The sequence below is a fragment of the Salmo trutta genome, chromosome 1 (genome assembly GCF_901001165.1).
Source record: "Salmo trutta chromosome 1, fSalTru1.1, whole genome shotgun sequence".
Taxonomy (NCBI): domain Eukaryota; kingdom Metazoa; phylum Chordata; class Actinopteri; order Salmoniformes; family Salmonidae; genus Salmo; species Salmo trutta.
In genome coordinates, this window is record NC_042957.1 from 16,651,901 (window position 1) to 16,714,400 (window position 62,500).

The window sequence follows — 62,500 nt, forward strand, 5'->3', positions numbered from 1 at the left end:
CTCCATCAATCCTCCTCCTCTTCCTCCTCCACCTCCATCCTCTCCTCCTCCTCCATCTCCTCCTCCTCCCCATCCTCTTCTCCTCCTCCTCCTCCTCTCCTCCTCCTCCTCCTCCTCCTTCTCCTCTTCCTCCTCCATCCTCTCCTCGTCCATCTTCTCCTCATTCTCTCGCTCTGTGTTCATATCTCGTTCCTGCCATTCACAGACACACTCTCTTAATGTCAGAGCCATTGGAGTCATGGTCAGAGAGATATTCCACCCACACACACACACACACACACACACACACACACACACACACACACACACACACACACACACACACACACACACACACACACACACACACACACACACACACACACACACTCTCTCTCTCTCTCTCTACGTCAGAGATGGATCATTGATTGGTCTCATTGTGACAGTGCATTCTGTTCTGATCAGTTGGGGGATTCATTATATGGGCCTACAGCTTCACCTTGTGGTTAGTTTGAGCCATTGCCTCTGAAACCCCTAAAACACCATAGAGGAAACATCTACCTTGAGGACCTATCTACAGTATGCTAACTGGACCCTGGTTAGGAGGACAACATTTGGGACAACAATGTATTGTGAATGTAAAAGTAACATGGTGGGACTCTATCCATGGGTTTCTACTGTCAGTAGCTTGAAGACCATTGAGACAAGGAGAAGATGATAGGTAAGACACTATGTGGGTCTATTGTACTGTACTCACCTTCCACTCACCTTCCATTCCTCCCTCCCTATTTTGTCATGTAGACATATAGATTTCATTAGGCAGCAATGTATATTCAACTAATCCATACTCATGTATAATTCATGTTTAGTTCAATTGGTTTTTATATATTCTCCTATATCGCCTAAAGTAACTGACCTTCGGAGACTGAAAGTCAGAGTCTGTGTGTGTGTGTGTGTGTGTGTGTGTGTGTGTGTGTGTGTGTGTGTGTGTGTGTGTGTGTGTGTGTGTGTGTGTGTGTGTGTGTGTGCGGGTGTGTGTGTGTGTGTGTATGAGACAGAGACAAAGTGGGAGAGAGAAAAAGAGAGTGAGAGGGAGAGAGAGACTGAATGAAACAAAGAGAGAGAGAGTTAAAGAATAACTGAAGTTAACTTTCTGACGGTAAGATGACACCGTAGAAGATCGCAGACATTTTACGTGCCCCCAGCCGATTGTGTTTTTTGTTCGTTTATTTGCATTGTTTGTAACTTATTTTTCTATTTATTTTGTACATAATTTTGCCGCTACCGTCTCTTATGACCGAAAATAAGATCCATTTTACCAAATTTCTATCAGCATGTTAAATGTGCAAACATAAGAAAAATAACTCTGGACCAGCTACAGTTGAAGTGGGAAGTTTACATACACCTTAGCAAAATACATTTAAACTCAGTTTTTCACAATTCCTGACATTTAATCCTTGTAAAAATTCACTGTTTTAGGTCAGTTAGGATCACCACCTTATTTTAAGAATTTGAAATGTCAGAATAATAGCAGAGGGAATGATTTATTTCAGCTTTTATTTATTTCAACATCACAGTATGCTTGGGGTCATTGTCCATTTGGAAGACCCATTTGCGACCAAGCTTTAACTTCCTGACTGATGTCTTGAGATGTTGCTTCAATATATCCACATCATTTTCCCTCCTCATGACGCCATCTATTTTGTGAAGTCCACCAGTCCCTCCTGCAGCAAAGGACCCCTACAACATCATGCTGCCACCCCCGTGCTTCACAGTGTTCTTCGACTTGCAAGCCTCCCCCTTTTTACTCCAAACATGACGATGGTCATTATGGCCAAACAGTTCTATTTTTGTTTCATCAGACCAGAGGACATTTCTCCAAAAATTACAATCTTTGTCCCCATGTGCAGTTGCAAACCGTAGTCTGGCTTTTTTATGGCGGTTTTGGAGCAGTGGCTTCTCCCTTGCTGAGCGGCCATTCAGGTTATGTCGATATAGGACTTGTTTTACTGTAGATATAGATACTTTTGTACATGTTTCCTCCAGCATCTTCACAAGGTCTTTTGCTGTTGTTCTGGGATTGATTTGCACTTTTCGCACCAAAGTACATTCATCTCTAGGAGACATACATCCACAGGTACTCCTCCAATTGACCCAAATGATGTCAACTAGCGTATCAGAAGCTTCTAAAGCCATGACATCATTTTCTGGAATTTTCCAAGCTGTTTAAAGGCACAGTCAAATTAGTGTATGTTATCTTCTGACTCACTGGAATTGTGATACAGTGAATTATAAGTGAAATAATCTGTCTGTAAACAATTGTTGGAAAAATGACTTGTGTCATGCACAAAGTAGATGTCCTTACCGACTTGCCAAAACTATAGTTTGTTAACAAGAAATTTGTGGAGTGGTTAAAAAACAAGTTTTAATGACTCCAACCTAAGTGTACGTAAACTTCCGACTTCAACTGTATACTCCACACACAGAGACGCATACAAAGCTCTCCCTCGCCCTCCATTTGGCAAATCTGACCATAATTCTATCCTCCTGATTCCTGCTTACAAGCAAAAATTAAAGCAGGAAGCAGCAGTGACTAGATCAATAAAAAAGTGGTCAGATGAAGCAGATGCTAAGCTACAGGACTGTTTTGCTAGCCCAGACTGGAATATGTTCTGGGATTCCTCCGATGGCATTGAGGAGTACACCACATCAGTCATTGTCTTCATCAATAAGTGCATCGATGACGTCGTCCCCACAGTGACCGTATGTACATACCACAACCAGAAGCCATGGATTACAGGCAGCATCCACACTGAGCTAAAGGCTAGAGCTGCCGCTTTCAAGGAGCGGGACTCTAACCCAGGAATCTTATAAAACATCCCGCTATGCCCTCCGACAAACCATCAAACAGGCAAAACGTCAATACAGTGCTACGATTCAATCGTTCTACACCGGCTTCAGACGCTTGTCGGATGTGGCAGGGCTTACAAACCATTACAGACTACAAGGGGAAGCACAGCCAAGAGCTGCCCAGTGACACGAGCCTACCAGACGAGCTAAACTACTTCTATGCTCGCTTTGAGGCAAATAACACTGAAACATGCATGAGAGCACCAGCTGTTCTGGATGACTGTGTGATCATGCTCTCCGCAGCCGATGTGAGTAAGACCTTTAAGCAGGCCAACATTCACAAGGCCGCAGGGCCAGACGGATTACCAGGATGTGTACTGCGAGCATGCGCTGACCAACTGGCAAGTGTCTTCACTGACATTTTCAACCTCTCTCCGTACGAGTCTGTAATACCAACATGTTTTAAGCAGACCACCATAGTCCCTGTGCCCAAGAACACTAAGGTAACCTGCCTAAATGACTACCGACTCGTAGCACTCACGTCTGTAGCCATGAAGTGCTTTGAAAGGCTTGTCATGGCTCACATCAACACCATCATCCCAGAAACCCTAGACCCACTCCAATTTGCATACCGCCCCAACAGATCCACAGATGATGCAATCTCCACGGCACTCCACACTGCCCTTTCCCACCTGGACAAAAGGAACACCTATGTGAGAATGCTATTCATTAACTACAGCTCAGCGTTCACCACCATAGTGCCCTCAAAGCTCATCAATAAGCTAAGGAACCTGGGACTAAACACCTCCCTCTGCAACTGGATCCTGGACTTCCTGACGGGCCGCTCCCAGGTGGTAAGGGTAGTTAACAACATATCCGCCACGCTGATCCTCAACACAGGGGCTTCTCAGGGTTACGTGCTCAGTCCCCTCCTGTACTCCCTGTTCACTCATGACTGCACGGCCAGGCATGACTCCAACTCCATCATTACATTTGCAGATGACACAACAGTGGTAGGCCTGATCACCGACAACACAGCCTATAGGGAGGAGGTCAGAGACCTGGCCGTGTGTTGCCAGGACAACAACCTCTCCCTCAACATGATCAAGACAAAGGAGATGATTGTGGACTACAGGAAAAAGAGGACCAAGCACACCCCCATTCTCATCGACTGGGCTGCAGTGGAACAGGCTGAGAGCTTCAAGTTCCTTGGTGTCCATATCACCAACAAACTAACATGCTCCAAGCACACCAAGACAGTTGTGAAGAGGGCACGACAAAACCTATTACCCCTCAGGAGACTGAAAAGATTTGGCATGGGTCCTCAGATCCTCAAAAGGTTCTACATCTGCACCATCGAGAGCATCCTGACTAGTTGGATCACTGCCTGGTATGGCAACTGCTCAGCCTCTGACCGCACTACCCATTCGCAAGGGTAGTGCGAATGGCCCAGTACATCACTGGAGCCAAGTTTCCGGCCATCCAGGACCTCTATACCAGGCGGTGTCAGAGGAAGGCCCAAAAAATTGTCAAAGACTCCAGCCACCCTAGTCATAGACTGTTCTCTCTGCTACTACACGGCAACCGGTACCGGAGCGCCAAGTCTAGGTCCAAGAGGCTTCTAAACAGCTTCTACCCCCAAGCCATAAGACTCCTGAACATCTAGGCAAATGGCTACCCAGACTATTTGCAGTGCCCCCCCCACCCCCTCTTTACACCACTGCTACTCTCTGTTGTCATCTATGCATAGTCACTTTAATAACTCTACCTACATGTACATTCTACCTCAAATAACCGGTGCCCCTGCACATTGACTCTGTATCGGTAACCCCATATACAGTTGAAGTCGGAAGTTTATATACACTTAGGTTGGAGTCATTAAAACTCATTTTTCAACCACATAAATTATTACTTGTTAACAAACTATAGTTTTTGCAAGTCGGTTAGGACATCTACTTTGTGCATGACACAAGTAATTTTTCCAACAATTGTTTACAGACAGATTATTTCACTTATAATTCACTGTATCACAATTCCACTGGGTCAGAAGATTACATACACTAATTTGACTGTGCCTTTAAACAGCTTGGAAAATTCCAGAAAATGATGTCATGGCTTTAGAAGCTTCTGATAGACTAATTGACATCATTTGAATCAATTGGAGGTGTACCTGTGGATGTATTTCAAGGCCTACCTTCAAACTCAGTGCCTCTTTGCTTGACATCATGGGAAAATCAAAAGAAATCAGCCAAGACCTCAGAAAAATAATTGTAGACCTCCACAAGCCTGGTTCATCCTTGGGAGCAATTTCCAAATGCCTGAAGGTACCTCTGTACATCTGTACAAACAATAGTACGCAAGTATAAACACCATGGGACCACACAGCCATCATACCGCTCAGGAAGGAGACACGTTCTGTCTCCTAGAGATTAACGTACTTTGGTGCGAAAAGTGCAAATCAATCCCAGAACAACAGCAAAGGACCTTGTGAAGATGCTGGAGGAAACAGGTACAAAAGTATCTATATCTACAGTAAAACGAGTCCTATATCGACATACCCTGAATGGCCGCTCAGCAAGGGAGAAGCCACTGCTCCAAAACCGCCATAAAAAAGATAGACTACGGTTTGCAACTGCACATGGGGACAAAGACTGTAGTTTTTGGAGAAATGTCCTCTGGTCTGATGAAACAAAAATAGAACTGTTTGGCCATAATGACCATCGTTATGTTTGGAGTAAAAAGGGGGAGCCTTGCAAGCTGAAGAACACCATCCCAACCGTGAAGCACGGGGTTGCAGCATCAGGTTGTGCGGGTGCTTTGCTGCAGGAGGGACTGGTGCACTTCACAAAATAGATGGCGTCATGAGGCAGGAAAATGATGTGGATATATTGAAGCAACATCTCAAGACATCAGTCAGGAAGTTAAAGCTTGGTCGCAAATGGGTCTTCCAAATGGACAATGACCCCAAGCATACTTCCAAAGTTGTGGCAAAATGTCTTAAGAACAACAAAGTCAAGGTACTGGAGTGGCCATCACAAAGCTCTGACTTCAATCCTATAGAAAATTTGTGGGCAGAACTGAAAAAGCCTGTGCGAGCAAGGAGGCCTGCAAACCTGACTCAGTTACACCAGCTCTGTCAGGAGGAATGGGCCAAAATTCACCCAACTTATTGTGGGAATCTTGTGGAAGGCTACCCGAAACATTTGACTCATGTTAAACAATTTAAAGGCAATGTTACCAAATACTAATTGAGTGTATGTAAACTTCTGACCCACTGGGAATTGATGAAAAAAATAAAAGCTGAAATAAATCATTCTCTTTACTATTATTCTCACATTTCACATTCTTAAAATAAAGTGGTGATCCTAACTGACCTAAGACAGGGATTTTTTACGAGGATTAAATGTCAGGAATTGTGAAAAACTGAGTTTAAATCAGTTTGGCTAAAGTGTATGTAAACTTCCGACTTCAACTGTATAGTCTCGCAATTGTTATTTCACTGCTGCTCTTTAATTACTTGTTACTTTTATCTCTTATTCTTATCTGTATTTTTTAAACTGCATTGTTGGTTAGGGGCTCCAAAGTAAGCATTTCACTGTAAGGTCTACACCTGTTGTATTCGGCGCATGTGACTAATAAAATTTGATTTGATTTGACTTGGACTCTCCGTGTGTAATTAATCCATGGTGAGCTGTTGACAGCAAGCACACGCACACACGCGCACACACACACGCCAGATAGCCAGCAGCTGTGTGGGCACATGCGTGGTCCATGCTTGTGTGTGTGTGTGTGTGTGTGTGTGTGTGTGTGTGTGTGTGTGTGTGTGTGTGTGTGTGTGTGTGTGTGTGTGTGTGTGTGTGTGTGTGTGTGTGAAATTAAACCAGAGTGAGCTCCTGTCTCTCAAAGCAGTTAGAAGAAGATAACACTGGGATGCTCCTAGAGAGCCTCGCCTCGTCTGGTCTCGTTCCGTCTGGTCTCGTTCCGCCTGGTCTTGTCTGGTCTCATCTGGTCTTGTTCAGTCTGGTCTCGTCTGGTCTCATCTGGTCTTGTTCTGTCTGGTCTCGTTCCGCCTGGTCTTGTCAGGTCTCATCTGGTCTTGTTCCGTCTGGTCTTGTCTGGTCTCGTTCTGTCTGGTCTCAACTGGTCTCATTCCACCTGGTCTCATCTGGTCTCATTCGGTCTGGTCTCGTTCCGTCTGTCTCATTCCGTCTGGTCTCATCTGGTCTCGTTCTGTCTGGTCTCGTTCCGCCTGGTCTTGTCAGGTCTCATCTGGTCTTGTTCCGTCTGGTCTTGTCTGGTCTCGTTCTGTCTGGTCTCAACTGGTCTCATTCCACCTGGTCTCATCTGGTCTCATTCCGTCTGGTCTCGTTCCACCTGGTCTCGTCTGGTCTCATCTGTTCATGTTCCATCTGGTCTCGTTCCGTCTGGTCTCATCTAGTCTCATCCTGTCTGGTCTTGCTCCGTCTGGTCTCGTCTGGTTTCATCTGGTCTCATTCCATCTGATCTCGTTCCGTCTGGTCTCAACTGGTCTCGTTCGTCTGGTCTCGTCTGGTCTCTTCTGGTCTTGTTCCGCCTGGTCTCATCTGGTCTTGTTCCGTCAGGTCTTCTTCCGCCTGGTCTCATCTGGTCTCGTTCCGTCTGGTCTCTTTCCGTCTAGTCTCGTTCTGTCTGCTCTCATCTGGTCTCATTTCGTCTGGTCTTGTTCCGTCTGGTCTCGTCTGGTCTCATCTGGTCTCGTTCCATCTGGTCTCGTTCCATCTGGTCTCATCTGGTCTCATCTGCTCTCATTCTGTCTAGTCTCGTTGTGGAGGCCATTGATCAGGAAATGTTTATGACAGTGATTAACTCACTGGGAAACTCCTGGAGATCCTCTTTGAGACCAGGAGAGATTGGGGTTTTAGTTACGACATCACTATTAAGTCATTGTAAGTCTTCTATCCATGGCTTTTCAGAGACAAACATCAGCTAACAATGCACAGTTACAAGAAGGTCTGCATTATGCACTCATGGGCTTTGGCCATACAGATGTAGGATCTTAATTTAAACCAGTTTGCTACGGCAAGGAAACATTCCTGCAGCAACAGGAAATGTGAATTATTGTGTGGATTATAATTAATGGCCATTTTTGTAGGGTACATTTTGATACATTTTTCATTACTAACTTTAGAAGCCTTTTTAAACCTCAAATACACTACAAGTTTGCATTTCTTGCTGTGCAGGAAAATTCTCAGCAACAAAATAGTGATCAAATTAAGATCCCACATCTATGTGTTTGTACTTGATGTGATCTGTAATGCAGTTTGAACACCCACTAGCCTCAATGTGGTGAACACATAATGTAGGCCTAGTTTGAATCCTGGGGCTGGTAATAGAGCGCTCCCCCAGAGAGATCAGGGGGAACTGGGTCAGAGTGGTCTCAGCTGCTGGGTGTATGGAGACCCGGCCCGGATCACATCACATCAGAGGAACACAGTAAACACACACATAGGGCACCGCTAGGCCTGGGCTCTTCTCTTGGCTGCCCTAGTCTCCCGGGGGAAGATGACAAATCCTACATCTAACAAGCAGAAAATAACTCAAAACAGGCAGCCATTTTGATAAAAAAATAGTAGATGGTTGCTTGTTGTGTCGCTATGATAGTCAGAAGAGTTGGATAACGTTCAGGGTAATATCTCTGCTCTAGGGCCAGGGAAAACTCCTGTCCTTGGTCATCTCCTAATTCACAGTAGCATACTGCTGACCTTGGGTTGGGGTCCCATAAGCCATTTAAAAAAAAATGAATTATGAGAAATTTGCTTTAAAACTGGAATATTTTCTCACAACCTCATGGCAAAATGTATAGAGTAGTAGGAAATTAGCTTAGGGATTCTTGAAAGTCAAGACAATCCTTGTCCTGCAGGGAAAGTTTTTTTATAGTTGAAAAATATGGATTTTGTTGTATTATTTAAGCTTAAAATGTACATTTAGGGGAATTTTATAAGGGGAAAAGATTTGTTTAGAGAATTTTCCAAATACTTTAAATAATATTACTGTCGGCGCTATGCCTAGAAATTCCCTTGTCCGGATCAAAGGATCTCAATTTCAAACTCTCCAAAAAAAGCGTTTAAAATTCAAAAAACAGGCAATTTCTTGCAATAGCCGTTTTGTGACTTTAAAGAATATTTCTCTGAAACGTAGATTCTTAAAGATGTATCCGGAGATTTGGTTTACTCTCAGATTTGTCTAAAATCCTAAATTAATTAGAAATTAACAGGGTCAGCTATACCATAATGACTCTTTATTCATTTCCTCATTACATGTAGTGCAACAAGACCACTCATGGTCTGGAAAGCTCTACTTTTGATAGATTTAAACAAACAATATTGGTATCACCATGGTCACAATCACAATCGGTCCACTCCATCTGCCTGGTAGATTAAAATAGAATATGAATTTTGGTTAAAATATGTTACATTTAAATTAGGTTTTAGAGTCAAAAAGCAAATCGCTACTCTGTATACAACTTAAGGGAAGAAGAAAAATTATATTTTTGTCAACTCCGCAAAGCATCAACTCCGTCAGATTTTTGTCTGACGTCAATTCCATCAGACTGCTGAAAGATCTGATAGAATAGTTATGTTTTTATTGGGGATTTTCAAGTGAATCATTTTCCATATTTAAAAAATGTTTTGTATTGAACTTTGTCTGTTTTGAGTATCTGTTGTCAACTCCGTCACTGATGGCTATCCCCCTTAAGATATATTTTTTGGGCAATAATCTGAAAAAATATTGTAATCACTGTTCTGTAACATACTGTATGCTTAAACAATTGAAGTATTTTCTGTGTTAGACCTAAGGGATAATGTTTGCTTTATAAATGTTGTTTTATGTTCTAAATCTAGAAAAACATGCCAAAATGCTAACAGAATTGGCCCTGGAGCATTTAATAGTGCTTTAAAACAAAACAAAAATACGTTTGGAGATTTCTATTACATATTTGAATAATCTAATCAAACAATCAAGGACTTCAAACACATATTGGAAATTGTGAAAATTCAAGGCTCCCTAGAAAGGCTGGAACCTAGGAAGAAACCTAGAGAGGAACCAGACTATGTGGGGTGGCCAGTCCTCTTCTGGCTGTGCCGGGTGGAGATTATAACAGAACATGACCAAGATGTTCAAATGTTCAGACTACACTCAATCATAGGACGGACTGAAGAGATGAGTCTCTGTCTCTCACATGGGTAGGCAGACCATTCCATAAAAATGGAGCTCTATAGGAGAAAGCCCCGCCTCCAGCTGTTTGCTTAGAAATTCTAGGGACTGTAAGGAGGCCTGCATCTTGTGACCGTAGCATACGTGTAGGTATGTATGGCAGGACCAAATTGGAAAGATGGGTAGTAGCAAGCCCATGTAATGCTTTGTAGGTTAGCAGTAAAACCTTGAAGTCAGCCCTAGCCTTAACAGGAAGCCAGTGTAGAGAGGCTAGCACTGGAGTGATATGATACATTTTTTTGGTTCTAGTCAAGATTCTAGCAGCCGTGTTTAGCACTAACTGAAGTTCATTTAGTGCTTTATCCGGGTAGCTGGAAAGTAGAGCAATGCAGTTGTCTAACCTAGAAGTGAAAAAACCATGGATACATTTTTCTGCATAATGTTTGGACAGAAAGTTTCAGATTTTTCCAATGTTATGTAGATGGTTAAAGCTGTCCTTGAAACAGTCTTAATATGTTGGTCAAAAGAGAGCTCAGGGTCCAGAGTAACGCAGAGGTCCTTCACAGTTTTATTTGAGACGACTGCACAACCATCAAGATTAATTGTCAGATTCAACAGACGATTGCTTTGTTCCTTGGGACCTAGAACTAGCATCTCTGTTTTGTCTGAGTTTAAAAGTAGAACATTTGCCGCAATCCACTTCCTTATGTCTGAAGCACAGGCTTCCAGGGAAGGCAATTTTGGGGCTTCACCATGTTTCATCGAAATGTACAGTTGTGTGTCATCCGCATAAGAGTGAAAGTTAACATTATGTTTTCGAATGACATCACCAAGAGGTAAAATATATAGTGAAAACAATAGTGGTCCTAAAACGGAGCCTTGAGGAATACCACAATTTAGAGTTGATTTGTCAGAGGACAAACCATCTATAAACTGATATCTTTCTGACAGATAAGATCTAAACCAGGCCAGAACTTGTCCGTGTAGACCAATTTGGGTTCCCAATTTCTCCAAAAGAATGTGGTGATCGATGGTTTCAAAAGCAGCACTGAGGACTAGACGCACGAGGACAGATGCAGAGCCTCGGTCTGACGCCAATTAAAGGTAATTTACCACCTTCACAAGTGCAGGCTCAGTGCTATGATGGAGTCTAAAACCACACTGAAGTGTTTTGTATACAGTGAGGGAAAAAAGTATTTGATCCCCTGCTGATTTTGTATGTTTGCTCACTGACAAAGAAATGACCAGTCTATAATTTTAATGGTAGGTTTATTTGAACAGTGAGAGACAGAATAACAACAAAAAAATCCAGAAAAACGCATGTCAAAAATTTTATAAATTGATTTGCATTTTAATGAGGGAAATAAGTATTTGACCCCTCTGCAAAACATGACATAGTACTTGGTGGCAAAACCCTTGTTGGCAATCAGAGGTCAGACGTTTCTTGTAGTTGGCCACCAGGTTTGCACACATCTCATTTTTGTCCCACTCCTCTTTGCAGATCTTCTCCAAGTCATTAAGGTTTCGAGGCTGACGTTTGGCAACTCGAACCTTCAGCTCCCTCCACAGATTTTCTATGGGATTAAGGTCTGGAGACTGGCTAGGCCACTCCAGGACCTTAATGTGCTTCTTCTTGAGCCACTCCTTTGTTGCCTTGGCCGTGTGTTTTGGGTCATTGTCATGCTGGAATACCCATCCACGACCCATTTTCAATGCCCTGGCTGAGGGAAGGAGGTTCTCACCCAAGATTTGACGGTACATGGCCTCGTCCATCGTCCCTTTGATGCGGTGAAGTTGTCCTGTCCCCTTAGCAGAAAAACACCCCCAAAGCATAATGTTTCCACCTCCAAACTTCAGACGGGCATGTATATGTGCTTTCTTGAGCAGGGGGACCTTGCGGGCGCTGCAGGATTTCAGTCCTTCACGGCATAGTGTGTTACCAATTGTTTTCTTGATGACTATGGTCCCAGCTGCCTTGAGATCATTGACAAGATCCTCCCGTGTAGTTCTGGGCTGATTCCTCACCGTTCTCATGATCATTGCAACTCCACGAGGTGAGATCTTGCATGGAACCCCAGGCCGAGGGAGATTGACAGTTCTTTTGTGTTTCTTCCATTTGCGAATAATCGCACCAACTGTTGTCACCTTCTCACCAAGCTGCTTGGCGATGGTCTTGTAGCCCATTCCAGCCCTGTGTAGGTCTACAATCTTGTCCCTGACATCCTTGGCAGTGAGTTGCTGCGCAACATCTTTTCTAAAACTTTTAAGAGGAATGGGAGATTCGATATAGGCCAATAGTTTTTTATATATTCTGGGTCAAGGTTTGGCTTTTTCAAGAGAGGCTTTATTACTGCCACTTTTAGTGAGTTTGGTTCACATCCGGTGGATAGAGAGCCGCTTATTATATTCAACATACTGTAGGAGGGCCAAGCACAGGAAGCAGCTCTTTCAGTAGTTTAGTTGGAATAGGGTCCAGTGTGCAGCTTGAAGGTTTAGAGGCCATGACTATTTTCATCAACGTGTCAAGAGATACATAGTATTAAAAAAATGAGTGTCTCCCTTAATCCTAGGTCCTGGCAGAGTTGTGCAGACTCAGGTCAACTGAGCTTTGGAGAAATACGCAGATTTAAAGAGGAGTCTGTAATTTGCTTTCTAATGATCATGATCTTTTCGTCAAAGAAGTTCATGAATTTATCACTGCTGAAGTGAAAGCCATTCTCTCTTGGGGAATGCTGCTTTTTAGTTAGCTTTGCGACAGTATCAAAAATACATTTTGGATTGTTCTTATTTTCCTCAATTAAGTTGGAAAAATAGAATGATCGAGCAGCAGGGAGGGCTCTTCGATACTGCACGGTACTGTCTTTCCAAGCTCGTCGGAAGACTTCCAGTTTGGTGTAGCGCCATTTCCGTTACAATTTTCCGGAAGCTTTCTTCAGGGCTTGGGTATTTTCTGTATACCAGGGAGCTAGTTTCTTATGACAATTGTTTTTTTGTTTTAGGGTATTACGTAAGGTTAAATTGAGTTCCTCAGTTAGGTGGTTAACTGATTTTTGTACTCTGATGTCCTTGGGTAGGTGGAGGGAGTCTGGAAGGGCATCTAAGAATCTTTGGGTTGTCCAAGAATTTAAGCACAGCTTTTGATGATCCTTGGTTGGGGTCTGAGCAGATTATTTGTTGCGATTGCAAACGTAATAAAGTGGTGGTCCGGTAGTCCAGGATTACGAGGAAAAACATTAAGATCCACAACATTTATTCCACGGGACAAAACTAGGTCCAGAGTATGACTGTAGTGGTGAGTAGGTCCAGAGACATGTTGGACAAAACCCACTGAGTTGATGATGGCTCCGAAAGCCTTTTGGAGTGGGTCTGTGGACTTTTCAAATCATCCAGCCGGTCAGTTAGTAAGACAGTCAGTCAGTCAGTCAGACAGTCAGTCAGTCATACAGTCAGTCAGTCATACAGTCAGTCAGTCAGCTAGCCAACAAAGTCAGTCAGACAGTCAGTCAGCCCGTCAGCACCACCAATGACCAGTAGAGGGAGCTAGAGGAGTAGAACTCAGGCTACTGTACCAAACAGTAGAGGTAGATATTGAGTTAGCATACAGAATGTTGTGACAGACAGGGGTTGAATTACACTACTTAACATAAAATGACGATAACGCATAGAGGGCTGGAGCACCATTACTATGCTTCATCATGTCTGAAAATGACTTATGGAGAAAGGTTTGTCAAACCTCCTAAGCAAACGAACAAGAACTGTTTTGATGTTGAACTTATACATGATGTGCTCATAACGTGTCCTGCTCCTATCCATGATCTCTTTGTGTCAACGCCTTTGTCCTCTAGTTAACTAAAAAGCTCCTTTAAATCATGATGTTCTGCATAATTTGTCCCTCGTTTGATCAATGATGCAGTAGGGAGCCTTGAAGGAGAGTCGCGAGAGGGTTATTTGTCCCAGGTTTTAAGGGCCTTTTGACATTATCTCATAAACAATGGAGCGAATACACTAACATTACAGTCCACAGATTGTTTACTAATACGCTACTACACTTCAGTATCACACTGCGTGCGTGTGGGTGTGTGTGCTTGTGTGTGTGCTTGCGTGCGTGTGTGTGTGTGCTTGCGTGCGTGTGTGTGTATATTCTCTGCTGTGTAAGGTGTCACAGAGGGATGCTGTCAGGGAGAGAAAGAGGAAGATGTGAGTAGAGAGTAGGAGGACTTTAAGAATTTGTTGTGGGGGTGTAGGTGCAGTGCATCAGTCTGTGACTAACCGAGATGAAGGGGCGGAGGAGGACACACCTGCGTCAGTATGTACCCACTAGGATATATGACAAGATTCCAGTAGATGACAAGAATTACTTGACTCCAATTGTTGTACAACCAGGAGCTCTCATTGAGATGAAGACTGAAAGACAGAAGGGTTGAGAGGAACAGCGTGGGCCGTATTGGTGTACCTGAGAGTGGAGGGTGGTGTGTGTGTGTACATGCATGTGTGTATATGTATCTGTCTGTTTGTGTGATGGTCCCAGGGCTGTGGTGAGTGAACCGTGGGCTCTAAAACAGGGTTATAGCCAAGAGTCACTTAGAGGGCAACCTCATTAATTACCCCCCTCCTTTTACCCTTTCATCTCTCCCTCCTTTCTTCTATGCCACCTCCCTTCTCCTCTCCTCTCTAACCTCCAAGGTTAATTCAACCGTATCTCCCAATGAGCCTCACTTTTCATCCCCCCTCCCATGTCTTCCCCTCACTACCTCACCTCTCTTGGGCTCCCCCCATCCCCTGTCCTGTCTGCTCCTCATTGCCTCCACTTCTCTCCTCAATAATCCTCTTCTTTCCCTTTTCTCGCCCTGCCCTACCTTCTCCATCCTCTCTGCTAGTATGTACACTGAGCAGACAGACATAGACTAGCATAAAGATTAGATCTCCTCTGCTCCTCCTGCCCTACCCTCTGCCCTTCATCTCTCCTTCTCTCCTTCTCTCCTTCTCTCCTTCTCCCTCTCTACCAGTGCTTACCTTGAGCGAGCAGACAGACAGACAGACAGACAGACAGACAGACAGACAGACAGACAGACAGACAGACAGACAGACAGACAGACAGACAGACAGACAGACAGACAGACAGACAGACAGACAGACAGACAAGGGAGAGAAAAGGGAAGAGAGAGGAGAGAGAGAGTTAGGTACTCCAAACTATCAGCCCTTAATTCAAATGAATTAAGGGCTGACTTTACTTGATGTGGGATGCTTGACAGAGATTTGGCACACAATTAACTTTGCGTGTGTCCCTCTCTTGCTTTTGCTCACTCTCTCTTTCCTATCCCTCTCTCTGTCTCCTATACGAGGCAGGTTATTGATTTTCAACCAAACAAATGTAATGTTTTATTTAATAACTGACACTCTCCAGTGCTCCCTCCCTATTGATTTAGTGAGACATGATGAGTGGTCATGTTGAACACATTGTCAAAGCTGATTTATCTGCATTTGATGGCCTTCAAGAAAATAAAGGACATTTCAATTCCTGAATTTGAATTACAATGAATCTCTTCAGTTGAAAAGAAATTGATTCTAATGTTTCAAAACATGATAGATTGATAACAGGGCTGTCCAGAAACAACCTCTATCCTCTACCCCTATAGCCTTAGCTCAAGTCAATCTGAAAGGATCAGATAGCTATAAACAACCTTTCCCTCTAACTGGCAAGGTGGAATTGAGGTCCCCTCAGGTTTGCGTTTTATAGTTGTTTCATCTTGAGTTCCAGTTCATTGCATGCTGAGTCCCCACAGCTTTTTTCCCTAATGCAGGAAAGAGGGAGAGGGGTTAAAGAGAAGGTGAGAGGGGTGAAAGAGAGGATGAGAGGGTGGAAGAGAAGGTGAGAGGGGTGGAAGAGAAGGTAACATCAAATGTGATACCCAGCAGCAGGTTCACATTTATTGTCATGAGTCTTGTCCTGGAGGCAGAACTGAGTGATTTCGCCTTCAAAAGTCAAAATTGCAAAGTCAAAAATGTAAAAATGTGCTTTTTTGTATTAATTTAAGGTTACACTTTTTTTTTAAAGGTGCTATCTAGAACCAAAAAGGGTTCTTTGGCTGTCCCCATTGGATATCTATTAAATAGATTCTTCAAATTTTGAAGAACCCCTTTTGGTTCCAGGTAGAACCGTTTACACAGAGGGTTCTACCTAGAACCAAAAAGGGTTCTCCTATGGGGACAACCGCAGAACCCTTTTCGAACCCTTTTTTCTACGAGTCTAAGGTTAGGCATTAGGGTTAGCAGTGTTGTTAATGTCAGGGTTAAGGTTAGGTTTAAAATCAGATTTTATGACTTTCTGGCTGTGCCAGCTAGTGACTTATCTGCAGAGCTGCCTCCAGAACAAGATTGACGACGAAAAATGCTAACCTGCTACCCAGAACCTCAATGGAATATTACTCAATGGAAAAAGTATGATTGATGTATCCATTGATAGTACAGATATATTCCTTTGAAGACAGGAGTGTATCATCATGGTTACATGTTATCCATCTACAGTGCATGGGTAGGTAGTTCCTTCTATAGAAATAGAATGACTAGAATGGACCTTCCCATTCCATTATATTTCTATGGTGCCCTCCCTGTAGCTACAGTAAACTAACTGTGTGTTTACTGTCTGTTCCACAGACCATAGTTCGAGGGAACCGTCCCCCGAAGGATGCGTCCATCAATGGTCTCCTGGAGGAGTTCGACAACATATCTGTGACACGTTCCAACTCTCTACGTAAAGAAAGCCCTACGGGCTCCCACCAGGCTGGGGCCCCCAAACCCGCCTCCCACCACCCCCAACACCCCCATCCCAACGAGGAGAACGGCTTCAGCCACTATTACTCCCGGTACTCCTGTGACCTGGACACCCCCAGTAGGGACTTCTCTCTGGAGCCTTACAGGAAGGACGGTAAAGGCTTTGCTCCAGATGGGGACTGGGCCGTGGGGAGACACTACCGCTTCCCCAAACAGAACGGCCACCTCACCCACGCCACCCGCATTCCCTTCTACCCCGACGCCATGCCTCAGAAGGCCGATTACGCCAAGCTGCCTCCGGACTACCACACCTACCTGGAGAGCAAGGTGGCAGGGGCGCGCTCGGCCGACGAGGTGGGCTCTGGGTCCGGGGTGGGCAGCGGAGGGGGGTCCGCCGGGTCCACGACAGGGGGGTACTACCGTGCGTCCGTAGGTGGCTCGTCCAGTCAGGACTACCGGGACGCATCAATGGTGGGGACGCCGTCCCGCACCTCGCTGCACAGCGAGCAAATCAACTACCCGGACAGCGAGTGGAGCTACAGCGGCGTGTCCAGAGATGAATACGAGAAGAGGCCCAAGTCGTCGTATGTGAGGCAGAACAGCCCCACGCCGGCCATCAGACAGCGCTCCAGGTCGGGGTCTGGCCTCCAGGAGCCCAACGTGCCCTACAGGGCCAGCGGGGTCTTTAAGAGTCCTCCTCAGACACACCCCTACAGCTCCTACACCTACCCACGCCTCTCAGAGACACTCACCAACTCACAGGCCATGGCCAAGGTATGTCTGGGCTGGTGTGTATATTTCCATGTGATGGAAAATATGAATACCAAGGTATGGCACCAAGGGCAACATGTTAGCACTGTGTTATTTTCTACTATTATGAACAAGATAAATGATCTAGTTTTGGTAATAATTGGATCAGGTGATAAGTAATAGGCAGCATTTCCCTATGAAGTACCTACTAAACTGATAGGTTTGATTTGTTAGAATCCCCATCAGCCGACACCAATGGAGACAGCTGGTCTTACTGGGGTCTGACACATAAGACATTACAGACATTACAAACAATACAGACAATACAGACAATACAGACATTACAGAAGGGAGTTCCATGCACTCATGGCTCTGTATAATTATGTACATTTCCTATAATATGTTCTGGACATGGGAATTGTGAAAAGACCCCTCGTGGTATGTCTGGTGGGGTAAGTGTGTGTGGCACTGCTGTGTGTAAGTTCCAACACATTTCTCTCCTCTATCTGTGTGATGGACGTAGTGTCAGCAGTTAATCTACTGTTCCCCAGCGGAGGAAGGCTCTGCTAAGACACAGAATTACCTTTACGGGATCCACACTAGATTCAATTAACTCTACACGCTACGATAACACAGTTCAGAGGAGGGGGAAGGGGAGGGCAGAGGGAAGGAGGGGGCAGAGGGAAGGAGGGGAGAAATGGAGGAGGGGGGGCAGAGGGAAGGAGGGGAGAAATGGAGGAGGGGGAGAAATGGAGGAGGGGGGGCAGAGGGAAGGAGGGGGGCAGAGGGAAGGAGGGGAGAAATGGAGGAGGGGGGGCAGAGGGAAGGAGGGGGAGAAATGGAGGAGGGGGGCAGAGGGAAGGAGGGGGAGAAATGGAGGAGGGGGGGCAGAGGGAAGGAGGGGGGCAGAGGGAAGGAGGGGGCAGAGGGAAGGAGGGGGAGAAATGGAGGAGGGGGGCAGAGGGAAGGAGGGGGAGAAATGGAGGAGGGGCAGAGGGAAGGAGGGGGCAGAGGAAAGGAGGGGCAGAAATGGAGGAGGGGGCAGAGGAAGAAGAGAAACTGTCCATCAGTCTGATACCACAGTTCAGCTGAGAGTGAGGGATGGGGGAGGACAGAGGAAGAGAGGTAGAGAGGGCGAGAGGGGGACTGGGATAGTTTTTCATTTGACTTACCGATTTCATGGCACAGGGTGTATGAGTTTATATATAAAATGATGCAAGATTCAGCTAAAATGATTGAACAGAATTCTTGCCACCAACAAAATGTTGAATATTTAGTGCATACAATCATCGCAGCTCTGCATATTTTGTTGAGAGGATACAGAATCAATAGACCACTTTGTTCTGGTATTGCCCTCAGGTAGCCTGTTTCTGGTCTCGGGTTCCGGAATGGCTGAAAAAGTATAACATTCATCTAAAATTGACCCTAGAAGTAGCATTGTTGGAGGATTTGGAGAGACCTGGTCAGTCAATTACTAATACTCTTAGTAAAAGTATTTATCTTCAACTCACAATCTGTGGATTCTATTTGATCAGATAGATTCAAATTGTATGTTAAACATCACAGCATAGTTGAAAGATATATGGTGCGTGGAAATCTAAAGAGGTTGGCCAGCAGAGATAGATGGGATGGACTGAGAGAAACTGAGGGTTGGGATGTGGAACTGGAGTCAAGTTGCTGGGCAGGAGATGGAATGACGGTCAAAGATAAAAGTAAAAAATGAAGTCAAAATAACCCCCCCAAAAGGTTAGTTTGAATGACACTGAGGTTTTTTCGGATGGTTGTGGGGCAGCTCTCGGGGAACGGTTCGGGGATCTTGGATGGTTGTGGGGCAGCTCTCGGGGAACGGTTCGGGGATCTTGGAGGGTTGTGGGGCAGCTCTCGGGGAACGGTTCGGGGATCTTGGAGGGTTGTGGGGCAGCTCTCGGGGAACGGTTCGGGGATCTTGGAGGGTTGTGGGGCAGCTCTCGGGGAACGGTTCGGGGATCTTGGAGGGTTGGTGGTCTGGCAGTTGGGATCTTGGGCCGGTGGCGAGAGAAGTCTTCTATTGAGCTCCTTACTCTTTGACTTGTGAACTACAGATATACTGCAGACAAACATATTCCTATAGAAGAGCTGCATGGAGGGGAATTATAATCAGCAGCATAGTCTGTTTCTAAGTAACCGGAAAACAAAGGGGGTTCATTCATTTATTTAGTGTTCTAGAAGAAAAGACAAAGTCCTGATAACATCTAGAGAGCATGCGTGTATGTGTGAAGCGTACGAGGCCCAAGCAAATACCGCTCTGCAACTGCAGTCCCCTATATCAGCTTCAGTTATGCAACAGTGGAGTGGCACAGTACATATGGAGATGTGTAAAAGTGACTTTCAGGCCTAGACCCAATGGAGATGCCATAATAATCCACATTCTACAGCAACGTTCTTCACTTCTCCCAGTCCTGGTCCTGGAGAGCTGCAGTAATGTATGTATGCAGGGCTTTGCTCCAACCCAGCACTAACACAACTCTTTCAGCAAATGTTTGTTTTTTATTGATTTGTTAAATTAGGTTTGTTAGTGCTGGGCTGAAACAAAAGTGTGCACACCGTCGCTCTCCAAGCGCAGGATACAAGAACACTGTTAGAGTGCGTTTGTCATGAGTGGACTGACATTTCGGGCAAATGACATATAGGCTGGTCCATTTTCATCCCAGTGGGCCTGTCTAACTTGTTTAGGTTTTTTTGTTGCTCAAAATGATCATTATCTCGCTAATAATGGGGGCCTCGAGGGAAGAAATTATACAGTATATTAAAAATGCCAGGGCCGATTTTTGATCCCAGTTTATGTATCCTTTGTTGACCCTGCCGGACAAAGGCCTGTGTGATAGTCTGAAGGTGAATGACAGGCTTACATCCCACTGCTGAAACAATGACCTTTCATTGAACTGTGCAGAGCAGAAGGATCAGCCAAATGTATCATCCCTATTTCTCTCAGTCACGACTCTCCCCCTCCTCCTTCTGTGTAGCAGAGACTATATTCTGCACCTACAGTATTACACCAGCGACTAGCCTATTATACACAAATATAGGAACTAGTTATTTATCTATATATTCATCCATCTAATACCTTTGCCGAACGATGTAGCACGAACAGAGAGTAACAACAAAATATATTACACTGATATACATACATTTGTGCTCTGTATCTGTTGAGGAGAGGAGACTAGCTGTAGTAGGCTGTACATCTGGTGTTACAGTAGTACTGGATATGCTGATGCAAACCCCAGGATGCCCTTATGAAATCCACTTAACCTCCAACACCTCAGTGAACACGCTGTCTGGGAAAATGTACACAAGTCGTACCAGAAACAGTCATGTACAATGTGTTTTTTTATTACAATAACATGGCTGTGATTGGGCAAGACAGGTTCTATATCTGGTCACACTTTATACACATAATCATCCTATAATTTAAACAAAAATCACTACATGACTCACTATTTAGTTCCATCTGAAGAAGTAGGAGATCTTCGAGGGGTTTGTGAAAAAACAGTCACAGGATATGTGTCGTGACGCGTGTAGATTCCTAACATCGGTAGAAAAAAAATACTAAAAACTAAAGTGTGTTGTAAGTGATCTGGAAGCTTAAGAACCACCATTCTTCCTGTCTCATGGACCTTGTAATAAACCCACCTCTCTCTCTCTCTCTCTCTCTCTCTCTCTCTCTCTCTCTCTCTCTCTCTCTCTCTCTCTCTCTCTCTCTCAATCTCTCTCTCTCTCTCTCTCTCTCTCTCTCTCTCTCTCTCTCTCTCTCTCTCTCTCTCAATCTCTCTCTCTCTCTCTCTCTCTCTCTCTCTCTCTCTCTCTCTCTCTCTCTCTCTCTCTCTCTTCCTCCCTGCCTCTCTTTTCTCTCCCTGCCTCTCTTCCCCCCCTCTCTTCTCCCTCCCTGCCTCCCTCTCTTCTCTCTCCCTCCCTCTCTCTCTCTCTCTCTCTCTCTCTCTCTCTCTCTCTCTCTCTTCCTCCCTGCCTCTCTTTTCTCTCCCTGCCTCTCTTCCCCCCCTCTCTTCTCCCTCCCTGCCTCCCTCTCTTCTCTCTCCCTCCCTCTCTCTCTCTCTCCCTTCATCTCCATCTCCCTCTCTTCTCTTCCTCCCTCTCTTCTCTCTCCCTGCCTCTCTTCTCTCTCCCCCCTCTCCCTCCCTCTCTCTGCCTCTCTTCTCCCCCACTCTCTTCTCCCCCACTCTCTTCTCTCCCTCCCTCTCCCCTGTTTTTTTCTCTTTGAGTTCAGTCATTGAACAAAATCCCCCTTTTTGTTGTGAACCGGCAGGGGTATAACAGTAGACAGCACGGGGACTTACACACACACACACACACACACACACACCACTACTCCTCCTCCTCCTCCTCCTCCTCCTCCTCCTCCTCCGCAGCAGCAGCAGCAGCAGCAGCAGCAGCAGCAGCAGCAGCAGCAGCAGCAGTGACAAATTGATGTTGCGGCACTTTCTCCTTTCTGCAGCCTCCGCACAAAAACAGCCCAACGATGTTCCAGCGCAGAATTCAATTTCCCAGTTCAGTTGGGTTGTTGATTACCTTGCCAAATTCAGATTAATACGCATTTAACTAACATGGATCAGGAGACCCTTGGCTGACAGCCAGCCGCCGGGGCCCGCCAATGATAGGGTGTCTGGAGAGTAGTCCATCCCTCCTGCAGACAACGAGGTGCACCGCCCTCCTCACAGTCATTGATTAAACAAGTCCACGCCACATCATTATACCGCCATCTACCCAGCCCTCCTTCTACTCTGTGTGTGTGTGTAGGTGGAGGAGTGTGTGTGTGTAGGTGGAGGAGTGTGTGTTGTGTAGGTGGAGGAGTGTGTGTGTAGGTGGAGGAGTGTGTGTGTAGGTGGAGGAGTGTGTGTTGTGTAGGTGGGAGGAGTGTGTGTGTGTAGGTGGAGGAGTGTGTGTGTGTAGGTGGAGGAGTGTGTGTTGGTAGGTGGAGGAGTGTGTGTGTAGGTGGAGGAGTGTGTGTGGGTGGAGAGTGTGTGTTGTGTAGGTGGAGGAGTGTGTGTGGTAGGTTGGAGGAGTGTGTGTGTGTAGTGGAGGAGTGTGTGTTGTGTAGGTGGAGGGAGTGTGGTGGTTGTGGTAGGTGGAGGGGTGTGGTGTGTAGGTGGGGAGTGTGTGTTGTAGGTGGAGGAGTGTGTGTGTGTAGGTGGAGGAGTGTGTGTGTGTAGGTGGAGGAGTGTGTGTGTGTAGGTGGAGGAGTGTGTGTGTGTAGGTGGAGGAGTGTGTGTTGTGTAGGTGGAGGAGTGTGTGTGTGTAGGTGGAGGAGTGTGTGTGTGTAGGTGGAGGAGTGTGTGTTGTGTAGGTGGAGGAGTGTGTGTGTAGGTGGAGGAGTGTGTGTGTGTAGGTGGAGGAGTGTGTGTTGTGTAGGTGGAGGAGTGTGTGTGTGTAGGTGGAGGAGTGTGTGTGTGTAGGTGGAGGAGTGTGTGTTGTGTAGGTGGAGGAGTGTGTGTGTGTAGGTGGAGGAGTGTGTGTGTGTAGGTGGAGGAGTGTGTGTGTGTAGGTGGAGGAGTGTGTGTGTGTAGGTGGAGGAGTGTGTGTGTGTAGGTGGAGGAGTGTGTGTGTGTAGGTGGAGGAGTGTGTGTGTGTAGGTGGAGGAGTGTGTGTGTAGGTGGAGGAGTGTGTGTGTGTAGGTGGAGGAGTGTGTGTGTGTAGGTGGAGGGAGTGTGTGTTGTGTAGGTGGAGGAGTGTGTGTGTGTAGGTGGAGGAGTGTATGTTGTGTAGGTGGAGGAGTGTGTGTTGTGTGTAGGTGGAGGAGTGTGTGTGTGTAGGTGGAGGAGTGTGTGTGTGTAGGTGGAGGAGTGTGTGTGTGTAGGTGGAGGAGTGTGTGTGTGTAGGTGGAGGAGTGTGTGTGTGTAGGTGGAGGAGTGTGTGTGTGTAGGTGGAGGAGTGTGTGTGTGTAGGTGGAGGAGTGTGTTGTGTAGGTGGAGGAGTGTGTGGTGTGTAGGTGGAGGAGTGTGTGTGTGTAGGTGGAGGAGTGTGTGTTGTGTAGGTGGAGGAGTGTGTGTTTGTGTAGGTGGAGGAGTGTGTGTGTGTAGGTGGAGGAGTGTGTGTGTGTGTAGGTGGAGGAGTGTGTGTGTGTGTGTAGGTGGAGGAGTGTGTGTTGTGTAGGTGGAGGAGTGTGTGTGTGTGTAGGTGGAGGAGTGTGTGTTGTGTAGGTGGAGGAGTGTGTGTGTGTAGGTGGAGGAGTGTGTGTGTGTAGGTGGAGGAGTGTGTGTGTGTAGGTGGAGGAGTGTGTGTGTGTAGGTGGAGGAGTGTGTGTGTGTAGGTGGAGGAGTGTGTGTTGTGTAGGTGGAGGAGTGTGTGTGTTGTAGGTGGAGGAGTGTGTGTGTGTAGGTGGAGGAGAGTGTGTGTGTAGGTGGAGGGGTGTGTGTGTAGGTGGAGGAGTGTGTGTGTAGGTGGAGGGTGTGTGTGTGGTGGAGGGGGGGGAGGTGTGTGTAGGTGGAGGAGTGTGTGTGTAGGTGGAGGAGTGTGTGTGTGTAGGTGGAGGAGTGTGTGTGTGTAGGTGGAGGAGTGTGTGTGTAGGTGGAGGAGTGTGTGTGTAGGTGGAGGAGTGTGTGTGTAGGTGGAGGAGTGTGTGTAGGTGTACATTTCAAGGTTTCCCTCCTCCTTCCTGCCCCGCCTCTTCCTTGTTGTCAGGTTTTCATTAGGAGACTACTCATGTCCTGTCGGAGTGTGTGTTCGGGGGGGGAGTGTGTGTTCGAGTGGCGAGTGTGTGTTCGAGGGGCGAGTGTGTGTTCGAGGGGCGAGTGTGTGTTCGAGGGGGGAGTGTGTGTTCGAGGCGGGGAGTGTGTGTTCAGGGGGGAGTGTGTATTTAGGGGGGAGTGTGTATTCAGGGGGGAGTGTGTATTCAGGGGGGAGTGTGTGTTCAGGGGGAGTGTGTGTTCAGGGGGAGTGTGTGTTCAGGGGGAGTGTGTATTCAGGGGGGAGTGTGTGTTCAGGGGGGAGTGTGTGTTCAGGGGGAGTGTGTGTTCAGGGGGAGTGTGTGTTCAGGGGGAGTGTGTGATCAGGGGGAGTGTGTATTCAGGGGGGAGGGTGTGTTCAGGGGGGAGTGTGTGTTCAGGGGGAGTGTGTGATCAGGGGGGAGTGTGTGTTCAGGGGGAGTGTGTGTTCAGGGGGAGTGTGTGTTCAAGGGGAGTGTGTGTTCAGGGGAGTGTGTGTTCAGGGGGAGTGTGTGTTCAGGGGGAGTGTGTGTTCGAGGGGCGAGTGTGTATTCGAGGGGGGAGTGTGTGTTCGAGGGGGGAGTGTGTGTTCAGGGGGGAGTGTGTGTTCAGGGGGAGTGTGCGTTCAGGGGGGAGTGTGTGTTCAGGGGGGAGTGTGTGTTCAGGGGGAGTGTGTGTTCGAGGGGCGAGTGTGTATTCGAGGGGGGAGTGTGTGTTCGAGGGGGGAGTGTGTGTTCAGGGGGAGTGTGTGTTCAGGGGGAGTGTGTGTTCAGGGGGGAGTGTGTATTTAGGGGGGAGTGTGTATTCAGGGGGGAGTGTGTGTTCAGGGGGAGTGTGTGTTCAGGGGGAGTGTGTGTTCAGGGGGGAGTGTGTGTTCAGGGGGAGTGTGTATTCAGGGGGGAGTGTGTGTTCAGGGGGGAGTGTGTGTTCAGGGGGAGTGTGTGATCAGGGGGGAGTGTGTGTTCAGGGGGAGTGTGTGTTCAGGGGGAGTGTGTGTTCAAGGGGAGTGTGTGTTCAGGGGGGAGTGTGTGTTCAGGGGGAGTGTGTGTTCAGGGGGAGTGTGTGTTCAGGGGGAGTGTGTGTTCAGGGGGAGTGTGTGTTCAGGGGGAGTGTGTGTTCAGGGGGAGTGTGTGTTCAGGGGGGAGTGTGTATTCAGGGGGGAGTGTGTATTCAGGGGGGAGTGTGTGTTCAGGGGGAGTGTGTGTTCAGGGGGAGTGTGTGTTCAGGGGGAGTGTGTGTTCAAGGGGAGTGTGTGTTCAGGGGAGTGTGTGTTCAGGGGGAGTGTGTGATAAGGGGGAGTGTGTGATCAGGGTGAGTGTGTGTTCAGGGGGAGTGTGTGTTCAGGGGGAGTGTGTGTTCAGGGGGAGTGTGTGTTCAGGGGGAGTGTGTGTTCAGGGGGAGTGTGTGTTCAGGGGGAGTGGTGGAGGTAATTTAATTGACTCTGACAGTCAGAGCATCATCTCCTCAGTGCTGGAGGCAGCTTGTCTTCAGTAGATAGATTATTAGTCTAGATATTATATATCTCAGCCCTGTACGACCAGGGACGGTTCATAGCTATAATTCAGTCTACTTTAAAACAGCTGGTTTTCTGAGCAATCTTTCTAATTATTAGAACATGTAAACAGCTTAATCAGCGTTCCAGTGGTGTATTTGATCTGCACATGTACCAGCACCGGGTAGCGCAAGCTTCCCTCTTATCCATGAGAGAAGTGAGTTCAGAAAAACTTAAAATATGCATCTTATAAATAGTTTTCAAATACACACTTTATATGTCAAAACTCAGAATCAAATAGTCATCGCAAAAATAATGGAGTTTACCTGAAAATGTTTTGCACTTAAATACAAATCACAATTTTGAGCCGGCCGTCATCTTATGAGCTTATTAGAGTATTATTTTAATATTAGCTCATCTAGCTTAAATAGCTTATGTTTTCAGGGTATTAGCTGTCTTTCTAACACTGTCTCTGTCTGTCTTCCATCTCTCGCAGGGGGATTACGACCGGCAGTCACGTGACGGGAGTCCCCAGGTCCCAGGGTCTGACACGTACCCCCGCGGGCCCCTCAAACTACCTCAGAGTCACAACAAGCCCTCTGGCTACCCCCCCGGACACCCCCAGTACCCCGCTGTGTTCCACCACTACAAACCCTCCCCCTATCACCACCCACCCTCACAGCCCAGCCCGCCATACACCCCACAGGTGGGTCTACCGTGTGCGTACGTGTGTGTGTGCGTGTGTGCGTGCATGTGATTGTGCATATTTGCATGCGTATGTGTGTCCTAAGATAGGATTATATCTTGTTTATGACCTAAAAATATTATGATCTAAAATTACGTATGACTCTCAGAGAAACAGGTGTAACTGCAAAGATCCCCACCGACAGTGCAGTAGAGTCATTAACCGGATCTCTCCTCCCTCCCTCCTACAGGGGGCATATTCCCAGCCATCGTCCCTCTACATTCCCCTGGGGGCCTACCCCCCTCCTTCCTGGGGCTCCAGTTCAGACGCCCAGCCCTCCAGGGTCTCCCACGAACAGTTCAGGGCCGCCCTGCAGCTCGTCGTCAACCCAGGTAATTACAGAGAAGCCTAAGAAAGAAACACAAGTACAACCCAAATCAGTTAAAATATACAGTAAGTTCTTCTGCTAGTTTGTAGATAATGAACAGAAGCTTCATAGATATCTTTCTGGGGGCAGCAAACATTGATCAGCCTCTGATCCATCTTTGACCCCAGGTGACCCCAGGGAGTACTTGGACAGTTTCATAAAAATTGGCGAGGGCTCGACGGGCATCGTGTGCATTGCCAGCGAGAAGCACAGTGGCAAGCAGGTGGCCGTCAAGAAGATGGACTTGAGGAAACAGCAGAGGAGAGAACTGCTCTTCAACGAGGTGAGAAGTCAAGGGTTAGGGGTTAGGGGTCATGGGTTTGTCTCCGTGGAGACCAAACCATTTTGGTACTGTATTTTTTTACTTTAATAGACTGAAAGATTTAGGTAAGATAGTGTACATTTAATTAGTCAACATTTCAATTAGACGTGCCAGAGTAAAACTATAAAGGTAGTTTTTAGCCCCCAGATTAGGCTACCTCACAGAAGAGGTTTTTCTGGACCTCAGATGTGTTGATTAGAGCAGTGTGTTAGTGAGCCTGATTTAGATGTTGCCAAGGCAACAAGCTGACATTATTTTGGGTTTGGAAAGGAGTGTGCCAAGCCTTTTAGCTCTACTCTACTGTACCATTGCTGCCTGCTATGTAGCATCACTATGGAGCTGTTACTACTCAGTAGTCAGACACAGTATTTTTGTTATGAAGCCAGTGAGGGACTTTGTTTGAATGAAGTGGGTTGAATGACTTACAGTATGTTGACAAGTTGTTGACATCGAACCAAAACATTAAGTATCTCTTGTCCTTACACATTTACGCACCCACATCAATGATAGTAATAGTGTGTGTGTGTGTGTGTGTGTGTGTGTGTGTGTGTGTGTATTTTGAAGCTTGATGTTATCCTTTTAGCACCCCAATCTAATAATCCCTTTTCATTAAGCTTCTAAAAAGATTGCAGAGCCATTTATTTATTTCATTTGTGACATAGACTACCTGCTATTCTATAAAATAACTCTTCAATGAATTTCATCTTTCATTTCATCATATATTGCAGACATTGACATTTAAATTCAACCTAGATCTGATGTTAGGAGTCAAATTTAACCAATAAAAATACATATACATTTTTAAGTAAAGAATATGCTTACAAATACCCCCAAATAAGATGCCATTATTTACAGTACTATCCTCATTTATTCAAATGTAATCTTTGATCCAATGTTTTGGAGTAGCTTATTGCAAAAATAACTTTGATCTGTGTCCAATACTTATGGAGGGCACTGTAGCCTACATCAGGAGAATAATTTAGCTTGCAAGCTTCATCAGTGGCCAGTTACCAATCCATCAATAGATGGGAAGATAACTTGGTAAAACTGAACATGAAGGCTAGGCAAACTGGGGTTTTGTTAGCTAGTTAGCTTAGTAGCCCACTACCTAGCTTTCTTCAATTTCGTTCTAACATGCATGGCTGTATTTTCATTAACTTTGTCAATGCCTATTGTTTCCAGAAATGATACACGTTGTTATTTCTTAACACTGTAATATAATGTCACCATCTGATAGTTAGCTACAAATGTAGGATGAAAACCTATGCTAGCTAGTTATGTTAGCTAAACACCTGTATGGAGGAATGAAACTTGCCTTTTTAACTGTAAAATATTGGTGTGATGTAGACATAAAGAATAGACTTAACTTCAGGTAGATGTTTTTAGTTTTCTTCTAAAACATCAGGCAGGCGATCTACACCAGTGTGAAACTAGTAGGTTTGAGCTAGCTTATCAGAGCTGCTCCTAGGTAAAATGGCGGACCATTTGCGACGCAATTCGAGCTAAAAATCCTGTCTACTTGAGGATGACATCTTCACTGGTATGGACACCATTAATTGTCCAAACTGTTTTAGTATTTGAATGTTGTATGTTTCACTGATCTACCCAGGCCCAGTTACATTGCATGATTCATAGTCATGTCCACTCAGTAAAAAGATCTGCCAATCACACCCTATTCTGGAGGGTTGGTGGCCGACATTTTTAATTGATTGGCCACACCTGTTGTTGATTGTTTGGTACTCAGGTAGAGGGAGGCTGTGTAGAGCAGGTAGCCATGCTGTCTGATTCCTTGAAAGGTTTTTTATTGCATTTTAAAACCTTTTATTATTGTCTACTTTTAGCACACTTTTTACCCCTGTTAAAAAATATATAATATTTACCTCTTAAATAAATATCCTTATTTTTTGGGAAGCTTCTGGTGCACAGCTAGGTCCGTTTTGTCACTATTGATATATTGGCTGCCTATGATGTAACCTGTGTTTGTTTTGTTTCTAGGTGGTGATCATGAGGGACTATCACCATGAGAACGTGGTTGACATGTACAACAGCTACCTGGTCGGAGACGAGCTCTGGGTTGTTATGGAGTTCCTGGAGGGCGGGGCCCTGACGGACATTGTCACTCACACGAGGTAACCAATGATCTGCCACTAAAGTCCATTTACCTCTCTCCCAATGACTACCTAAGCATTAGCTAACATGAGTCTTCAATTCACTGTCTGAAAAAATAGCATTTGAATCGTTGTCCCACTAATTCATCTCGGGAAGTGAATAACCAAAGCAGATCCACAACAACATTCCTCAACAACCCCCATCAGATCTGGTTTCATGGGTTTTAGTTATTCATCTCAAACTTTTATGTCCCTCTCTCCTCTGTTGTTTTATTGTCTTCTTCCCAACGCCTCGTCGTTTCGATTAGCACACGGTGTGTCCTTGGTATTTTAATTATAGTCATTTGTATGGCGTGTTTCAGGGCGTGTGTCAGCATTTTGTGGTGTGTTTCAGGGCGTGTTTCAGGGCGTGTGTCAGCATTTTGTGGTGTGTGTCAGGGCGTGTTTCAGGGCGTGTCAGCATTGTGTGGTGTGTGTCAGGGCGTGTTTCAGGGCGTGTTTCAGGGCGTGTGTCAGGGCGTATTTCAGGGCATGTTTCAGGGCGTGTTTCAGGGCGTGTGTCAGGGCGTATTTCAGGGCGTGTTTCAGGGCGTGTTTCAGGGCGTGTGTCAGGGCGTGTTTCAGGGCGTGTGTCAGGGCGTGTGTCAGGGCGTGTTTCAGGGCGTGTGTCAGGGCGTGTTTCAGGGCGTGTTTCAGGGCGTGTGTCAGGGCGTGTTTCAGGGCGTGTGTCAGGGCGTGTGTCAGGGCGTGTTTCAGGGCGTGTTTCAGGGCGTGTGTCAGGGCGTGTGTCAGGGCGTGTTTCAGGGCGTGTGTCAGGGCGTGTTTCAGGGCGTGTGTCAGGGCGTGTGTCAGGGCGTGTTTCAGGGCGTGTGTCAGGGCGTGTTTCAGGGCGTGTTTCAGGGCGTGTGTCAGGGCGTGTTTCAGGGCGTGTGTCAGGGCGTGTGTCAGGGCGTGTTTCAGGGCGTGTTTCAGGGCGTGTTTCAGGGCGTGTGTCAGGGCGTGTGTCAGGGCGTGTGTCAGGGCGTGTGTCAGGGCGTGTTTCAGGGCGTGTGTCAGGGCGTGTTTCAGGGCGTGTGTCAGGGCGTGTGTCAGGGCGTGTGTCAGGGCGTGTTTCAGGGCGTGTTTCAGGGCGTGTTTCAGGGCGTGTGTCAGGGCGTGTGTCAGGGCGTGTGTCAGGGCGTGTTTCAGGGCGTGTGTCAGTATTATGTGGCGCCGTGTTGGGTGATAATAACATGGTTGCGTCAGTGGCGTCCCTGTCGGCGTGAAGTCATGAGATGTAGAGAAAAGTCCACACTTTTGCAATCTGAATATATTCAATATATACAAATCCTCATATATTATTTAACCAGAGGGGGATTAGTAATTAGACATCGTAGTTCATGTATAATAACAAGGATGTAGCCTACTGTTTATGACACTACTTCAAAGAGCCACATTCATTTGTGTCATTAAAATAATGCATATCCATCAGCGGCCTGTCAGCAACAGGTTTCAGTTATATAATTCACGTGTTGGCTCAGGTGAATTATACCAATCTATTTCAGTCGGCTCTTTTGTTGCCTAAATTACTGTTCAATGTGGAGAGCTGAATAGAACACTCGCACACACACACACACACACACACTGCAGGTGAGTACCCCCCCTGAATTTTCTCTCTCTCTCTCTTTCATTCTCTCTCTCTCTCCCTCCCCACCGCTCCCCCTTGGTGTCTGCCAACACACACAGTGTACCAGTTCCAGATTGGCCTCTCTTTATGTGTCGTGTTCATGTTCCTCAGCCATTTCAATCAGCTACAAATTTAAATGATCCTCAGGAGGCTGTATAGTGGCTGGCCTGTACTTTACACAGACTCAGCTGATGGAACTATAGGATGTGTGTGTGTGTGTGTGTGGGTATGTGTGTGATGCCCTTGGCATCTTTCACAGCCTCATTAAACAAAACACTTTATTTTTTATTCTCTGTTTGAAATCAGTTACTGTCGTGGTAATCATTTGTTTTGGGCGTGGGTCTGTGTGTGTTTGTGTGTCTGTGTGTGTTTGTGTGTCTGTGTGTCTGTGTGTGTTTGTGTGTCTGTGTGTCTGTGTGTGTTTGTGTGTGTTTGTGTGTCTGTGTGTGTTTGTGTGTATGTTTGTGGATGTGTTTGTGTGTGTGGATGTGTTTGTGTGTATGTGTGTGTTTGTGTATGTGTTTGTGTGTATGTGTGTGTTTGTGGATGTGTTTGTGTGTATGTGTGTGTTTGTGGATGTGTTTGTGTGTATGGATGTGTTTGTATGTATATGTGTGTTTGTGGATGTGTTTGTGTGTATATGTGTGTTTGTGGATGTGTTTGTGTATGTGTGTGTGAGTGTTTGTGTGTATGTGTTTGTGTGTATGTGTGTGTGTTTGTGTGTGTGGGTGTTTGTGTGTATGTGTTTGTGTTTGTGTGTGTGGGTGTATGTGTGTATGTGGATGTGTGTATGTGGGTGTATGGGTGTATGTGTGTGTGGGTGTATGTGTGTATGTGGATGTGTGTATGTGTGTGTATGGGTGTATGTGTGTGTGGGTGTATGTGTGTATGTGGATGTGTGTATGTGGGTGTATGGGTGTATGTGTGTGTGGGTGTATGTGTGTATGTGGATGTGTGTATGTGTGTGTATGGGTGTATGTGTGTGTGGGTGTATGTGTGTATGTGGATGTGTGTATGTGTGTGTATGGGTGTATGTGTGTGTGGGTGTGTGTATGTGTTTGTGTTTGTGTATGTGTGTGTATGGGTGTATGTGTGTGTGGGTGTATGTGTGTATGTGGATGTGTGTATGTGGGTGTATGGGTGTATGTGTGTGTGGGTGTATGTGTGTATGTGGATGTGTGTATGTGGGTGTATGGGTGTATGTGTGTATGGGTGTATGTGTGTATGTGTGTGTGGGTGTATGTGTGTATGTGGATGTGTGTATGTGGGTGTATGGGTGTATGTGTGTGTGGGTGTATGTGTGTATGTGGATGTGTGTATGTGTGTGTGGGTGTATGTGTGTATGTGGGTGTGTGTATGTGGGTGTATGGGTGTATGTGTGTGTGGGTGTATGTGTGTATGTGGATGTGTGTATGTGGGTGTATGGGTGTATGTGTGTGTGGGTGTATGTGTGGGAAGTATTCAATCTCCTTTGTCTACACATCAATCTCCCATTCTCTAGATTGTTATTCCATTCCCTAAAGCCTCATTTATCTATTGTAATTCTCAATGCATATATGTGTGACAATAAAACCTGGTGCGATCTACCATGGGAGGGGTGTCTTTGTGTGTGTTGAGAGTTGTTCCTTGTTGTAAGCAAATGGCAAGACAATTGATTATTGTGGAGTGAGACAGGATAGTGAAGACAGTGCTGGAGGAGATGCAGGTGTCTCTGTGTGTGTGTGTGTGTGTGTGTGTGTGTGTGTGTGTGTGTGTGTGTGTGTGTGTGTGTGTGTGTGTGTGTGTGTGTGTGTGTGTGTGTGTGTGTGTGTGTGTGTGTGATGGGGGAGGTTCTCACCAGCTGGCGCTTCATGTTAATGTTCTGTGGAGTTCAGCCAGATGTATAGTTTACCCCCCAGCCCATATGGGACCACACACACACACACACAGAGAAAACACTACATGGTTATCGGCATGAATTTCAAGCTCCTACGATGTTCCAATCTTCCTAGTATAATTGTATTTTTCATAGGAACGTTAAGGAGAAACACAATTGCAATAGTGTGTGTGTGTGTTGTCTCCTACCGCCATCCCAACCCGTGTGTGTGTGTGTGTGTGTCGTCTCCTACCGCCATCCTAACCCGTGTGTGTGTGTGTGTGTGTCGTCTCCTACCGCCATCCCAACCCGTGTGTATGTGTGTGAGTCGTCTCTGTCGTGTCTTTGGTGAAGACATGTTTATCAAATAACTCCCTGTAATTATTATTAAGCGATTAAACTGATTAATCGTTTAACTGTAATTAACTAGGAGATCGGGGCACCAAGGAAAATATTCAGATTACAAAGTTAGAATTTTCCTAATATAACTTTCCTATATTATAACATTATATATTATATTATAGTATCTGACCGATTATCTTCTGGTTTAAATGGTGTATTCTTTACCTCGTCAGTCTCATTCCAAATGTCGTAAATTGTTGTTATCTGCATGAACCCGGTCTTCACTAAGTCATCCATACATCAATTGTCTTAAAATCATTTGTTTACTAAACTAAGTAATTCACAGAAAGCGTACAAACAGTAGTTATCGTTACAAAGAAATGGTAGAGTAATGTGCCCTAGTGGGCTAAACCGGCATGGCGGCTTGTTAAACGAACAAGGGGGTTGGGGCAGCGGAGGAGGCACAATAGAGTTGATAAATATTAACAATTGATATGCTAATCCTTTGCACATGAACGCTCACTCATTCGGGAACAATTGCAATCAATATATATTTACGCTCAGTGTGTCGTCGGGATCCTTGTTGGAGAGTTTTTGTCCTGTTGGAGAGTTTTTGTCCGCGTTCTCTCTCTCGGTTAGAATGGATCTTTCAAAGCGATTATTCGTTCATGTCGTTATAGAATGGATGTTTTGTCGGTCTTCGAGTTCAATGATAGCGAATTTCTAGCTGCAGACTAGTAATTCATATCAAAGACTTGTTATTATTCTGTCGGTATCGATAGTCTAAAAGTTTAACCACGTGGTATGGTTAAACTTCAGTAGAGGAATGCATGGTCAAACCTATTGGCCAACTCGTAATGGAGTGGAGGCCTGGTCTAAAGAAAGTAATTCTGGGTGGGGGTTTTATACTGAACATAGAAAAGCTGTCACATGACGCCTTGTCCTGTCTGTGTCTCTGGGGGCGTGCCGATGACTGAGTTAAGCTTTGTACAGAAATACAATTCTCTCACATTAACATCAGTACATAGCATCTCAACATATTCCAAATAGCTTTAATCTTTTTAAATCATTTTATACAACCATTAGATGTAAGTCTCATCGCTGAGGCTAGTATATAAACCTTAGTATGGTAATATGGCCATATTGTCTCTAATGAGCCTCACAAAATTGTATCAAGCGGACCAGTTCGTAGCTGGATTCTTCACCGATCTTTTATACCTTCTCCAGAACATAAATGTCGTTCGTTTCTCCAATTCTGTGAGGTGGAAGAATCCTTTGTTCTCTCCATGAAAACACTCTGTCTCTTTATACTGTGGCATGTTAGGCAGGACATTCCCTTTGGAATTTACGACCGCCTTCACACAGCCTTGTGTCAGAAGTATAGAGGTCGGGGGATGGTGCATAGAAAACCCAGAGGGCAACGTCATGACATCTCCTACCGCCATCCTAACCCGTGTGTGTGTGTCGTCTCCTACCACCATCCTAACCCGTGTGTGTGTGTGTCGTCTCCTTACCGCCATCCTAACCCGTGTGTGTGTGTGTCGTCTCCTACCGCCATCCTAACCCGTGTGTGTGTCGTCTCCTACCGCCATCCTAACCTGTGTGTGTGTGTGTCGTCTCCTACCGCCATCCTAACCCGTGTGTGTGTGTGTGTGTCGTCTCCTTACCGCCATCCTAACCCGTGTGTGTGTGTGTGTGTGTGTGTGTCGTCTCCTACCGCCATCCTAACCCGTGTGTGTGTGTGTGTCGTCTCCTTACCGCCATCCTAACCCGTGTGTGTGTGTGTGTGTCGTCTCCTTACCGCCATCCTAACCCGTGTGTGTGTGTGTGTGTGTGTGTGTGTGTGTGTGTGTGTGTCGTCTCCTACCGCCATCCTAACCAGTGTGTGTGTGTGTCGTCTCCTTACCGCCATCCTAACCCGTGTGTGTGTGTGTGTGTGTCGTCTCCTACCGCCATCCTAACCCGTGTGTGTGTGTGTGTGTGTGTCGTCTCCTTACCGCCATCCTAACCCGTGTGTGTGTGTGTGTGTGTGTCGTCTCCTACCGCCATCCTAACCCGTGTGTGTGTGTGTGTGTGTGTGTGTGTGTGTGTGTGTGTCGTCTCCTACCACCATCCTAACCCGTGTGTGTGTGTGTGTGTGTGTGTCGTCTCCTACCACCATCCTAACCTGTGTGTGTGTGTCGTCTCCTACCGCCATCCTAACCCGTGTGTGTGTGTGTGTGTCGTCTCCTACCACCATCCTAACCCGTGTGTGTGTGTCGTCTCCTACCGCCATCCTAACCCGTGTGTGTGTGTGTGTGTGTCGTCTCCTACCGTCATCCTAACCCGTGTGTGTGTGTCGTCTCCTACCACCATCCTAACCCGTGTGTGTGTGTCGTCTCCTACCGCCATCCTAACCCGTGTGTGTGTGTCGTCTCCTTACCGCCATCCTAACCCGTGTGTGTGAATCGTCTACTACCGCCATCCTAACCCGTGTGTGTGTGTGTGTGTGTGTGTCGTCTCCTTACCGCCATCCTAACCCGTGTGTGTGTGTCGTCTCCTACCGCCATCCTAACCAGTGTGTGTGTGTGTCGTCTCCTTACCGCCATCCTAACCCGTGTGTGTGAATCGTCTCCTACCGCCATCCTAACCCGTGTGTGTGTGTCGTCTCCTTACCGCCATCCTAACCCGTGTGTGTGTGTGTGTGTGTGTGTGTCGTCTCCTTACCGCCATCCTAACCCGTGTGTGTGTGTGTGTGTGTGTCGTCTCCTACCGCCATCCTAACCCGTGTGTGTGTGTCGTCTCCTACCGCCATCCTAACCCGTGTGTGTGTGTGTGTGTGTGTGTGTCGTCTCCTACCGCCATCCTAACCCGTGTGTGTGTGTGTGTCGTCTCCTACCGCCATCCTAACCCGTGTGTGTGTGTGTGTGTGTGTCGTCTCCTACCGCCATCCTAACCCGTGTGTGTGTGTGTTTCAGGATGAATGAGGAGCAGATAGCCACAGTGTGTGTGTTGGTGTTGAGGGCTCTATCGTACCTCCACATACAGGGAGTCATCCACAGAGACATCAAGAGTGATTCTATCCTCCTGACCAGCGATGGACGGGTAAGACCACATGGATTCTGGACTAACTTATTTAATCATGTACAGAACTAACTGGCCTTGTATCATTGTAGGACTCCAGATGTTGGCTTCAGTGGTGGGTTGTGCCCACTACCTATTGTGATACAACTAAAGCCTGTATTGTGGTTAGAAACATGGGTTTATCCATGCATAGTAGTGTAACCATGACAACCAGTAACTGACATGATGTCAAATGACACAATGTGGCATGAAAACACTGCCCTACACCCTCACACTGACCTCTGTGTTACAGTACATGGCTACCTATTTCTGGGCTACTGCCAGTGATGCAGTACAGTACGATCTCCTCAAGTGCCTCTGACTGCAGGACTGGAGAGAGAGGAGAAACAATTCATAATCAATTAGCACCCAGTACCTATTAATTAAAGCCTGCCTTATGCCTCTTAACGAGCTGCTGGGACGTGATGGATGGTTGGCTAATTAAGGGATAATAGAAGCAGGATTAGAGTGGTTTATATGAAACCTCTTCAACCCAACATTTCCTTACAATTATTCCAGAAGTTAAATATTACAACATTTAGAAAATAAAGTTAATATTCATACCCAAATATGTTTTCCGATAAAAAGGAAGCACACATCCAAAATGTCAAATCAATGAAGATAAAAATCTATCATTTATATGTCCCCATGTACAAAAGTGTTCAGAAAATTCCCATAGATAACACAGATGATCAACCAAATATGTTCTGTTCCCACAGATCAAGCTGTCAGACTTTGGCTTCTGTGCCCAAGTGTCCAAAGAGGTGCCCAAGAGGAAGTCTCTGGTGGGCACGCCCTACTGGATGGCACCAGAGGTCATCTCACGGTTACCCTACGGCACGGAGGTAAGGACACACATTGACAAATATCACATTAAGAAGTTTATTGTTGTATATAATAATAGCATTCATGCTGATGCTAGGTGGATATCTGGTCGTTGGGCATCATGGTGATAGAGATGATCGATGGGGAACCCCCGTACTTTAACGAACCCCCTCTACAAGCCATGAGGAGGATACGAGACAACCTGCCCCCACGGATAAAGGAGTCACACAAGGTCAGCAGGGATAATCTATTTCAGGACTGAATTGGAACATTGCAGAAATGTGGATTCATGTCAGTTATCCCCCAAGTCAAATAATGAATCATGTGTTCCCTCTCTCTGCCAGGTATCGTCGGTGCTGAGATCCTTCCTGGACCTGATGTTGGTTAGAGAGCCGTCTCAGCGAGCCACAGCCCAGGAGCTGCTCCAGCACCCCTTCCTCAAGCTGTCGGGTCCCCCATCCTGCATCGTCCCCCTAATGAGGCACTACCGCCACCGCTGACCTGACCTCCCGCCGCCATGGCGGCGCTCCACGCCTTGCCAAACAAACACACACCTGACCTGAGAGACTACGCCACTAAAACAAACGCTCACACCTGTAACCGTGCAGTAGTTTAGCTTGAGGAATTGTTTACAAAGAAAAGATTAAAGAAAAATGGAATATCCTCTATTTTGAGAAACACTATATAAAGTTCAACACTGGAGTATAGGGAAATATACTGTAGGAGTCTCAGTCTTCTGTGGCCGACTTGCTGCCTGTCCTGGCGCCAAATGCAAACAAGATTATCCTCTTGGTTTGAACTCTTTGGATTCTCTAGGCTGTTAGACCAGTAGAGATTTGTAGGGTGGGTGGTCCTGGTGCAGTTTCCTCTCTTCTTGTCTGTAGGGTTATACTGTTGTGACCATTGACTAGAGCGTAGATGGTGTGAGGTGATTGGCTGAGACTGCCTGGCTGGCCACCATGTTGAGGGACCCATGAGACATGCCAACTGCCACGGATATGAGCAGTCGATCTCAGAACGATCAGGAAGCAGCGTTTGGTACTGACGAGCATTTGGTGATGTCATAGTGGGAGCGGTATGGTTGTGTCTTAGTCTGACTGGAAGACAGGCTGTTCTCCTATTGGTGGATTAAAACATCGCACTCTTCACTTCTCTCGTCTCACACTAATAGTGAAAATGTATTTTAGATCAAGTTTTTCTGTACAGTTTTGATAATTTGCAGTATTTTATTGTGTCGTAACTATTGGGATAGGGGCAGTATTACATATAAATCAGAGTTTCTGCGAAGATCTTTCTTACTGTTTATAATAATAATACATTTTTGATTAAGAATTTAAGAGATATCCCAAATAAACCAACTCTTAACTGTTACAAAAATAAACCTGAATATATTTATTATCCCACATTTGTAGAGAGAATCTCCATTGAGTTTGTAAAAATGCGTAATGCCAGAATGTTGTATGCTGTTTTAAAGTTTGTATTTATTTTTTTGAATTGAAGGTTTATTTTTTGGTAGTGTGGCCTTTCTTTCTTTTTGATTTACATTTATAAATATCAACAGCCAGACAGACGGTGATATTGGTTATATCATACAAGCAATACCCCAAACGTATCTATCATCACCAATGTATTCATCTTTTGACAATGTAATTTAACACAAATCACACGTAGCACTGTTTGAGTGGATTGGCAGGAAGAGTTTATTTGAAACAGAGCCATTTTCTTTACCCATCATCACACTACTATAAATTCAAAGGGCACTCATACAAGACTCCTACAGCAATATCTGAGCTTCTCAGTCTGACACACACACAGTGATAAACGGTCTTATTTTCCACTCTCACACAACTTGGCTGTTATCTGTTACTTATCTTACCACGCACACGCAGACACAAATACACACGCACGCACACACACACGCGCACGCACACACACACGCACGCACTCGCACACACGCACGCACACACATGCACACACACATGCACACGCACACACACACGCTCAGCTCATGCACACACACACACACACACACACACACACACACACACACACGCTCAGCTCATACACACACACACACACACACACACGCGCACACACTGAGACAGTGCCGCAATCTGATTGTCAGTTCTGATTGGACCAATGAACAGTGTAACCCCATATCGTTTTTACCCATCATTCACTGTGATATGTAAATATGAACATGTGTGTGCTTGAGAGTGTGTGTGTTTGTGTGTGTGAGCTGGCTTGTCCTTGACTACTATCGGGGGACTTGAATGGGTACTACTATCCATGGTGTTGCTTGTACAGTGATATTGCATGTGTGTTATCAGTGAAACTGGTTTTGATTAAAAAAGCGAATCAAAACATTGACAAGTGTAGCATGTTTTTCCACACTCTCACCTGTACAAACCCAGGGTCAATTTGAGGGCCTTTAAACACACAATCAGACATTTACAGGGCAAATAAATTCAAATATACATTCCTGCATGTAGACGTATACAGTAGAATCAAGAATAGTTCAATTCATTTCAATTAATTCCACATTTAATCCCTATAATTCACAATTCTAAAGGTTTATATTTGAAGTGAAATATGGATGTTGGTGTGGGAGTCTTGCCCTTCAGGCTTATTGCTTCCTCTGTAAATGCACTACTGTCCACTGTCCTGTGGTTCTGAACGTCAGATCTCAAGGTTCCCAATTCATCGCTGTCCATGTTTGTCCCGCCCTGACCGTAGAGATCCTTATTATTCTCTATGTTTGGTTAGGTCAGGGTGTGACTCGGGTGGGGAAATCTATGTTTCCTGTTTCTTTGTTTTTGGGCCTAGTTTGGTTCCCAATCAGAGGCAGCTGTCTATCGTTGTCTCTGATTGGAAATCATACTTAGGCAGCCTGTTTTCCACCTGTGTTTGTGGGAGGTTGTTTTCTGTTTAGCACCTGAGCCTGACAGAACTGTGCGCTTTCGTTTTTTCACTGTTTGTTATTTTGTTTGAGTGTGTTGTGAAATAAATTTATCATGAACACTTACCACGCTGCGCCTTGGTTCACTTTTCTCTCTAACGACGAGTGTTACAAACCTCCCACCAAAAACGGACCAAGCAGCGTGGCCAGGATAGTTGGGAGGAGATCCTGGATGGCAAAGGGCCCAGGACGCAGATTGGGGAATATCGCCGTCCAAGGGAGGAGATAGAGGCAGCAAAGGAGGAACGGCGACGCTACGAGGAATTAGCACAGAAACAACGGAAGCCCGAGAGACAGCTCCCCCCAAAAATGGGGGGGGGGGGGGGGCACACGGGGAGATTGGCGGAGTAAAGGTTGAGACCTGAGCCAACTCACCGTGCTTACCGTGGGGAGCGTGTGACCAGTCAGGCACCGTGTTATGCGGTGATGCGCACTGTATCTCCAGTGCGCATTCATAGCCCGGTGCGCTCTGTGCCTGCGCCCCGCATTTGCCATGCTAGAGTGGGCTTTCAGCCAGGATGGGTTGTGCCAGCCCTACGCTCCAGACCTCCAGTGCGCCTCCACGACCCAGTATATCCTGCGCCAGCTCCGCGCACCCAGCCTCCAGTGCGTCTCTCCAGCCTGGTACGCCCTGTGCCTGCTCCCCGCACCCGGCCTCCAGTGCGTCTCCGCAGTCCTGTGAAACCGGTTCCAGTTCCATGTACGAAGCCTCCAGTGATGATCCATGGACCGAAGCCTCCAGTGATGATCCATGGCACGAAGTCTCCAGTGATAATCCATGGCCCGGAGCCTGTTGTGATAATCCATAACACGGAGCCTCCAGTGATGATCCATGGCCCGGAGCCTCCAGCGATAATCCATGGCCCGGAGCCTACAGCGATAATCCATGGCCCGGAGCCTCCAGCGATAATCCATGGCACGAAGCCTCCAGCGATGATCCAAGGCCCGGAGCCTCCAGTGATAATCCACGGCCCGGAGCCTACAGCGATAATCCACGGCACGAAGCCTCCAGCGATAATCCACGGCACGAAGCCTCCAGCGACGATCCACGGCCCGGAGCCTGCAGCGACGGTCCCCGGTCCGGAGCCTGCAGCGACGGTCCCCGGTCCGGAGCCTCCAGCGACGGTCCCCGGTCCGGAGCCTCCAGCGGTGGCCTGGAGCCTCCAGCGACGGTCGGCGGTCTGGAGCCTCCAGCGGGGGTTCCCAGTCCAGAGCCTACGGCGACGATCTACGGTCCGGTTCCTCCGGCAACGATCCAGGGTCCGGAGCCTCCGGTGACAATCCACGGTCGAGTTCCAAGAAAGTGGGGGGAGCCCCAAGCGGAGGGGGATCTGCATCCCGCACCGGAGCCTCCACCAAGAGGAGATGCCCACCAGGACTCTCCCCTATAGGAGGTTTGCAGCCGGAGTCTACACCTTTGGGGGGGTACCGTCACGCCCTGACCGTAGAGATCCTTATTATTCTCTATGTTTGGTTAGGTCAGGGTGTGACTCGGGTGGGGAAATCTATGTTTCCTGTTTCTTTGTTTTTGGGCCGAGTGTGGTTCCCAATCAGAGGCAGCTGTCTATCGTTGTCTCTGATTGGGAATCATACTTAGGCAGACTGTTTTCCACATGTGTTTGTGGGAGGTTGTTTTCTGTTTAGCATTCTGTTGCCTGACAGAACTGTGCGCTTTCGTTTTTCACCGTTTGTTATTTTGTTTGAGTGTTGTGAAATAAATTTATCATGAACACTTACCACACTGCGCCTTGGTCCACTTCTCTCTCTAACGACGAGCGTTACAATGTTGCTGAAATCTCTCATCGCCGCTAGTTGCTTGCTGTTTAGGCTACATCCCACTTTGCCCACACTACAGATTAACAAGAATTATGTTTTTTGTACATCCCTGATAACACCAAACCATGGATTTTAAATTGAATATGACCCGAAACATTCTTCAGTGTTGGCCTAATAATGTTTAGTGGGACACTTCAGCGAACTCTGGTGTAGCAACAATAGCCTTGCCTCTGTAGTTAAAACAACTAAAGCACATATGTCAAACTCATTCCATGGAGAGAAAGGGGGATACCTAGTCAGTTATACAACTGAATGCATTCAACTGAAATGTGTCTTCCACATTTAACCCAACCCCTCTGAGTCAGAGAGATGCCGGGGGCTGCCATAATCGACATCCACGTCTTCGGCGCCAGGGGAACAGTGGGTTAACTGCCTTGCTCAGGGGCAGAACGACAGGTTTTTACTTTGTCAGCTCGGATTCGATCCAGCAACCTTTTGGTTACTGGCCCAGCGCTCTAAACACTAGGCTACCTGGGCCGAGTGTCTGCGAGTTTTCGCTCCACCCTTGTACTTGATTGATGAATTAAGGTCACTGATTAGTAAGGAACTCCCTTCACCTGGTTGTCTAGGTCTTAATTGAACGGAAAAAACTAAAACCTGCAGACAATAGGCCCTCCATGGAAGGAGTTTGACACCCCTGAACTAAATGAACCGAAAGATAGATATACACATCACATGACTAGATGATATATGAGGTCATAGCTTTTTCTCTCCTACTAGCTCTGTTCCTGTGTGGAACTATAATAGGATATTCATTTGGTTTGACCCAGGATAATAAAACTCATCTTTCACAGGAAGTCACATTAACCACAGCTGTAAATAAACTAGCAGTGACCCAGACTAGGCCCAGTGACTCTGGCCCTGATTGTACACCACCAGACCAACCGGATAACCACCCACGCCTATTCCCCCCTTCAACTGTCACCCATAAAACAGTAGAAAGGCAATTGATTCTGTATAGGCTTTGTTTGTTTCTCACTGCTAAAAAGGGTAGGCCTAACAGGTCATTAGGCCTTTCTCCCACATTAATCTTCTCTTTGTGCCCGACTGGGTTCAAATGCCTTCTGTTGAATTTTTATGTATTTAAAATTATTGTTTGGATAACCTTATTTACTATTTGTTACTTATTGATTTTTCTTTTATTATTTCCCGCTTCATGCAATGCGCACTGCAAAGAACACCAGAAGAAGAATTATTATTATTGTAATGTTTGTTTGTGTCAATTAATCCCATAAGGGATGGGTTACCAGCTGCTGATTTGACACAATTTTTTTTTTAAATTAATTCATTAATTTCTTTCATTCATTCAAAATTTAAAATGTCATTAATTCAGTCTGTGCAAAGTGTCAAACTAAGGATAGGTGTATGGGACTTCAGAGCGAAACGGACACCAGGTAAGGGCTCTGAGTTTGATGACTTGTGTCAGTGGTGACATGACTCATGATGATGTCTGTGGTGTTCAAACAAAGAGGTGTGGATGTCACGGATGCTCCATTTATTTTCAATTTGACTTACTCATATCGCGTTTCCTCTGAAGGCCCAGAGTTATCCGTCGAGATCAATACCCCATCTCCGCCTCGACGACTGGGCCATGCCATGCCCGACAAGAGCCTTGATCACCCAGGCTCAGTCGCAGCTGTCAACCGCTCCCCTAGAAGACTCATAGTTGGGACTTCAATGAATATTATGAAAGTATATTTAGTGTGACAATATTCCATGATTTGTTCTCATGTTCTGTAACACGGGGCTACTGAAGCCTGAAAAACAGGCCACTGAAATGTATTTTACAATAGGCCTATCCAACAATCAGAGCAAATTAAAGTTGGAGGGCCAGTAGGAGGCACCCTTTCCCAATGCCCCAGGGTAGTGATTGGGGACATTGCCCTGTGTAGGGTGCCGTCTTTCGGACAGGACATTAAACGGGTGTCCTGACTGTCTGTGGTCACTAAAGATCCCATGGCACTTATTGTAAGAGTAGGGGTGTTAACCCCGGTGTCCTGGCTAAATTCCCAATCTGGCCCTCATACCATCACAGTCACCTAATCATCCCCAGTTTACAATTGGCTCATTCATCCCCCCTCCTCTCCCATGTAACTATTCCCCAAGTTGTTGCTGTAAATTAGAATGGGTTCTCAGTCAACTTACCTGGTAAAATAATGGTAAAATAAAAAATACAAAAGTTGTCCAAAGGTATAGCTAACCAGTTTTATATGAGCATACACAAAACAACATGAAAAACAGACCTACGCAGGTTTAGGACATCTTCTAGGAAATGTATTTCAGTGAACATCAAAGTTTGCATCAGCATAGTTCTTTCTGAAAATATTGTACATTTATTATTTTTGAAGCTTAAATATCGCACATTTCTTTCACAATGATACACTTTGTTCTTCTGACATTCTGATTGAAGATAAATTACATAATTTCTTTGCAAGTTTTTTTACAGAACACGTTTTATTTGTTTTATTTACATATTTGTTCTTGATATAATTCCATAAAATGGGATCTGGAAAAGGATCCATCAAACCAAAGTAAATACACTGCCTGCAATGATTTATTTTTCATGATTTCTGAAGGTCGTTGAAACACCTGCACACAGCACAACACTCTCCACTTTCACCACTATGATTGCATTCAAAAACAAAAAGGAAAAACTGGATTTGAAAAAGTTAAAACTTCAGCCGAACATCAACTCTGGACCTGCCACCTGCAAGGTTTCTTTTGCGGCGTGTTTACAGAAAAGACAGAGAGAGACAGGTGATGGGGAATGACAAACTGCAGACTTCTCGACATAACCACGATTTCTGGACACAAACAACAGAACACCACCTATGGGTGGAATGCTAACTGAAAAATCTCTGTGCGTAAATCAAATGTTGCGCAAGTCTCCAATTGACTTCAATGCATGGTTTTACTCAAAAGCATGTCTCAAGTTAGCCATATTGCAAGTTAGGACTCCATGAAGCTCCGGCCTACTCTCCAATATATGGTGAAGTTCAGAGCAGGGGAAGTCACGTTATTTTGACTTTGGAGAGGCAGGAGCGTTGTGGTTATAATTGTAGTCAATGATTGTTGTTCTAATGTCCAATCCTTGAATGGAGAGTGGTCATGTTGTCTTGATTTTATAGTATAGTGGTTGTAATGTCTTGAGCATCACGTTGTGCTTGTTTCAATGTCCTATTACCTTGAACATCACGTTGTGCTTGTTTCAATGTCCTATTACCTTGAACATGGAGTTGTACTATTGTGATGATATCTGATTCCTTACATATTCCTCTTGACCAGGAAGATTTGTGGTATAGTGGCTGTTTAAATGTCCAGTTCCTTACATGTTCTTGTACATGGATCGGTCGCAGGGCAGCTGAGACTGAGTGGCAGCGGTCAGTTTAAGGTGGAAGTGGTAGACGGACAGCGTGATGACGATGATGAGGCCCAGGATGAAGCTCAGGATCAGAGGAAGAGTCTCCTCGAGCTGTTCCCTCTGGTCCGTGATGCACTTATAGGCTGCAGGTAGACACACACACAACACATTCATGTGTGAATAGATTAGAACTGTGTGTGTGTGTGTGTGTGTGTGTGTGTGTGTGTGTGTGTGTGTGTGTGTGTGTGTGTGTGTGTGTGTGTGTGTGTGTGTGTGTGTGTGTGTGTGTGTGTGTGTGTGTGTGTGTGTGTGTTTTTGTCTGTCTGTTGCGTGCCAATGCCTTGCATTAAATCAACTGTTACTGATGTGTTCATGTGTCAAATAAGCTCAAAAGAGCATTCAAACACATGCTACCTACCCCTACACACAGACACACACTCACACTCACACTCATGCACACACACAAACACACACACACAGTTCTATCCACACATGTGCAACTAAAGCTACATGACTGGCCTGCAACCCTAAACCATAAACCCTAAACCTTAACCCTAACCTTAACTGTAACTAACTGGGAAATGAAACATGGGTTTGCTGGTCAGTCACATCCCTTCATTTTACCCATCCCCACAGTGAGAAGGTTCTCCTCTATGAGAGAGGGTTAACGTGACATCACTGATTAATATCAGGTCAAAGGTCAACATTTAATAATATGAGGTCAAAATGTCCCAGAAACAGAGTCTCACTGGTCTCTAAATTAGAAAGAGTCACATTTAAGTGATCTGTATTTTTTACATTTAATGAGTTATCGTTTCCCGAATTAACTCAAGAATATATCAATATCATACCAGTCATCAATCAATTATTTTCATATAACAGTCTCATTCTGAACGTTACAAATATCTTAATCCGCAAGAACCCTAGCCTAAGTGATTTATCAGTGATACACAAATTGGCTTAACTATTTATTTACTAACTAATCACACAGAAACACACACACACGGTATAGGTTATCAATTACTAACATAATGCACATGAAAAGTCCCTAGTGGACTAACCCAATATGACGGTTTATTACACAATGGAAAGGGGTGGGGAAAGATAAAGAGCAGGAGAGACAAAGAAAGTGGACTTATTGTACATACATTTGGAAACTACGCTCACCGTAAATATGAATATTTAGCACCCTACCAACCGCTCATTCGGATTAGAAGTGAAACATATTTATGCGTAGATGTTTTTTTCTGATGTCTTTCTGGTGAAATCACTCTATCCGTCTACGGCAAGTAGTTCAATGTAAGTCTCTGGTTGTCCACCAGAGGTCACAATGTCCTTAGTTGTAGGCTTCTTTGTCGCTGAGTGTTCGTTAGAATGGATACATTAGAGGTGTACCTTGCAATGTTCACAGGGACCTGTACTTCCCTCTGTTTGTTAGACTAGATACCTCAGAGGTACCTATGATGGTGAGAGAGATTTGTTCTTCCCTCTCGTCTTGGTCAATTGTGCTAGACTACTTTACAAACCAGCTGCAGACTGGGAATGTATTGGTCTAGTCTTCAACTTATTTAAAAAAAAAAAAATTCTAAAGGGCTGGATCAGCTTAATATTGTGGAAAGATTGTTGCTTCCATCAATGTAATTGTCTGCATCATTGCCAATCCCCCATATTTTGTTTTTTGGTAAATATATCCATACACATCTTCTGTTGAATCTGACAATTAATCTTGATGGTTGTACAGTCATCTCAAATAAAACTGTGAAGGACCTTGGCGTTACTCTGGACCCTGATCTCTCTTTTGACGAACATATCAAGACTGTTTCAAGGACAGCTTTTTTCCATCTACGTAACATTGGAAAAATCAGAAATGTTCTGTCCAAACGTGATGCAGAAAAATGTATCCATGCTTTTGTCACTTCTAGGTTAGACTACTGCAATGCTCTACTTTCCGGCTACCCGGGTAAAGCACTAAATAAACTTCAGTTAGTGCTAAATACGGCTGCTAGAATCCTGACTAGAACCAAAAATGTGATCATATTACTCTAGTGCTAGCCTCCCTACACTGGCTTCCTGTTAAGGCAAAGGCTGATTTCAAGGTTTTACTGCTAACCTACAAAGCATTACATGGGCTTGCTCCTACCCATCTTTCCGATTTGGTCCTGCCGTACATACCTACACGTACGCTACGATCACAAGACGCAGGCCTCCTAATTGTCCCTAGAATTTCTAAGCAAACAGTTGGAGGCAGGGCTTTCTCCTATAGAGCTCCATTTTTATGGAATGGTCTGCCTACCCATGTGAGAGACGCAGACTCGGTCTCAACCTTTAAGTCTTTATTGAAGACTCATCTCTTCAGTAGGTCCTATGATTGAGTATAGTCTGGCCCAGGAGTGTGAAGGTGAACAGAAAGGCACTGGAGCAACGAACCGCCCTTGCTGTCTCTGCCTGGCCGGTTCCCCTCTCTCCACTGGGATTCTCTGCCTCTAACCCTCTTACAGGGACTGAGTCACTGGCCTACTGGTACTCTTCCATGCTGTCCCTAGGAGGGGTGCGTCACTTGAGTGGGTTGAGTCACTGACGTGGTCTTCCTGTCTGGGTTGGCGCCCCCCCTTGGGTTGTGCCGTGGCCGAGATCTTTGTGGGCTATACTCGGCCTTGTCTCAGGATGGTAAGTTGGTGGTTGAAGATATCCCTCTAGTGGTGTGGGGGCTGTGCTTTGGCAAAGTGGGTGGGGTTATATCCTGCCTGTTTGGCCCTGTCCGGGAGTATCATCAGATGGGGCCAGAGTGTCTCCTGACCCCTCCGGTCTCAGCCTCCAGTATTTATGCTGCAGTAGTTTATGTGTCTGGGGGCTAGGGTTAGTCTGTTATATCTGGAGTACTTCTCCTGCCTTATCCAGTGTCCTGTGTGAATTTAAGTATGCTCTCTCTAATTCTCTCTTTCTCTCTCTCGGAGGACCTAAGCCCTAGGACCATGCCTCAGGACTACCTGGCATGATGACTCCTTGCTGTCCCCAGTCCACCTGGCCAAGCTGCTGGTCCGGTTTCAACTGTTCTGCCTGCGGCTATGGAACCCTGACCTGTTCACCGGACGTACAACCTGTCCCAGACCTGCTGTTTTCAACTCTCTAGAGACAGCAGGAGCGGTAGAGATACTCTCAATGATCGGCTATGAAAAGCCAACTCACATTTACTCCTGAGGTGCTGACCTGTTGCACCCTCGACAACTACTGTGATTATTATTATTTGGCCATGCTGGTCATTTATGAACATTTGAACATCTTGGCCATGTTCTGTTATAATCTCCACCCGGCACAGCCAGAAGAGGACTGGCCACCCCTCATAGCCTGGTTCATGTAGGTTTCTTCCTAGGTTTTGGCCTTTCTAGGGAGTTTTTCCTAGCCACCGTGCTTCTACACCTGCATTGCTTGCTGTTTGGGGTTTTAGGCTGGGTTTCTGTACAGCACTTTGAGATATCAGCTGATGTAAGAAGGGCTATATAAATACATTTGATCTGATTTGACATACGCATATATACACATACATATATAGACATAAATACTTTTTTTAGAATATAACTGTATTATTCCCTGCAAACCCTACCACCCTTCCCCCAATTGGAGTCAACTAATAAACAATAACACTTAGGCTTCTACTTCTTCAACTTATTTAATTGTCAAGAGTTTCAGAGGGTCTTACCCTTTTCTGGTCTTGTAGTTTTAACCATTTCGTGACGTCCGGCTTACACCGTCCACCTGCTTGGTCTAATATGTTAATTCTTCAGCGAGTCCTTTTATTAAGCCCTCTGGTCGGAAAGGTGGTTCCATCATGTTGACACAATGTCTGTGCTCACATGGGCGTGGTTACTGACTTGGCCCAGGTTTATATGAAAAGCCATTATCTCATTTAGAAGGCTAAAATCATATTTCTATCTTTTCAAAAGTATTCTTATACTTAATCATTTATTTCATACAACATTTAGATGCAAACCTGATCACTAGGACGTGTACACTTTCAGAGTTACAGTTATCTTGTAATACAGTCTTTCTGATAATTTTTATGATATCACAAAATAGACATTAATTTTCCATGTTATATCTGTCATAATTCCCAACATTTGGATATTGAAATATATTGCCCCAATGTTCATTGTTTGAAGTTTTGGCAAAGTCTCTCTCAGTTGTAACAAAATTATTTTTAACTTCTCCGTACTTCAGTGCAAGAGAGAGAAAGTTTACAACCGGTGTTAAGTCATAAAACCGTCCCAACTTCCCCTCGGGGGGTTTGAGCTATCTGTCCTGCCATGTGCCAAGCTGATCTGGCGCCTCTGATCCTCACCCAGGAGAGAGAGTCATGACAGAACTATAGAACTAAAGTCTGCATTGAGGACATGGATATAACTACAGCAATATGACCTCTCTAATGACCTCTCTCGCTTTCTCCTCTACTCTCTTTCCTCTCTCTCATCCTCCCTCCCTCCCTCTCTGCAGCTCTGCTCTTCAATCTGCAGTAACATCCCCCAGCCCCCAGAGAGAGAGAAGGGTGAGGGAGAGGGAGATGAAGGGAGCGGGGAGAGTGCAGTTTGTAGGGGTTGTGAGAACTCCTCCAATACTACTTTACGGCAAACTGTCATCACCATCATCACTAGTGTCAGATCTCTCCTCAAGATGACAAACTTTTTGATACTGGGCTATACATTTGACCTGTGTGAAACATTTGCAAATTGAGGGGAGACTACTGTAGGTTATTGTTCTATTTGTATCATCACTGAACATGGCTGTATGACATAAGGGTTAGAGTCTGTACCTTCACTGAACATGGCTGTATGACATAAGGGTTAGAGTCTGTACCTTCACTGAACATGGCTGTATGACGTTAGGGTTAGAGTCTGTACCTTCACTGAACATGGCTGTATGACGTTAGGGTTAGAGTCTGTACCTTCACTGAACATGGCTGTATGAGGTTAAGGTTAGAGTCTGTACCTTCACTGAACATGGCTGTATGACATTAGGGTTAGAGTCTGTACCTTCACTGAACATGGCTGTATGACATTAGGGTTAGATTCTGTACTTTCACTGAACATGGCTGTATGAGGTTAAGGTTAGAGTCTGTACCTTCACTGAACATGGCTGTATGACATTAGGGTTAGATTCTGTACCTTCACTGAATGTGAAATCTGAGTTGATGTCGAAGGGCTGGATCTGGACATCACTTATGGCAACAGTCACTCCCTTCTGGTGGTCACTGGAGATGAGGGTGAGTGTCTGCTTAGCCTCGCAGACATATGAGCGGCCAGCAGGGGTCTCTAACGCTGACAAATGGTGGGTGCTGGCTGTGTGCTTCCCAGCTGTATGGAGAGAAGGAATAGGAGGATACAGTTCATGAGGAGACATATTATATGAGTAGGTAGGTACAAACAGAAAATGCACGCATGCACACACAAGCATGCATTTCATACAGAGAAACACAAAAGCACAACTTTAGAAGTTGGTAAAAGAAATGTGTAGGCCTATAGGCTACACAATATCGAAATAAGTCTATGTAGCCTATTCAGCAAATATTTATGAAAGATTTAGGAATAAGTATTGAAATATTAAAACCTCTTAAGTATAAGACCTCTATGTACAAGGGTATAGGATACAAGCACATAAAACGGCCACTGTGATAGACACACACCAACAGCGTGTACAGAACAAAAGGCGACCTACAGTATAATCAAAACGTGCTTTGATGAAAATCCATGAAAATCCAGCAAAAAATGTAATGTTTGCTTTCAATAACTCCGTTTTCAACTTTACTCCAGCCTGTCCCATCATGAGTTTTAAAATGTGGATTAATATTGAATCCAAATCGGCGCGGTCGGGGTAGACTACGTGTCACGGTTGTCATAGGATGAAGGAGCGGACCAAAGCGCAGCGTGTGTATCGTTCCACATTTTTTCTTTATTAAACTGTGAAACTATGCAATACATACAAATAAACTGAATGAACAAAAACAACAAACCATGATGAAGCATTACAACATACTGTAACGCCCTGGCCATAGAGAGGGGATTTTGTTCTTTATTTTGGTTAGGCCAGGGTGTTACATTGGGTGGGCGTTCTATGTTCCTTTTTCTATATTTTTGTATTTCTTTGTTTTGGGCCGTGTGTGGCTCCCAATCAGGCACAGCTGAAGCTCGTTGTTGCTGATTGGGAGTCATACATAAGGAGCATGTTTTTCCTTTGGGTTTTGTGGGTAATTGTTTCTGTTAGTGTTTGCACCTGACAGGACTGTTTTGGCTGTCAGTTTTTTGTTTTTGTTTTTTGTATAGTGTTCACGTTGTTCTATTAAAATTCTAATGAAGAACACATCCTCTGCTGCACCTTGGTCTACTTCCACAGACAGCCGTTACACATACACTTACTCAAAATCAATCTCCCACAAACCCAGGTGGGAAAAACATCGACTTAAGTATGATCTCCAATTAGAGACAACGATGACCAGCTGCCACTAATTGGAGATCATCCCAAACAATGCCTAACATAGAAATACAAAACTAGAACACAAAATAGAAAATCTAAACTAGAAAAAAACCCTGTCACGCCCTGACCTATTCTACCATAGAAAATAACAGCTTTCTATGGTCAGGACGTGACACTACGTGAATGTAGCCTATATTAGTGATTTTTTTTATGCTTCTCAATAAGTCATGACGGCTATTAAATCAATGAGTTTATAATAGATCTAATAGAAATGGCTGAAATAAATCAGAAGTGACCAAAGAAATATTAAGATGGAACATAATAATAATGTTTTGTAGAAAAAAAATACAAATTACATTTGGAAATATCCAAAGACCCATGTGAATTGTCTTTCTTAATTGTATCAGTTTAGTATAAATGTTAAATAATTTTTCAATGAAACCATATCGCAAAACAAACACAGAAATTGCTGAGTGGGTTACAATTGCTACTCACGGTTGTATGAGTTGAGGAAATGCGTTTTCTCCGAGGTGTCATAAACGAACTGCACCTTGCTAATCTTCCACACATCATGTCTCTTGCCACTGGTTTCCTGCAACATACACACACACACACACACACACACACACACACACACACACACACACACACACACACACACACACACACACACACACACACACACACACACACACAGACACAGACACACACACACACACAGTCATTCCCTGCTTTCCAATATTTGTTTTTTTACCATATCGTCACCAGCAGCAGAACATTATGCCTGGCTGTTATGTGTAGGCGATGTTACCCAAACAGATTTTTACAAGAATTCCACAGGGGGTGAACGCACTTAATGATTTTGGGTAATTGTAAATCGCCTCCGCTTGCCCACTGACTATTTCATACAAGGGGACAAACCTTGACGAAGTAGATGCGGAGTGTGTAGGCGTTATCATTCCACGAGATGTGTATATGGGCGTCCTGGCTCCCGCATTTGCCCTCTATGTCTGCCCCGCGAGGCAGAGACAGATACGCATTCTCCGTGATAAGCTACAAAGAACAGAACAGATCATTCAGTAGTGTATGATTCCTTGTGTTGATCAGACACTTGTTTTATTCTCAGTAGATTACTCTTCTATGAATTGTTTCACACTGGTACACTGTTGCTACAGCCCAGCACAGTGTTTCCAAAAGATCTGCACATCATTTTACGCACAGTCCACAGTGCGTAATACCGTGGCATGGCTGTCCGTGTGTCTGAATGAAAGAAAATTGTTACATACAGAAATGGGACAGTGTGTCACTGTCAGTTCAAGTTGATAGACAGACGAAGTCTGACAGGTTCTGTCCACCTACACATTCCCATAAGTAGGCTAGGTCCGGAGGGTAAAGTGTCTCAAAATGTAGGGCTATTCTAACTTTATTATCTACCCAATTGTATATGCAATCTTGACTTGAACAGTGTACATTCAAAGTAAAAGTAACATTCTACAAATATGCTGAGCCATCAAATATCGGAGTCATGTCTTACATCTATCCCGTTGAGCGCGAGGACATCGAAGGGGACCATGAAGCGGACAGCGAACTCGACCATGAGGCATGTGGTTCCGTTCTCTCGTACCACGAATATGTCTTTATCCGGGTTGGTGGACAGACCGGAGAGGTTCTCTCCGTCCTGCTCCGCCGTGACCGTAAACCGGACCAGGATCGCTGAACACAGGGAGATATAGAGTCACAGCAGTGTAGAGTACAGTGGGAATAAAGTGTCAAATCAATAACAGTTTATATGTTTTCTAGCGCCAACTATATTCCAATGAATATGCTTAAAAACCTCTACATGATTGGTGGGTCCCCTGCGGGACGGTTGAGCTAACGTAGGCTAATGCGATTAGCATGAGGTTGTAAGTAACAAGAATATTTCCCAGGACATGGACATATCTGATATTGGCAGAAAGATTACATTCTTGTTAAGGATCGGACCCGTTTTTTCAATTTTCGCCTCAAATGACATACCCAAATCTAACTGCCTGTAGCTCAGGACCTGAAGCAAGGATATGCATATTCTTGATACCATTTGAAAGGAAACACTTTGAAGTTTGTGGAAATGTGAAATGAATGTAGGATAGTATAACACATTAGATCTGGTAAAAGATAAGACAAAGAGAAAAAAAACATGTTTCAAAAAAAAACATTTGTACCATCATCTTTGAAATGCAAGAGAAAGGCCATAATGTATTATTCCAGCCCAGGCGCAATTTAGATTTTGGCCACTAATGGCAGCAAAGTTTTAGACTCATCAAATGAACCATTGTATTCCTGTTCAATATGTTGTATCAAGACTGCCCAAATGTGCCTAATTGGTTTATCAATAACTTTTTAAGTTCATAACTGTGCACTCTCCTCAAACAATAGCATGGTATTCTTTCACTGTAATAGCTACTGTAAATTGGACAGTGCAGTTAGACTAAGAGGTTTTAATTAAAACATGTGAGATCAGCAGATGGAACAGAATAAAATAGAATCTGTAGAAAATAGAATAAGGAACTACTTAATTTTCAGTCAATGATGGTTGGAAAAATCTGTTTTACTGTCAATGACGTTGCAGACTGAATAATCAGTGCATGATCAGCAAAACCAGGGTGCCCAAAGACTCAAAGATTAGACTCAAAGATTACACTCAAAGGGACTTATCTTCTCTCAAAAGATTAGACTCAAAGGGACTTATCTTCTCCCAAAAGACAACGGGCAGATCATTTAGCGAATCTTCTCTTGAGTATATTTGCCCACTCAGATGTAAAACAATACACAGCTACATGACACGGTTGTAAGATACCTCTTCGATCTCAAGTGAGTGAGTTACTCGTCCCCTGCACGCCTTAGCGACATGGGCAGCTCATAGGGACGCCCATACCAGTGAGTCTAATGCTCTAATAATGCCAGGCACTTGACTATTTTTCTCATAAAGCGCTTTTCACCGCACTGACGTCAAAACAGGTGGTTGTGCTGCTACGCACAAACTCAACAGGAATTTGTCTCTCTATCTGTCTCTCTCTCTCACACACACACACACAGATGCGCGCGCACACACACACACACACACACACACACACACACACACACACACACACAAAGACAGACACGCAGGCTGCAGTGTGCAGTCACGACCGAAATACCGTATGCAACACACACAAAGACAGAGAGACAGGCAGGTTGCAGCGTGCAGTCACGACCGAAATATCGTATGCCACACACATGCACACACACACACACACACACACACACACACACACACACACACACACACACACACACACACACACACACACACACACAGCTTACCGAACAAACACAGTAGAACTCCGGCGCTGTCCAAGGTGCTGAATCTGAGCTGCTCCATTGCACTGCTGAAATGGCTAAATGGCTGGTAGCCTTGTAGTGAACCCGCGAAGAGAGAGCGAGAGAGAGAAAGAGAAAAGAGAGCGGGGGAGAGAAAGAAAGAGAGAGAGGAGGGATACCGCTGCTCAGTGTCTCGTAGTCACGATCATCGCGAATGCAGCAAATCTCCTGGTGAATGTGAGAGTTAGCACCTGGTTTGCTGCGTATTAAAATGTCACGGTTGTTTCGTTAACTGCTATCTGAACGCATTGTACAGCTTAAAGACTCTCTCCTCTCTCTAAATTCAGACGATGGGAGAGCTTTTGGTGAGCGTCACCGGCGGCGAAGCAGAGTTTCCCCTGCACATACTAAGACAGACAGCGAGCCGGAAACGACGCTCTGCGTGACTCAGGCGATTCGCTGGGGGAAGAATTTAAGTTTCTCTCCCGAAGTTAGTTTCCTTCAAGAAGCTTCGCAGCAGCAACTACAGCTAGTCAGTCCCGCAATGCTGCTGTATCCATCTCTGTGATTGCAGCTGAGGTGTGTGCTACCCCCTCCTCTCTGCTTCTGGGCAGGTTGCAGTTGCTGTGGCGTGTGTGTGCGTGGATTGCAGTCTGGCGACGTGCTCTCCCCCACACACAACGGAGTGTGAACTCAATCTTGAGAACACCGGGCAGTGCGTGTGTGCGAGTGTCCGCTCTCTCTCACACCTTTGTTATAGACATTGCGCATACTACAGCTTAAATACACAGTCTTGACTTTTGTGTGTCTATGATTCTAATGATTTTAAACGTTAATAAACACACGACACGAATGAATATGTGTGATGTTGTATCTCTTGTAATTTGGTAATAGCGGACATTGCCAGTGTATGCCAAGCACTCAGAAAATAATAGCTGATCGAGTGAAAACTGCCTGTCAACCGTTTCAGCTCTGACACCTCTATACTCATGTCACCTCTACCGCCCCCCCCCCTTCACATTGCTTCCACAAACATAGGCAATAAATAATACATGAAAGAACTATAACGCGCTGTAAATGTGAAAGCTTTCTCAGTAGACTTTACAGAATGACCCAGTATTCTAACGTCAAGGTTATGTGAAGGTTTCATAACTTACCAAGAAGCTTGACATTGAGGAAACACACACACACTTTCCTCCTCCAAAGAACACAAACACTTACCATTTAGAAATACCAACGATGATTTATTCATTAATATTAATATTTCACAATTCAAGAATATAACTGAAATAGAAATGTAATCCATGAAAACTATTTAAAGAAATGACATGTATAGTATTGATATTTCACAACCGATATGAATAGCTATGAAAGTGATGGCGTTTGTTATTCAAAGTAAATGTACATAATCTTTACAGTAGCACAGGAATCCTATTTGTGCTGCTTGAGGCCTTCCGGTGGATATGCCTTTGCGTTTGTCCCGCCCCTTCCCAACACTATACAAGAGGGCTCCTGAATAGCTGCAGTGTGTACAGGTATTTGCTCCAGCCCAAGGCAGAACTAACACACCTGATTCAACTCATCTCCTATAGTCCTCAATCTAGAATCACAATTAGGCAAGTTTAATCAAGTGTGTTAGTAGTGCTGGAATAAAATAAGTGGGGGGGAAAGCCTGCACACACTGCAGCTCTCCAAAAGGACATTTGGCTATTACGCATGATCCTCAGAGAAATACTGTTTAAGAAGAATGGGCCGTTTTAAAATTGAAGTCAAACTCGCATTTCACTGCACTGATACTGTCTATGCTGGGCTTGCTACCCACCTGCGGGTGTCTCGTGCTCAGCGGGAATGTCTCTGAACGCGGCATTCCTCGCGGTGAACCTGAGGCGGGATCTCCTCCACACGCGCCTTCCTGCGCCTCCTTCCCGCTCTGTTTAAACGCGGGGAATGTAAACCTCCGAAACAGTTTGTTGCCCAATACCGTGAACGTCGTTGAGGAGCTGGTAACAGGTGGTGTAAAATCGGGAAATTCGGTGTTGGCTGTCGGTGAAACGTTTCTCCACATAGTTTTGGTTTTGTGTAATGGCATTTTCGAACGGTCAGGAGGTGCAGGACTGAGGATGCTTGTGGGCAAACTGCACCTTTTCTGGTAGTAGCTGTCGTCAAATCTCCTCACACTAAAGTCAGGTCCTGTTTTCAGTTTGTCATTATCCCATTCGTCTTTGCCTTTGTTGCCGGGGATAGGAGTTAGTAGGAAACCAAGACGAGAGGACGAAGAGGCTATTGGCGCAGATATTGACACGCAGCTTTTGGTGGTTTTGAGGTTGTTTTTGGCCGGCCGGGGCGAATAGAGAACCGACATGTGATTGAGATGCTCAGATCCTCTGGTAAGAGGAGGCAGGTGATTGTCAGAGCTGGTGAACTTTTCCCCAGGTTTGGTGATGACACAGATTGTTTTGGGTTTCGGGCAGGTCTGGAGGTTGTTAGATCGAGGAGGGGGTTTGGGGGTGAGGACACCCGAGAAAACCAGCTCCTGTTGGAATGTGGGGATGTCAATCTCTCTCTCAAACTCCTCGATGGAATCCATTGACTGTAATCGACTCTTTAAGATCAGAGAATTTCTTCTGCGACCCGAACGCCTCAGGAGCCATGACCCGTCCACTGCTGTCAAGCTGTCGCTTTGGGGACACGCCTGGAGAACGTCTGGTGTCTTAATGGGATCCAATAACTTTCTCTCCAACTTCTCCTCATTTACGTTACAATCCGAGCTGACGTGGGACTGACCATCTTTCTGACCCCCAACGTCATTTCCACGGGTTTTCTTTGAGTTGCTGGTAAGCGCATAAAAACAGTCTGTGTGGCCGAGAAACTTTGCTACCTCCACTGCCGAGTTACCAACTTTATTCTGTCGGTCTATTTGAAGCCCCAGTCTCTTGAAGGCTCTCACCAAGAACGAAATGACCGGTGAGTGACCAGCCACTGCCGCGTACATCAGCGCAGTGTTCCCCCACGAGTCAACGATCTCTGGATCTGCGTTGTTTCTAACCAAAATCTTCACCGCGTCAAGGTAACCTTTTTCACATGCGTAACTGAGCGCGGTGCGGCCGCTCTCGTCTTGACAATTGACGCTGGCGCCCCTATGGAGAAGCATCTCTATGAATTTGGACCTGGTCTGACATTCGGGTAGAAGAACAGATGAGATGAGAGGGGTCCTCGCGCCCTCCGTTTTGGAGTCGATGATTTTCCCATCCAGTGCGTCGAGAATGAACCTCGCCAAGTGGACCTTGTCGTTCGACATGGCCTCGAGGAGGATTCTGGTGCCTGTTTGGCCGCTGGACTTCTCCGGAAGTTTCAACATGATGACTTAATTGATAGAATAACGGTTTTATGTATGTTAGACACGAAGCAGTATCTGTTCAGGAGCAGGTTTGATGTAACCTCTCTCCCAACCTGATGCACACCGCAAAAAAACATACCGCCCCTCAAAGCTGTTTTATAGTCACGAAAAGCCATGGAGTTGCCAGGACAACGCTAACATCATTATCATACTTTTTCAGTTTTCTAATGGAATCACTAATAGCCTAATTGTGATAATGTGCTTCAGAGGCTGCACCGCCTGTTTGTGTCTAGGGGTCTGGGGGACTGTGAATTAATTTAGCTCTTATTGAATGTGATTATTGCAACTGGAACAGAACAGAAGCTTACAGCTCATGCCTGTCAGGGTTCATTGCAGTCGAAATTCTGTATCATATTGTACAAAAACTGATGAAACTAACACTGTAAAAGGGTGACATTTTTTGTCAGTGTCACAGTTGAAGTCTGAAGTTTACATACACTTAGGTTGGAGTCATTAAAACTCGTTTTTCAACCACTTCACACATTTCTTGTTAACAAACCATAGTTTTGGCAAGTCGGTTAGGACCTCTACTTTGTGTATGACACAAGTCATTTTTCAAACAATTGATAACAGACAGATTATTTCACTTATAATTCACTGTATCACAATTCCAGTGGGTCAGAAGTTTACATACACTAAGTTGACTGTGCCTTTAAACAGCTTGGAAAATTCCAGAAAATGATGTCATGGCTTTAGAAGCTTCTGATAGGCTAAATTACATAATGAGTGAATTGGAGGTGTACCTGTGGATGTATTTCAAGGCCTACCTCCAAGCTCAGTGCCTCTTTGCTTGACATCATGGGAAAATCAAAAGAAATCAGACAAGATTTGTTGACCTCCACAAGTCTGGTTCATCTTGGGAGGAATTTCCAAACGCCCGAACGTACCACATTCATCTGTACAAACAATAGTACGCAAGTATAAACACCATGGGACCACACAGCAGTCATACCGCTCAGGAAGGAGACGCGTTCTGTGTCCTAGAGATGAACGTACTTTGGTGCGAAAAGTGCAAATCAGTCCCAGAACAACAGCATAGGACCTTGTGAAGATGCTGGAGGAAACAGGTACAAAAGTACCTATATCTACAGTAAAACGAGTCCTATATCAACATAACCAGAAAGTCCGCTCAGCAAGGAAGAAGCCACTGTTCCAAAACCGCCATAAAAAAGCCAGACTACGGTTTGCAACTGCACATGGGGACAAAGATTGTAGTTTTTGGAGAAATGTTCTCTGGTCTGATGAAAAAAATACAACTATTTAGCCGTAATGACCATCGTTATATTTGGAGGAAAAAGGGGGACGCTTGCAAGCCGAAGAACACCATCCCAACCGTGAAGCACGGGGGTGGCAGCATCATGTTGTGGGGGTGCTTTGCTGCAGGAGGGACTGGTGCACTTCACAAAATAGATGGCATCATGAGGCAGGAAGCAACATCTCAGGACATCAGTCAGGAAGTTAAAGCTTGGTCGCAAATGGGTCTTCCAAATGGACAATGACCCCAAGCATACTTCCAAAGTTGTGGCAAAATGGCTTAAGGACAACAAAGTCAAGGTATTGGAGTGGCCCTCACAAAGCCCTGACCTCAACCCTATAGAAAATGTGTGGGCAGAACTGAAAAAGTGTGTGCGAGCAAGGAGGCTTACAAACCTGACTCAGTTACACCATCTCTGTCAGGAGGAATGGGCCAAAATCCACCCAACTTATTGTGGGAAGCTTGTGGAAGGCTACCTGAAATGTTTGACCCAAGTTAAACAATTTAAAGGCAATGCTACCAAATACTAATTGAGTGTATGTAAACTTCTGACCCACTGGGAATGTGATGAAAGTAATAAAAGCTGAAATAAATCATTCTCTCTACTATTATTCTGACATTTCACATTCTTAAAATAAAGTGGTGATCCTAACTGACCTAAGACAGGGAATTTTTACTAGGATTAAATGTCAGGAATTGTGAAAAACTGATTTTAAATGAGTTTGGCTAAGGTGTACGTAAACTTCCGACTTCATCTGTATTTCCTCATAGTTGCTGGTTGAAAATACAATCTACAAAGTACCTTCTAACAAGAAGGTTTGCATGGGCGGGAGATTCAGCTTTCCATGGTGACATCACACTGCGGTAAATAGGTTAACAGACCAATAACAAAGTGAGTTCCAAACCTCTCTGCCAATAACAACTAGTTTTCAGTTTCCCTCTCCCCACTCAGACCAATCACAGACAGTCCAACAACATTTTTGCTTGAGAAATAGTTTATTTTGCTAAAAGCTATTTTTGACAATTTTAATGGAAATCTATTATTACAGTAATAATTGTTACCCAGAAATGATTTGATATTGATATGCAGTACCAGTCAAAAGTTTGGACACACCTACTCGACTTCACAGAAAAAAACAGAATGAAATAATTCAAATAATTGAACCGACATCGGCCAATTAGTTGTTTAAAAATTATTAATTGAAATGTCAGTTAATCACAGCACCAAGGATATCACAATGATAACTACAGTACCAGTCACATGTTTGGACACGCTGTCACGTAAAGATGGGACCAAGGCGCAGCGGGAATGTGTAAACCCATCTTCTTATTTATTTAGAAGAAAACGAAACATAACACTTGAATCAAAACAACGACGAAGAAACAGTCCTGTGAGGCACACAGCTACACAATACGGAACAACTACCCACAAAAACCCATGAAGAAACACCCCTACTAAATAGGACCTTCAATTAGAGGCAACGAGAAACAGCTGCCTCCAATTGAAGGTCAAATTAAGCATAGAAATATATAAATTAGACACAGACATAGAAATAGACTAACATAGAACATTGCCCAACAAACCCTGAAACACATTAAACAAACACCCCCTGCCACGTCCTGACCAAACTACAATAACAAATAACCTCTTTACTGGTCAGGATGTGACAGTACCCCCCCCCCCAAAGGTGCAGACCCTGGATGCACCTCAAACAAAAAAACACAAAAATAAACACAAAAATAAACCCCAAAACAAAAATAATCCCAAACTAAAGGGAGGGAAGGGAGGGTGGCCAACGTCACCGACGGTTCTTGTGCTACACCCCCCCTCCCCAATCCAATCCGACTCTGCAGGCTCCGGTCTGTGGGCCGACTCTGCAGGCTCCGGACTGTGGGCCGTCTCTGCAGGCTCCGGACTGTGGGCCGTCTCTGCAGGCTCCGGACTGTGGGCTGACTCTGCAGGCTCCGGACTGTGGGCCGACTCTGCAGGCTCCGGACTGTGGGCCGTCTCTGCAGGCTCCGGACTGTGGGCCGTCTCTGCAGGCTCCGGACTGTGGGCTGACTCTGCAGGCTCCGGACTGTGGGCCGACTCTGCAGGCTCCGGACTGTGGGCCGTCTCTGCAGGTTCCGGACTGTGGGCCGTCTCTGCAGGCTCCGGACTGTGGGCCGTCTCTGCAGGCTCCGGACTGTGGGACATCGCTGGAAGCTCTAGACGAGGAACTGTCGTCGGAAGCTCTGGACGGGGTACTGTCGTTGGAAGCTCTGGACGGGGACTGCGCACTGAAGGCCTGATGCGTGGGGCTGGCTTTGGAGGCGCCAGACTATTTTCATGCACCACAGGGCTAGTGCGAGGAGCAGGAGCAGGACGTACTGGACTAGGCTGACGCACTGAAGGCCTGGTGCGCGGGGCTGGTAGTGGAGGTACCAGACTGGAGACACGCACCCCAAGGCTAGAGCGAGGAGCGGGAACAGGACGTACTGGACTGGGCTGATGCACTGGAGGCCTGGTGCGTGGTGCTGGCTTTGGAGACGCCAGACTGGAGACACGCACCTCAAGGCTAGTGCGAGGAGCAGGAACTGGATACACCGGGCCATGAACAAGCACTAGAGGTCTAGAGCGCACAGCCTGCACAACCCGTCCTGGCTGGGTGGTAACAATAGCCCTGCACGGGCGGAGTACTGACGATTCATCTTCAGTTGTAATAATTTCATAAAGCAAGAACCAATATATTTTTTTGTTTGTTTTACCATTTTACAACATTATATCACTGTTTACATTCAGAGATATTCCTGGGAGTTTCACACTGTGAAAAAGGAAACAGAGTTCT

The 62,500-nt window shown here is 45.4% G+C and overlaps 2 protein-coding genes across 3 annotated transcripts; one reads left to right on the forward strand and one right to left on the reverse strand.

Annotated features, from left to right (window-relative positions):
• Window positions 1-16,531: 16,531 nt before the first annotated feature.
• Window positions 16,532-38,466, forward strand: LOC115198731 (serine/threonine-protein kinase PAK 5-like). The gene is made up of 10 exons (XM_029761381.1): window positions 16,532-16,555; window positions 16,678-17,568; window positions 26,228-26,437; window positions 26,667-26,808; window positions 26,972-27,126; window positions 29,161-29,294; window positions 36,094-36,220; window positions 36,958-37,083; window positions 37,161-37,295; window positions 37,408-38,466. Exons 1-10 carry the CDS (start codon window positions 16,532-16,534, stop codon window positions 37,561-37,563), a joined length of 2,100 nt encoding a protein of 699 aa, XP_029617241.1. The 3' UTR covers window positions 37,564-38,466.
• A 5,583-nt stretch (window positions 38,467-44,049) lies between these two features.
• Window positions 44,050-55,691, reverse strand: LOC115172669 (lysosome-associated membrane glycoprotein 5). 2 transcript variants are annotated; one of them, XR_003871479.1, is made up of 7 exons: window positions 55,024-55,691; window positions 53,216-53,394; window positions 52,603-52,734; window positions 52,177-52,273; window positions 50,376-50,564; window positions 45,082-45,362; window positions 44,050-45,042 (listed from the first exon to the last, which is right to left on the reverse strand). XR_003871479.1 is itself a non-coding variant. In XM_029730380.1 (6 exons), exons 1-6 carry the CDS (start codon window positions 55,079-55,081, stop codon window positions 45,184-45,186), a joined length of 834 nt encoding a protein of 277 aa, XP_029586240.1. In that variant the 5' UTR covers window positions 55,082-55,691; the 3' UTR covers window positions 44,050-45,183. The 2 variants fall into 2 exon arrangements, 1 of the variants encoding a protein (XP_029586240.1); XM_029730380.1 differs by having other exon boundaries at window positions 44,050-45,362.
• Window positions 55,692-62,500: the final 6,809 nt, after the last annotated feature.

Bases quoted from the DNA above. Each gene is read 5' to 3' on its own strand.
- LOC115198731 (XM_029761381.1), top strand. From the start codon at position 16,532: ATGTTATCCATCTACAGTGCATGG. The intron at 26,438-26,666 runs GTGGGTCTACCG...TCCCTCCTACAG, and splicing joins GCCCGCCATACACCCCACAG to GGGGCATATTCCCAGCCATC. The intron at 37,084-37,160 runs GTAAGGACACAC...TGCTGATGCTAG, and splicing joins GGTTACCCTACGGCACGGAG to GTGGATATCTGGTCGTTGGG.
- LOC115172669 (XM_029730380.1), bottom strand. From the start codon at position 55,081: ATGGAGCAGCTCAGATTCAGCACCTTGGACAGCGCCGGAGTTCTACTG. The intron at 52,735-53,215 runs GTAAGACATGAC...TGTTCTTTGTAG, and splicing joins TCGCGCTCAACGGGATAGAT to CTTATCACGGAGAATGCGTA. The intron at 45,363-50,375 runs GTACAGAATCTA...GTCTACCTGCAG, and splicing joins AGATTTCACATTCAGTGAAG to CCTATAAGTGCATCACGGAC.